Source organism: Copadichromis virginalis, linkage group LG3, assembly GCF_057382275.1.
Source record: "Copadichromis virginalis isolate Kocher_CV1m ecotype Utaka linkage group LG3, C_Virginalis_male_GT1.1, whole genome shotgun sequence".
In the NCBI taxonomy this organism is placed as follows: Eukaryota; Metazoa; Chordata; class Actinopteri; order Cichliformes; family Cichlidae; genus Copadichromis; species Copadichromis virginalis.
Genome location: NC_140620.1, coordinates 3,606,241 through 3,678,329, shown reverse-complemented (window position 1 = coordinate 3,678,329; position 72,089 = coordinate 3,606,241). Strand labels below are relative to the sequence as shown.

The window sequence follows — 72,089 nt, the reverse complement described above, 5'->3', positions numbered from 1 at the left end:
AGAAGGCACTACTCAGCCGAAACGTCACGTGGGCCCCGAGCTATTTCACCCAAGATATGGGCAATTTTTTGAACACCCGGGCAGGGTCTCCATCTCCCGGCCCCCATTGATGGACAGTGCACCCAGGCCCTTGGTGGCCTGCTTTACCTCACCCCTAAACCTAACCAAGGATGGACTTAATTTAGATGAATTTGTTCTGTTTCATCACTCTTCTCTCCCCTCTGTCTATCCATCTCTTGGGGGCGGAGGGGGGAGGATGAGTGACAGCCCGATCCGGCGGGGAGGGGACCCTGCCAGACTGGCGGACCCCTCCTGGCTCTTCCTTCTCCTCTCTCTCTCTCTCTCTCTCTCCCTCCCTCTCTCCCGCTTCCTCACCTCTCAAGAGAAGGAATAATAATAATAATAATAATAATGATAATAATAGTACTAATAATACTAATAGTAAATAATAATAGTAGATAATACTAATAGTAAATAATATTAATAGTAAATAATACTACTAATAATAGTAAATAATAATAATAATAGTGCTAATAATACTAATAGTAAATAATAATAATAATAATAATAGTACTAATAATACTAATAGTAAATAATAACAATATTAATAATGGATAATAGTAAATAATATAGGAATAAAATAGAATAATATAGGAAATAAAATATAATAAAATACAATAAATTAATATAGGATTGAAAAGGCTCTTCCTTCTCTTTTCTCTCTCTCTCTCTCTCTTTCTTTTTTTCATTCTCCCCCCCCCCCCCCTTTTTTTCCCCTCTCTCTTTCTCACCTCTTTTTTTAGATTTAGTTTTAAATGATATGGTCTTTTTGAATAATAAAAATATGTTCATTAGATCAGGATTCTCAAACTCACAAAATGACGGCTATTAATCAGTGGGAACAAAATGGCTGCCAGTGCTCATCAGGATCCAAAATGGTGGTCCAGCTGGACATGGACTGGTTGCCCCTGGTGACAAGAAGATGGAAGACCCAAGATGGTGGAGGAACTCATCCAGATCCAATATGGCGGTTCGTTGTAAACAAACACAGTCGCCCTTGGTTACAAAATGGTGGAGGGCTAATGCTAATGCTAAGCTAATGCTAACAATTATATGACAGTGACACATGATAAAGGACAATATGTACATGTAACTAGTCAACTTTATATTGAGTTTCGTTGATGCTAATATGGAAGCTAACATTGCACTATGGCTAAAGCTAATGATCCAAGATGGCGACTGTAAACAAAATAGTTACCGTGGAGAGAAGATGGCGGATTTCAAAATGGCAGTTCAAGGACACAAAAGTGGTTGCCCTGGATACCGACCAAGTGCATGATGGGAACCAGGAAGTCAGACCAGGCAGAGCACATGGAGCACAGGGAGCAGATGGCAGACAGGTCAGGGAGGACGCCTCATTTGAAGAACAAGGTGCAGGTAAGTGGGAATACATGATAACAAATATAGGAAACGAATGAAGGAGAAGCATCTATGTGATGATATTAATACTTTAAACTTGTAGAAGCTAAAAGCGAATAATTGTGAGCTAATGAGTGAAATTTTCAAAGTCACGGACATACGTTAGATTTCCATGAACCCAAATAGGGCCTCATTAGCTCTTTAAAATGCGGCTCAACAAGACAGTATGTCATTAAATGTGCACAACAATTAACGGTACAACAGGAATACTTGATTTTGGATGGTTTTATTGAAATGAAGATAAAACGACTAACGTTAGGATTTTACAAAATCACGGCACCTCGTTGGATTTGGACGGAACCTGACAGGGCCTGATTGGCCCCTTGGAAACTTTAAAATTTAAAGCCCAAATAGGCATTAATTAATTACTGTTATTTTATTTATTTGATGACACACTCCAAGGCGTGATCAACCTTGGGAGGGCCTTCCTTGGAGGAGGATGTCTAGTGATAATGGCCGAAACACCCAATGATTCCAAGGTCCACTACTGATGATGTGTCCCTAAATATTACCTTAAAAAATTAAAATACACAATAATGTCAAATTAAGGAGACAATAAAAAGATAATACAATAAAATAAATAAAAAGAAAACGTAACAATAAATAATAAAGGATTGAAAAGAACATGGATTCAGACTAAGAAAAGTATTTAAACAATAGGTTTAGTGTGTAAATGAAGGGCACCATATAAATGGGGAGTGGCCAAAAGTGCTGTCTCAGGGTCTCCTGGGGGCAAGCTGGTCACTTCTCAAGGACAGACGGAGGAGGACTGAGACGGGGAAGGGGAATGGGGACTGAGCATGACGTGCGGTGGCCCGTGCATCTCCAGTGGCCCTCCATCCAACCACCCAGTCGTCGGACGAAGTGGGGAGGGATCATTGCGTTTTCTTTCACAAATCCTAACCCCCCCGTATTTACATATTTATAAAAAGAGAAGACTAGTTTCACATGTTTAATGCAGTCTTTGCTGTTTATTAGATAAATCATGAATTATGATAGCATAATCCAAAAACATGTCATGATTATAAATCCATTAAAAACTACTGAGCCAATACTTTCAGCTTATATGTCTGAAACATTTTCAGAAATGAGTGAAACAGTAAGAGCATGTGGAGAGTTTGGAAACATTAAGAAAGAGAAATCAAACATTTGGATTCGTTTTAATGAGCTCAAACTTGTTGAAAATGCAGAGGAGCTGGTTGTGAACTGAGCTTCAGAGAAACACAACATACTGATATTCACTGTGAAGCTTTGCGTTTAAAAAGACAGAAAACAACATGTGGATCCTGGAATAATGGGAGCTTCCATCTTAAAAGGACTGAAGAGGAAGAAGTTTACAAGGAATCATTTAGAACAGTTTCAAACATCAACTGAATGAATACATGAATCTGAAAAAGTGTTTCTGAGTGAAAGAGACAGACATGTACAGACTGAATTATCAATTCAACAGTCAGAGTGTTTCAGCTCAGCACAACGACAGTGAGGAACCAGAGCACAACCAAAACCCAGGATAAAGAGTTTCAGTGAATGTGGTGTTGAAGGTGTGGAGGTGGATCAGAGTGTCAGAGGAGACTCTGTAGAAGGACAGAGTGCCAGCAGGACAGTCCACATACACTGCTGCTCTGTTAGAGACAGAGGAGGACGAGGTGGTGGTGGAGGAAAAGGAAGAGAGAGGTATGGTTTTCTTATTGTGACAGAGAAAACTCGGACCATCATCAGAGCAGCTCAGGCTCCAGGACTGATCATTGTATCCAAACACACAGTCATAACTGTCTCCTTTCCTTCTGATTCTTCTGTAACTCACTGATATATCAAGCCTTCCTCTCCACTCAACCTCCCAGTAACAGCGACCAGTCAAACCATTTCTACACAGCAGCTGTTCCCAGCTATCAAATCTGTCTGGATGATCAGGATATGACTGAAATTCCTCCACATGTGTCACCTTCCTGTTGTTGTCAGACAGTTGGAGGTTTGTGTTCACTGTGTTTGTGTCGATTGTGAGTTGACAGGAATCTGATGGAGAGAACAAACACAATCCAGCTGCAGTTATTGACCCATCATCTGTTCATTGATTGACACTTTGATGATGACTCCTTTTTTGTTTTTTTTTGCCTGTCCCGTTTGGATCTTTTGTCATCAGAATTATTGTCTAAAGGCAAAGAAAGATGCCCAACGTATTTACTTTACCAAATGGACCATCCCAGCCTCGCCGTAATGGTCTATTTGATTCACCTTTTATTGTTTATTTTATTTTCACTTGCTGAATACGGGACAGACTTGACTGGGGGAAAGAAAGGGGAGAAAGAAAGAGGGAAAGAAAAACAGCTGAGAAGAGGGACGGGGGAAAAAGGGCAAAAAACAAAGACCAACAAAATAAGCAGACAAAAAATACATATATCGATCACCTGGATCACCTGTTGAGAAAGAAAAAAGAAAACAAGCAGAAGAAAATGAGAGTAATAGAATCATGATGATCTATGGGAATATAACAGTAAATACTCAATATTAAACATTATTGTGCAGCACGTGATATCGACAGCACACAGTGTGATTTGAGGTAGGAGCCAAAAAGGGTGTAGTTTGTGGGTGTGATCACCAGTGTTGGTCAAGTTACTTGAAAAAAAGTAATCAGTAACTAATTACTGATTACTTCCCCAAAAAAGTAATCCCGTTACTTTACTGATTACTTTATTTCAAAAGTAATTAATTACTTAGTTACTTAGTTACTTTTTAAAAACACGATTTACAACCTGAAGAGGTGATAAAGCGATAGATCTTTCAGCCCAATTCTACTTTTTCTACATAATCCATCATACAAAATGTAATCAAATGGAAAAGTCTCTTTTTAAAACTTGTTTTATTAGTTTTAATCTTTTAACTTTAAGCATCAAGCAAAAATGTAATTATATGCAACATTCTCTGACTGGAAGAAATTTGTTTAATATTTAAACCTATTTTCTGCACATTCCAGCAAATGATTTATTTTTTTTTGTGTTTACACTCAGTCTTTCAAATAGATGCAAGTAAAACACAGCAGAAAATAAATAAAATCAAAGACTAGTGGTCCTTTTGCTCTATTTTCACCTGTAAAGGCTATCGGACAAAGTACCGGACTCCGCAATACAACTGCCGGGGTTCTCTGTGCACCGCGCGGACAGGTCACAGGATCTTACTGGGAAAAGCAGAGGCGGTGGTGTGTGTTTCATGATCAACAACAGCTGGTGTGATTATGCGAACGTGCACCCGGTCAAATCCTTCTGCTCACCGGACCTGGAGTACCTGATGATTAAGTGCCGGCCATTCTGGCTACCGAGGGAATTTACAGCAGTGATTATTACGGCTGTTTACATTCCCCCACAAGCCGACACTGACCGTGCACTCAGGGAACTGTACAGCGCGATCAGCAGCGAGGAAACCGCACACCCAGAGGCAGCGTTTATCACAGCCAGAGACTTTAATAAGGGAAACCTGAAGAAAGTCTCACCAAAACTCCATCAACACATCCTTTTCAACACACGTGGAAACCGGCAACTCGACCACTGTTACACCTCTTTCCGGGATGCGTACAAAGCCCTCCCCCGCGCCCCATTCGGCCAATCAGATCACTGCTCCATCCTGCTCCTGCCCGCCTACAGGCAGAAGCTGAAACAGGAAGCTCCAACCCGGAGGGCGGTGCACTGTTGGACGGACCAATCGGAGTCTGCGCTGCGGGACTGTTTTGATCACGCGGACTGGGAAATGTTTCACGTGGCCGCCAGAGACATTGATGAATACACAGACTCAGTCTGTGGATTTATCAGGAAATACGTGGAAGATGTCATCCCATCCAGAACAGTCAAATCCTTCCCAAATCAAAAACCCTGGATTAACGGAGATGTTCGCGCGGCACGGAACACCGCCTTTGCCTCCGCGAACACATCGGACTACAAACACGCACATTACCAACTCCGGAAGACGATCAAAGCAGCCAAACGTGAGTACAGGGACAGGGTGGAACAACAGTTTGACAACCCTCGGAGTATGTGGCAGGGACTAAACACGATCACAGACTTTAGAGGGAAAACCAGCACACCGCAGACCACGGCCTCTCTGTGTGAGGATCTAAACGTATTCTACGCTAGATTCGACACAGCGAACACCATGAGACCGGACAGTGTGCGCACCACGGATGACGTCAGTGCGCACACTGTGTCTGAGGAGGATGTGCGGAAGTGCTTCAGGAAGGTGAACGCACGCAAAGCTACTGGTCCGGACGGGATTCCCGGCCGCGTCCTCAGGTCATGCGCGGCTCAGCTGGCTGGAGTGTTCACGCACATCTTCAACCTTTCCCTCTCTCTGTCTGTAGTCCCAGCCTGCTTCAAAATGGCCACCATTGTCCCTGTACCCAAATCCTCCACCATCTCCTCATTGAACGACTGGCGACCTGTAGCCCTGACCCCCATCGTAAGCAAATGCTTCGAGAAGCTGGTCAGGGACTTCATCTGCTCTGCACTACCCGACTCACTGGACCCTCTACAGTTTGCATACCGCCACAACAGGTCCACTGATGATGCCATAGCCCTGACACTACACACTGCCCTGTCACACCTGGAGAAGAGAGACACGTATGTGAGGATGCTGTTTGTAGATTACAGCTCAGCATTCAATACCATCGTTCCCTCGAAGCTGGACAGGAAACTGCAGGATCTAGGACTGAGCAGCTCCCTCTGCAGCTGGATCCTTAGCTTCCTGTCTGACAGACGCCAGGTGGTCAGACTGGGCAGCATCACCTCATCCCCCATCACACTGAACACTGGTGCTCCACAGGGGTGTGTACTGAGCCCTCTCCTGTACTCACTCTACACCTACGACTGCACAGCCACTAACAGCTCCAACATCATTGTGAAGTTTGCGGACGACACTACAGTGGTGGGTCTTATCACCAACGGTGATGAGACGGCTTACAGGGAGGAGGTCAGCGCCCTGACCCACTGGTGTCAAGACAACCATCTCACCCTCAACGTCGCAAAGACAAAGGAGTTGATAGTGGACTTCCGGAGGTGCAGAGAAGTACACACCCCCATCACCATCAACGGCGCTGCTGTGGAGAGAGTGAGCAGCTTCCGGTTCCTTGGCGTACACCTGGCTGAGGATCTTACATGGTCAGTACACACAAACAAAACAGTGAAGAAGGCCCAGCAGCGCCTCTTCTTTCTCAGGAGACTGAAAAGATTCGGCATGAGCCCCCGCATCCTCAGGACCTTCTATCACTGTGCCATTGAGAGCATCCTCACTGGATGCATCACCACCTGGTATGGCAACAGCACCGCCTACAACTGCAAAGCTCTCCAGAGAGTAGTGCGGTGCTCTGAACGGATAATTGGAGGTGAGCTTCCCTCCCTCCAAGACATCTACAGGAAGCGCTGCCTGAGGAAAGCGGGGAGGATCATCAAGGACTCCAGTCACCCCAGCCATAAACTGTTCAGACTGCTTCCATCAGGAAGGAGGTTCTGCAGCATCCGGTCCCGTACCAGCAGACTGAGAGACAGCTTTTTCCATCAGGCCATCAGACTGCTGAACACGTCATAGACACCTCAGCTTCACTACTGGAACTTCAACATTATGCACTCCACACTGTATATAAATGCCACTTGTTTTGCACATATTCAACTCTGTATATTTTATATATTTTATTATTATTATTATTATTATTATTTTATTTTTATTTTTTTACTATTTAATTTGTAAAAATGTGTATACACACACACACACACACACACACACACACACACACACACACACACGTAGGAAAATATTTAGTATACACATCCAGAAATGCATACACTATTATATATTGTACATATATTTATTAGTTTCAGGTTGGCCATTCTTGTATTTTGCTCGTTTGTGTTGTTGTGTTTGCACATCTCTGTTGCTTGTGGGGCTCGCACACAAGAATTTCACTCGCATGTGCTGTGCCAGTGTGCCTGCACATGTGATGTGACAATAAAAAGTGATTTGATTTGATTTGATTTGATTTAAAGCAGGAGTAGGGTAGGCGGAGGTTTACCCTGGTGCAGGTGTGCCGCGGCGGTCAGTGGAAGAATCCACGAGTTTCTCTGTGAGTTTCCCATTACGTGGTAGATACTCGGTGCTTGCTTGGAAGTTTAGGGGGGGTTTTTTTCGCTGTAAAAAGAAGTTTTCTTCCCACGCACAAAGGACGCTAATGTTTTTGTCACTTTTTATGGAATCAAACTTAAAGTAAGGTCAGTACTACCACGCTTTAAATGCTGCACGCTCATACTCTCTCCCGCACTCGATATATTATCCACTGTTGATCTGCAGACAGCTGTTGTCACGAACATCGCACTTGCTTACGTCACTGTCATGAGACATTCTCCCAAAAAAAAAAAATCACAGTTTTAGTAACGCAGTAACGCAGCGTTCCTACAGGAAAGTAACGGTAATCTAATTACCGTTTTTGCAATAGTAATCCCTTACTTTACTCGTTACTTGAAAAAAGTAATCCGATTACAGTAACGCGTTACTGCCCATCTCTGGTGATCACCCGTGTGTACACCTATGAGCATGGATGCGCTTGTTTTTAAAAGGTTCCTTCATGTAATGATCTGCTAGAGGGTCTGGGGGGCCACAGCCCCGTCCTCCAGGGCATGAAGCAGGCATGGAGGAGATCAAAACTCCAGACATCCAGAGGCCCCCAGAACACAAGAGACCAAGGAAGACCAACAGAGGGGCAGCCGCGCCACTGTCCCAGAAAGAGCTGAGGAGAGTCCCAGATGAGGGCTCACTCAGCAGCCGCGGAGCAGAAGCCAGGGGGGGGTTGCAGTGACATGCCCATGAGCTCCGCCGGCAGCCAGCTGTGCCAGAGTTACCGAGCCCCAGGCCGAGAGGCCGAGGGCACCCCACCCCAGAAGTGGCCCGAGCGAGCCCCAGGCTCCAGGCCCTGATAAGCGGCCGCCAAGGAGTGAGCCGGCGTGTACCTGGACGCCCATCCCCAGACACAAAGAACCACCAACGCACCGATGTCTGAGGGAGTCCGCCACTGGCAGGGGAAGTGGTGGGGGGAGATAGGTCTCCAAACCTTGGAGGGCCTGAGATGTCCCCAGAGAGGTGGCGTCTGATACCCAACCTGACATATAGACACAGACATACAGGCACACACAGATACAAACATCCATTCCCACCCTCATGCTCTCATATGCAATTACTCAACACTCAACCAATGTGGAGACAGACATAAAGAGACACTGTACACACAATCACACTCCCCAAGCGTACTCTAAGAACCGGGTCTAGGTACCCTTGCCCCTGGAGGGGGAAACTGCACCCAGACCCAGGTGGTGTTACTCTTTTCCCTGGGGTGGGGAGAAGCAGACCGCCCCGACTTCGCAGCAGCAGGGAGGCCCCACGTTCCAGAACCCAGTCGGACGGCCAACTCCTCCTCCTGGCCCTCCCGCTCCAGCAGGCCGCAGAGAACGGGGGTGTGTGAAAACTCCAAACCTCCCTCCACCCGCTCATATGTAGTGGTGATGCATGTGTGTTCTAAGGTGCCTTTAAAACCCAGGAGAGCATGGAGCTACCTGCCAGAGATCAGCAGGTAAGCGCATAGCACCTCCTGCTAGCCCTCAATGTCTACGTGTATTTAAAATTGAGAGGTGGGCAACGACGCCAGGGGTGAGGTGTACACCCTGATGGTAATTTGGAGTCTGTGTTGCGTGCCCACCCCCAAGATCTTATATGTATGTGTTATGGGAGTGTGAGAAATGTGAATGTCTAAGTTGTGAGATAAAATTGAGGCACAGGCAGCCAGAAGGGGACAGAGGGGGGGATGCCTCCCCTTCACCCTGGTGACACACACTTACCCCAAGGCCCTGCATATGTGGGGGATGATTGTGGTGGAGCGGGAAGAGGGGGGCAGCTGGAGATGGGGAGGGAAGGAAGGGAGGGGCAAGTGACCCCTCCCTGGGGCCAGCTCCCCCGCTGACCCCAGTAGGCATCCCCATACTCTGCAACCCGCCAGGGAAAGGGGGCCCAGGCCCATCCGGACCGGGCCCAGTGTAGCAACGCCGCCCGGCCCCACAGAACCCGGGACAGCCCACCCGACCCCACCACAGAGAAAACTGCACCCACCCCATCATCTACTCATCTTCCAGACTACACAAGACAATAGACGCCCAGGCTGAGATCTTCCTCCACCTCTCCTGTATCTCCCCCTCCTGCAGAGAGAGTTCCTGAAGAGCGGAAAGCTCCTGCAAGATGTGACAATCTCCCCCACCAGTTGAAGAGCCCCCCAGGTGGCTCGACGCACCGGCGGCACCCTGCGCCAGGGCTGGGCCCCCATGCACCCACCCGCCCACAACCCCGGCAACACACCAACCAGGACCCAAGCCTACGAGACCCGGCCAGGGCCCCAGCCCAGAGACGGAGCGCCCCCAGAACCTCACGCCCGTCCCGGACCCACCCAGGGGAAGCCAGGCTACCAGGTCAGTAACTCTCGTCCGTCAGCACAGACCCTCCCCTAGCCCCGCTGCACGCAGCCACGAGGAAACCGTCACCTAAGAACCAACGGAGCCCTTAATAGGCCATGACCGCTACCCCGGGTTGAGCACTCCAAGGAAGATGCCCATGATCAAAGGAGCCCAGAGCAATTGATCTGATGTGGTGGCAGAGGCTGTATCAAGACTAATGTAATCAAATAGATAATTTCTATATTGGTTAGAATTAAGATTATTTTTATTTTTCCAGTTCATGAGGACTGTTTTCTTGGCTATGCATAGGGCAGTGAAAACCATATAGGCTATATTCTTTTCTGAAGTGACATTATCTATGCTGCCCAACAAACACACTAAAGGGGAAGTTGGAATGTTACATTTCAGACACTTTGAGTCTTCACATATCTCACGCCAAAACTTCTGAACTGGTGGACAGAACCAAAGAGCGTGGATATAATTATCCGGTGAATTGGTTTGGCAGTGTGAGCAGTTGTCTGTGAAGGTTCTCAGTCATCCAGGTCATCGTAGTCAAAGGAGCTTGCAAAGAAAAGCGTCTGGACTTCTTTAAGTTACTTGAAGACGTTTCACCTCTCATCCGAGAAGCTTCTTCAGTTCTAAGGTCAAATGGTGGAGAGTCCCAGATATAAACCTAGTGGGAGTAACCACCCACAGAGGGACAAAAGGACCCCCTGATGATCCTCTAATCGCCTGAGCCAAGGTGTGAAACTGGGTGTGGGTCCCAATCAGCCAGAGTTTCGGGTGAGTTCATTGTGAAACCTGGCCCCACTTTATCATGCGAATTCCTGAGATCAGATGGCCCAGGATGTGAGTGGGCATTAAGGCGTCTGGGAAGGGATCTCAAAACTGGATTATAGATGGCAGAGAGTTGGTGTCGTAAACCACCGCCTCTGTTCAAAGATGGTCGCTCACAGTGGACATAGATGGCTTCTTTCACTCCTCTTTCAAACCATCTGTCCTCTCTGTCCAAAATGTGAACATTGGCATCCTCGAAAGAGTGTCCTTTATCCTTAAGATGCAGATGGACTGCTGAGTCTTGTCCTGTGGAGGTGGCTCTTCTGTGTTGTGCCATGCGCTTGTGAAGTGGCTGTTTGGTCTCTCCAATGTAGAGGTCTGGGCATTCCTCGCTGCACTGTACAGCATACACCACATTGTTAAGTCTGTGTTTTGGCGTTTTGTCTTTCAGGTGAACCAGTTTTTGTCTGAGCGTGTTGCTGGGTCTGAAAAGCAATGAACTCACCCGAAACTCTGGCTGATTGGGACCCACACCCAGTTTCACACCTTGGCTCAGGCGATTAGAGGATCATCAGGGGGTCCTTTTGTCCCTCTGTGGGGGGTTACTCCCAGTAGGTTTATATCTGGGACTCTCCACCATTTGACCTTAGAACTGAAGAAGCTTCTCGGATGAGAGGTGAAACGTCTTCAAATAACTTAAAGAAGTCCAGACGCTTTTCTTGGCAAGCTCCTTTGACAGTGTGAGCAGTTGTTGGTAGACGTAAAGCCCATCTTGAACATCCGATGACCTGTATAGTGCACTCTATGTAGTATTTTGTATTGAATTAATTGACGACTGGGATTTCTAATTAGATGAAAGGTTTTTAAGCAAATCTGAGACCAGAAGTTTTGGTCTAAGTTAACTGATAAATCCGCTTCCCATTTTGCAATAGGAAGTGATATTGATTCATCTGTTTTAGAAAGCATTCTGTATATTTTGGATAGTAATTTGGGGGTTTTAAGAGTAAGAAATTGAACCACACTTGGTGGTGGTTGTAGTTCAACTTGACCCGGTTTAAATTTCCTTTTTTACTATGGATTTAATTTGTTGATATTCTAAAAATCTTTTTCTTGTTGATCCCATATTGTGTAACTAGTCTGTCAAATGAAATAAATTCTGTTCCTTCTAGTATATGTTCTAAATATTTGATTCCTTTACCACTCCAATCTGAAAAGTTTATCATATTATTGTTTTGTAATATGTCAGGGTTGTTCTAGGTGTACGTTTGCATGGGATTAATGAAGACTCTGTCAATTTCAGAAACTCCCACCATGCTGTCAGAGTAGAGCTGATGTTGACACTTTTGAAGCATTCACGTCGTTGGATGTTTGAGCTGATAAATGGTAGATCTGAAATCTCTAGATTATTGCAAAGTGCTTGTTCTACATCTAGCCAAGGTTCATCTAAGAGGGTATGTTTTAGCCATCCTGGGATAAATTGAAGCCTGTTGGCTAAGAAGTAGTGCTGAAAGTTAGGTAGTTCTAATCCTCCTTTATCCTTGGTCTTTTGTAGTGTTTTTAAGCTTATACGTGGGGGTTTATTTTTCCAAAGGAATTTGGACATATATGAATCTAGAGATCTGAACCAATCTTGTGGCGGTTTAGTTGGGATCATTGAGAATAAATAATTTATTTTTGGTAATACCATCATCTTTATAGCAGCAACCCTTCCCATGAGTGATATGGGTAGACATTTCCACCTAGCCAGATCGCCTTATACTTTCTTTAAAAGTGGGATATGGTTTAATTTAGTTAGATCTGCAAGGTTGGGAGAAACATTAATACCTAAATATTTTATATTTCCCGATTGCAGTGGAGTAGAAGAGGAATTATGGAAGGAACAATTAATCGGAAGAACTGTAGATTTTGACCAGTTAATTGAGTAATCTGATATTCTTGCAAAAGAGTTTATCAATTCAATCACCACAGAGATATCGGTTTGTGAATTTTGGAGAAAGAGTAACACATCATCCGCATAAAGGCTGATTTTATGCTCCACGTTCTTGCATTTTATGCCCTTAATTACTGAATTCTGTCTAATTCTGTCTAATTGCTGCTGCTAGTGGTTCGATAAAAATTGCAAACAGTGAAACACCTGCCTGGTGCCCCTCAGGAGACAGAAGCTGGAGGATGTCTGGTCATTTGTTCTGACACAAGCTGTTGGGGAATTATATAATATTTTTAACCAGTTGATGAAAGAAGATTCAAAACCAAATTTGTGTAAAGTTGCATATAGAAATTTCCAGTTAACTCTGTCAAACGCTTTTTCTGCATCTAAAGAAAATATTGTAGTTTCAAGGTTTTTACTGTATGAGTAGTCTATCAAATTAAGTAATCTACGTGTATTTGTTGATGAGTGACCTTTTATGAAACCGGTTTGGTCAGGATGAATTATAGAGGGGGTTTATTTTCTCTAATCTCTTTGAGAGAGCTTTGCAGATTATTTTGAGGTCTACATTTATAGAATAGAATAGAATAGAATAGAATAGAATTCAACTTTATTGTCATTGCACATGCACAGGTACAGGGCAACGAAATGCAGTTTGCATCCATCCAGAAGTGCTTTAGTGATATAGATATATTACAATATATATTAGCAATAATATAGATATGTGAGTATATTACAGAAATGGGTCTATTATGGTATGTTATGATGTACACGGTATGAAGTATGTTGTGAATATTCTATAAATATAAGTATGTACAGGCTGTAGTGAGTACAAGCTATGTACAGGATATGAACAGGATATAAATATGAAAAACTATACAGAATATGAAATAAATAACTTTACAGAATCTGGGATATACAGCTATACAGAAATGGGAACTATGCAAGTTGTAAACAGTTGTAGGATTAAAGATTATCGAATGTACAGAATGATTATTTACACAGAGCTATACAGTAGTGCAGTTAAGATAAGTGAGGGTGTAGATAGTTTCTACAGAGGCTATATAAAGTGCTAGTGGTTGTGAGTGGTGGTTCAGTCCATGTTATTATTGTGTTTGAGGGTACAGTTGTCCATTGTGGGTGTGTGTATGTTCAGTCCATGAGTTTAACGTGGGTCAGATGTCAGGAGGCAGAGTTCAGGAGTCTGACAGCTGTGGGGAAGAAGCTGTTCCGGTACCTGGTGGTCTTAGTCCGGAGGCTCCTGTGGCGCCTCCCAGAGGGCAGGAGGGTGAAGAGTCCATGTGATGGGTGACTGGGGTCTTTGATGATTTTCCCAGCCCTTTTCAGACACCGCTTCCTGTAGATGTCTTTTATGGCAGGAAGTGGTGCTCCGGCGATGCGCTGGGCAGTTTTCACGACCCTCTGCAACGCCTTCCGGTCCGAGGCAGAGCAGTTCTCGTACCAGACTGTTATACAGTTGGTCAGGATGCTCTCGATGGTGCAGCGATAGAAGTTCACCAGGATGTCTGAGGACAGGTGGTTCTTCCTCAGAGTCCTCAAGAAGAAGAGGCGCTGGTGAGCCTTCTTGACCAGCTTGGAGCAGTTGGTCGTCCAGGTGAGATCCTCGGAGATGTGGACTCCCAGGAACTTGAAGCTGCTCACACGCTCCACAGCCGTCCCCCCTATGGAAGTCTGCCCTTTTCTTTGATTTCCAACAACGTTTTGTAAAAAACTGGTGCTAGAATCGTCCAGAATTCTTTGTAGAATTCTGCAGGAAAGCCGTCTGGACCTGGAGCCTTATTATTGGGCATGCTTATCAGGGCTTCCTGGAGTTCACCTGGTGTCAGTGGTGAATCCAGTGCCATTGCTTGAGTGTCAAATAATTTTGGGAGAGTTATGTTGTCTAAAAACTGATCAATTTCCTTTTTAGATGGGTTTATTTCTGGTGAATACAACGTTTTATAGAAATCCCAGAAAATGTTGTTTATTTGTATCGGTTCATATACTGTGTTCCCAGATGCATCTTGAACAGCACATATAGTTGCTTTTTCTTTATTGATTTTTTGCTGGTTTGCTAGAAATTGACCGGATTTATTACTATGTTCATAATTTTGTAAGCGTAGTCCTTGTACTAAGAATTTTTTTTTATCAGTTATTTCATTTGATTCTAGTTTTGTTTTGCTTTTTTTTTTTTTTTTTTTTTTTTGCCTGTCCCATTTGGTTCTTTAGCCGTCAGAATTGTTGTCTGAAGACCAACAAGGATACCCAATGGATTTATTTTGCCAAATGGATCATCGTGGCATTGCCGTATTGGTCCATTTGATCGACTTTGTTTTTATTATTTATTATATTTTATTTTCAGATGTTATCAGAATCAGAATCACAATACTTTATTAATCCCGAGGGAAATTAGGGTTACAGCAGGCAGCACGCTAATGGCGCATGCGCACTTACAAAGGAACCTTCTGACCAACTTTACACAAACATCACATTGGGCAGACATGTCAGAAAGGTAGGCTGATAGGAAAAAACAACAAAAATACACTACATGCAGGGCTCGCAAAATCGCTAGCCCGACGTCCCGGGGCTAGTGATATTTCCAGTCGGGCTACCAAAATCTATCTCAGCCCTGCCCGTCGGGCTATCATAGGAAGTAAACTTTCTTTCGCAAATGTAGCTGAGTAATTAGCTGAGTCCTCATCAAAGAACAGTGCTCTTTAATGAATGCAGCACATAACTTTACATCGTAGAGGTAACAGGGAGACATATCGAGTTATCAGATAGCCGTCTTAACTATATTCTAACTCTACAATTTCCCGACTGCACTTTCCTCTTATTTCACGACACCACCCTCTAGTGGTGCAATATGGTATAGTCAGACAGGACACAACATCACTCACTAGCTTACTCTTCAAACGTGACACGTGAAATCTCCCGCAGCAAGCTTAAACGTGCTAGAGGTTGACTGCGCAGAGAATTTAAAAAAAAATCTCTGGCATGTGTAAAGACAGATGGATTTACGCAGGTATTTTAGTTCTGCTGAGCCAAAAAAGACAGGTCAGGATGAAGAAGGGACAGGCAAAGAAAGACCTACCACAAAGCGGAAAAGTTATCATAAATCAGATTACGAGGCAAAAAGAAAGCGCAGTTTTTTGGATTCATGGACAAAAGAATTTCTGTGGCTGGAATATGACAAGGTAAATAACATGATGTTCTGCCGGGTGTGTCGTGAGTTTCCCTCTATTGCTGAGTCGACAAGCGCCTTTGTTACTGGGACCAGTAATTTTAGGAAAGACCCCATCAGAACTCATGAGAAATCTCTGCATCACAAGAAATGCATTGGTGCTCAGTCTGCAGCATCTGTCCCAGAACAAACACCAATTGCAAAAACCATACTAAAAATAAACCAAGCACAACAAGAAGTCCTGAAAAAGCTGTTTAGAACTGCGTACTATGTTGCAAAGAGTGAACTACCACTGGCAAAATTTAGCAGTCTTTGCAAACTTCAGAAAGCAAATGGCCTAGATCTTGGTTCCACTTACCTCAATGACCATGCTTGCAGAGAGTTTATTGGAGCAATAGCACAAACTTCAAGAGACCAGATTGAAAAGGAAATTCAAGAAAGCAGGTTCTTATCCATTCTTGCAGATGGCAGTACAGACACTGGTATAATAGAACAGGAGTTGGTTCACGTCAGGTATGTGAGGGATAATGGTGACATAGCCACATACATGATCAAATGTCAGCCAGTCAAGAGTGCAAATGCTGCAGGTATTTTAGAGGCTATTGATGAAGCAGTGAACACCATGGGTATCAGAGAGGACACATGGAAAAAGAAAGTAGTGTGTGCAAATTTTGATGGTGCTGCAGTGATGATGGGTGAGAAAACAGGAGTAGCTGGGAGACTGAAACAGAGGATACCCCACATCATAACAATCCACTGTGTGGCACACAAACTAGAGCTAGCCGTGCTGGATAGCGTGAAAGTCTGTGAGTACCTGGTGAAATTTGAAGATACACTGAAAACCATCTTTAAGATGTGCTACTATTCCCCAAAGAAGCGAAGAGAGCTGACAGAAATAAGTGAACTGCTAAATGAGAGGCTGGCACATTTCAGTGGGCTGAAGAGCACACGGTGGCTTCCAAGCCGGCTGAGATGTCTAAAGGCTGTGGAAAAAAATTACACTCCCACTGTTGTTCATATGGAGAACATGGCAGAAGGAAGTGATGTCAAAGCCGAGGATGCAGCCAAGGCTAAGGGGGTGGTGCAGGAGATGAAGACTGAGAAATTTGTTCGCTTCCTGCATTTCATGTTGGACTACAGTACCATCTTATCCAAGTGCTCTACTGATTTTCAGCATGATAACCTAAACATCACACGAACAAATCAGTTAGTTGAGAGCACAACATCACGCTTACTCAGCCTAAAAACAAAACCAGGAGAATATCAGAAAACCTTGGACACAAAGTTCACAGCGAACCAGGATGGTAGCATTTGCTACTGTGGAACTCGGCTAACAAAAAGTCAGCGACCTGCTAGAAGAGGTGAGGGAACAGACAAAGACACCTTTGGTGCAGAGATCCAGAAGATTATTGACAACACAGTCAAGTACATGGACAACAGATTTAAAAATCTCCACGAAAAGCCTCTCTCTTGTTTCAAGGTTTTTGACCCTTCCACTCTTCCCTACCCCAGAGAAGAACTAGCAAATTATGGGGATGAAGAGGTGGATTATCTTGTCACACATTTTGCCTGTTTGCTAGATGCAGAAGAGAAAGAGAAAATTCCACAAGAATGGATGGATCTAAAAGTGTGGCTTGCAGAACGCCGGGGTCGCAAAGTAGATTGCTTGTACAGAGATCTCCTCTCTGAGAATCCAGAACATCTCTCTCATATCTTGTTGCTGGTGAAATTAATGCTGACACTTAGTCCATCGACAGCCATCTGTGAGAGAGGATTTTCTTGCATGAACCGAGTGAAGACAACACATCGTACCTCTCTACACCCTAAAACACTGAATGACTGCATGCAACTCTCCATTAATGGGGAAACAGTTGAATCTTTTTGCCCTGACAAGTCGATTCGTTTCTGGATGTTTTCTGGAAAAGGTTCAAGACACCTGGATCATAAAACCCCGACAAGAACAAAGAGCAGTGAAATGGAGGGCAATGCACAGGAAGAGAAAGCTGATGAAGGAGATGCTATGCCCTCAACGTCGAGTGGCATTTTCTCATCCGAGACTTCAGTGGAAATTTCAGATTCAGGATCTGACACAGACTAATTCATGTTCTACACAGTTCTAACAAGTTCACAGAAAATTCTGTTTAATTAGAACCAGATATTTGAGTTGATTGTAATGTTTACACAGTTGTTGTAATTTGTGTTTTAACAATTTTTTGATTGATGTTTTGTTTCCTTTACAATATTATACAATAAAAATAATCTTTTTTTATTCGGGCTACTCAAATTTATTTCGGGCTACCAAAAACTAAAGAGTGCCTGCCCGAAGGGCTACCAGGGATTTTAAAATTTTGCGAGCCCTGACATGAGGTAAGAGGAGGAGAAAAAAAAACTCCACTCAGACTGAGCTCCTAGTGGGAGAACAGTTTGATAACAGAAAAAACACCTCAGCACAAAAGCACATGACTATCAATACACCATAGAAACACAAGACAAGCAACAGGGGCGGGTAAAGGGTAAGAGAGAGCCGGTGTAGACAGCGCATCCGGTCCTGCAGCATATCTGCGCTGGTCCAGTTGACTGCCATCTTCCCCGGTAGGGCACAAGCATCGAAGGCGTTGGAAAGGGAGGGGGGATGAGTGAGTGCTTATCAGTGTAAGTGTATGTGTGTGCATGTCCATAGTTTAGCTGAGACAGTGTCCTTCGGCCTATCAGGCTAAGTAAACAGTCCTCCAGCCAATCCAGGTGTCCTTGCATGGGACGGGAAGAATAGCCGTAACACAGTCGTTATCAGGGAGTGATTGCTCGGCTCCAGCCTTGGGCCTGCTGCTGGCGCCGTTATGGGGGTCCGCAATCTTGATGTTGATTTTTTTTAATTTCCATGCGAGCAGCCCAGGAGAATTTTTCAGGCTGCTCTTTAACACTCCGACGCTGGTCTCTCAATCTCCCGTTGGAGAGCCGCGAGCCTCCCCATGATGGTATCAAACTTCTGTTCCATGGTGTTGTCATTCTTTTGATTCTGAGACCTCACAGCTGCAGTGATCCGTTCCGCGATGTCTTCCAACTGTCGCTCAAGGGTCCCATTTTGAGCAGGCCTCTCTCTGATGTATCCCCCCATACGCTCAATGTTGTTGCTTTGAGCCCTCACAGCCGATGCAAGCGTCTCCAAGGTGTTGACCATATTACGTTCGTTGTGAGAGGTCGCGCCTCGTCCCATCGCTTCGATTCCAGCGGGCAGCCTTGGGGGGGTTTGAACAGCCGGTTCCGCTCTCTTATTTCTCCGATAAACCAGGGCTAAGCCAACTCCGATCAGCATGAACCCTGTTATCACGGTTCCGAATAGATAGATAGTGGACTCATCTCTGTGCTTGTCCTGCTAGACCTCAGTGCAGCGTTCGATACTGTTGATCATAATATCCTATTAGAGCGATTAGAACATGCTGTAGGTATTACAAGTACTGCGCTGCAGTGGTTTGTATCATATCTATCTAATAGACTCCAATTCGTGCATGTAAATGGAGAGTCCTCTTCACACACTGAGGTTAATTATGGAGTTCCACAGGGTTCAGTGCTAGGACCAATTCTGTTTACATTATACATGCTTCCCTTAGGCAGTATCATTAGAAGACATAGCATACATTTTCACTGCTATGCAGATGACACCCAGCTCTATCTGTCCATGAAGCCAGATAACACACACCAATTAGTTAAACTGCAGGAATGTCTTAAAGACATAAAGACCTGGATGGCCGCTAACTTTCTGCTTCTTAATTCAGATAAAACTGAGGTTATTGTACTCGGCCCTGAAAATCTTAGAAATATGGTATCTAATCAGATTCTTACTCTGGATGGCATTACCTTGGCCTCCAGTAACGCGGTGAGGAACCTTGGAGTCATTTTTGACCAGGACATGTCCTTCAACGCACATATTAAACAAATATGTAAGACTGCTTTCTTCCATTTGCGCAACATCTCTAAAATTAGAAATATCCTGTCTCAGAGTGACGCTGAAAAACTAGTTCATGCATTTATTACTTCCAGGCTGGACTACTGTAATTCATTATTATCAGGATGTCCAAAAAACTCACTGAAAAGCCTTCAGCTAATCCAAAATGCTGCAGCAAGAGTCCTGACAGGGACTAGAAAGAGAGAGCATATTTCTCCTGTTTTGGCTTCCCTTCATTGGCTTCCTGTTAAATCCAGAATTGAATTCAAAATCCTGCTCCTCACATACAAGGTCTTAAATAATCAGGCCCCATCTTATCTTAATGACCTTGTAGTACCATATCACCCTATTAGAGCGCTCCGCTCTCGCTCTGCAGGCCTACTTGTTGTTCCTAGAGTATTTAAAAGTAGAATGGGAGGGAGAGCCTTCAGTTTTCAGGCCCCTCTTCTGTGGAACCAGCTTCCAGTTTGGATTCGGGAGACAGACACTATCTCTACTTTTAAGATTAGGCTTAAAACTTTCCTTTTTTCTAAAGCATATAGTTAGGGCTGGACCAGGTGACCCTGAATCCTCCCTTTGTTATGCTGCAATAGATGTAGGCTGCCGGGGGATTCCCATGATGCATTGAGTTTTTCCTTTCCAGTCACCTTTCTCACTCACTATGTATTAATAGACCTCTCTGCATTGAATCATATCTGTTATTAACCTCTGTCTCTCTTCCACAGCATGTCTTTATCCTGTCTTCCTTCTCTCACCCCAACCGGTCGCAGCAGATGGCCGCCCCTCCCTGAGCCTGGTTCTGCCGGAGGTTTCTTCCTGTTAAAAGGGAGTTTTTCCTTCCCACTGTCGCCAAAGTGCTTGCTCATAGGGGGTCATATGATTGTTGGGTTTTTCTCTGTATCTATGAAGCGCCTTGAGGCGACTTTTGTTGTGATTTGGCGCTATATAAATAAAATTGAATTGAATTGAATTGAATAGATATCTTCAGCGTCCTCGATCGACAGTCCCGCCAGGCACATGACCCTCCAGTTCTGCCACCCGTCCATCGTGTATCCGGCAGGGAAAGTCCCTCCAGGGCACTCAGGCTCTCCCGAGCCCAGACTTCTTGTTGAGAAAAGGGTGTCAATAGCATTCAGAGACCAGTTGATCAAATCCATAATTCTCTTTTAGGTTTTAGAGAACGACCGTGTGAGTCTATTCCAGGGAAAGTAATGCACACGAGACAAGCCAAGGACATAGAGGCTAAGCAGGAAAGATAAGGGTGAGGAGGAGAGGAGAAAAGTGCGACCGCCTTCGCTGAGAGCCAAGAGAGAATATTACATAATTACAGACGGGACAGACATAAGTGAGGGATAGGAAAGGGAGAAAGAAAGAGGAAGGAAAAGAAAAACAGAAGGGGAGAGGAACAGTGAGAAAGGGGGAAAAAAATAAAATCTCCTGGATCACCTGTTGAGAGAGAGAATAGAAAACAAGCAAAAAAAACCAAAGCAACATACTAAACATAACACCATTGCATTAGTCTAGCTAAGTGTAAACAGCAGTAAATACTAAATATTCAACGTTGTTGTGCAGCACGCAGGACAGACAGCGCACAATGTGCTTTGAAGTAGCAGCCAAGAAAGGTGTAATTTAAGTCTACGAACAGTGAACACGCGTGTGCACACCTGTGTGGATCAGCGCGCTTGTATTCAAATGGTTTCCACATGTAATGGTCTGCAAGAGGATGTAGAGAGCCATAGCCCCGTCCCCCAGGGCATGAAGCAGGCATGGAGGAGATCCAGGCCCCAGACATCCAGAGGCCCCAGAGTGTGAGAGCCCATGGAGGACCACCCGAGGGGCATCCGTGCCACCCTCATGGGAAGGGCTGAGGATCCCCAGACGAGGTGTCACCCAGTAGCCACCGAGCAGAAGCTAGAGGGGGCTGCACCGGCATGCCCGCTGGCTCTGCCGGCAGCCAGCTGTGCCAGAGTGAACCGAGCCGGAGGCCCGAGGGCCCCCCACACCCCGGAGGAGGCCTGACCGAGCAACAGGCGCCAGGCCCCGCCAAGTAGCCACCGGGAGTGAGCTGGTACATACCTGAGCGCCCAGCCCCGGACACCAAGAACCACCAATGCACCGACCCCTGAGGGCATCAGTCACTGGCAGGGAGTGTGGTGAGGGGAGATAGGCCTCCACACTTTGGAGGGCCTGGGAGTTCCCAGAGAGGTGGAGTCTAAGACCCGACCTGACATATAGACACAGACAAACAGGCACACACAGACACAAACATGCATTCCCACCCTCATGTACACATATACAAACACTCAGCACTCACCCAACATAAGGATTGACATAAATGGACACACAGTCACACTCCCCAAACATACTCTATACCCCGGGTCCAGGTACCCTCGCCCCCAGAGGGGGAAACAGAACCCAGACCCAAGAGATGTTACCCTTCCACCCGGGGTGGAGGCAAGCAGACCGTCCCAGGCTCCGCAGCAGCAGGGAGGCCAATCGGACAGACATCTCCTCCATATTTTGTTCAATATTTCCTGACCTTGGTGGGACGCGTAGGCTTCTTCTAGTGATTTGATGTTTTTTTCTAATTCCTGAATATTTTTGTTTTCTTTTTTCTTTTTGTGTGATGAGAAAGAAATTATTTTACCTCTCATCACAGCTTTCCCTGCTTCCCATAGAACAGAAGCTGATGTTCCGGGAGTGTCATTGTAGTCTAAATATGAAGTCCACTCTTTTTTAATATATTTAATAAAGTCTTCATCTTTAAGCAGTGATATATTAAATCTCCAGTTTTTTCTTGGCGTAGTATTATTCTTGTGCATTAGTGTTAAAGATACAGGAGCATGATCGCTGACAGCTATAGGGTGAATCTCAGTGTCTGAAATGTCGCTCAGCAGTGAGCTGCTGACCAAAAAATAATCCAGACGAGAGTAAGAGTGATTAACATGTGAGAAAAAAGTATATTCCTTACTGGTGGGGTGAAGGGAGCGCCATGCATCGCAAAGGCCAAAGTTGCTCATATACTGTTTGATTATATTTGTGGACTGTCAATTACGCTGAGTTCCCGCTGTATTGAGCCTATCCATGTCTTCATTTAGTCAAAGGTTGAGGTCGCCTCCAAGAACAAGTGTGCCATCTAAGTGTTCAGAGAGTGCACTGAAAAAACCGTGGAAGAATGAGGGATCATCAACATTTGGACCATATACACTTACAATACATAGCTTTTTATCAAGTATAGATTGTTTAATGATTAAGAATCTGCCCTCTGGATCTATAACTGTATCGAGTACTGTGAAATTAATATTTTTAAGTATTAAAATTGCTACTCCCCTTTGTCTAGAATTATCACAAGCTGAGAACACATTAGGAAACTCAGGTGTTTTAAGTTCATTCGAACCTCTAAGAGGTCTGTGGGTCTCTTGTAAAAGGACATCTGCTTGTAGTTTTTTTGAGTTGGTTAAATATTTTTAACCTCTTTTCTCTGGAGCCAGCTCCATTTATATTCCATGTAATGAACCTCAGTGTACCCATAGATGTTTGTGTATAACTAGGGATGTATGCTGTGTGCGTCGCTTAGACAGGTGGAGAGAATACATCACTTTGTTCATAAATAAAGAGAAGGAGAGAGAGAAAAAATGTGTGGCGAGATGCTCCCTGAGTTTGACTGTGTGTGTGCATATTTACTAATATGAGTAGGCTTGGCTTGAGTGTGTGTATCCTATACGTCTGTGTGCGCTGTCTGACTGATGTAAATGTGCTGCTGTTGTGCGCATGACTGTGCGTGATCGTGCTGTGCGTATAATGTCGAAATAAAGGATGTTGTTTGTGGATGAGTGTGTAAAAGGGGAAAAAGAGGGGGAAAAAAACGAGAAGGAAAAAACACCCGCAAACATTACAAATAAACCACTGACGGAGAGTGATTTGATGATGACTCCTGACATCAGAGATGTGAATGAGTGATGTGACAGTTTGAAGATGGTTTAATGTGTGCTGCTTTGTTTTCATGAATCCCATTAAAAACACACTTACACTTCCTCAGACCTGGTCTCAACCATCGGACTCCAGCAGGCTCCACCCTGAAAGGAGGAGGGGGGTCAGACCAGCACAGTCAGCATGCACACATGGACATTACATCGCTCTCATACACATAGTGTTAGACACTTATAAAGGAACAGTCCAACATTTTAACAAAAACACTTCAATCCATACATGGATCAAACCGCTGATGATTTGGACTGATCCTGGATCTGTCAGTACACCACTGTATCGAATGAAATATGACTGATTCAAACTGTGACCTTCATTATCTTTATATCCCTCTTCTGTTTAGCTGTAAAGGACACCTCCCTGCCTTTGCTCTCATTCATGACCTTTGATACACTGTTCAATTTTTTTAATTTACTTTTGATCAGATTGACATGAAGTCAGGTAAATTTTGTGATAATTGTCTGTTCAATTAAGTAGCAGAGAGCAGACAGTGCCCAACTGCCTGTTCTCCATAGAATACCAGAATTGGCAGGTCCATCACTGGAGCCCTCTGTTTTCATAGCTTGAGAGCAGGTTCACCATGAGCGAAGGTGACATAAGTGAAAGGCATATCCATGTATTCAATTCACAAATCAGAATCAGAATCAGAATCAGAATGGGGTTTATTGCCAAATGTTGAGCAGGTTTACAACATTAAGAAATTGCTGCGGTGCTTCAGTGCAAACATGTCATAAATAACACTTAAATAGACATGGAAAAAATAAAAGTAGGGATAAGAATTAAAAGTGCTACGTGGAAAGATATGTGCATGAGATATACATGAGATATATACATGAGAGTAAGAATTAAGAGTGCTACGTTGAAAGATCACACAAAAATCACAACAATAGTTGCCTAAAAGCTTAAGGTTAAGACCGTGTAATAACAAAAAGAAAAGAGAGAAAACCCCAACAATCATATGACCCCCTATGAGCAAGCACTTTGGCAACAGTGGTAAGGAAAAACTCCCTTTATATCCTTACGTTGGGTGATTGCTAAATATTTGTATATGTGTGCATGAGGGTGGGAATGCATGTTTGTGTCTGTGTGTGCCTGTTTGTCTCTGTCTCCTGCTCACCCTGGCCTCACTGATAAAACTGTAGTTAGGAGGGGTCATCTCGATGAGAACAGCTCCACTGTTACTTTGGTCCAACCAAGTTTCAGTTAAAAACATAAAATCAAGGCTGTGCTCAGTGATTAAATCATTAATTAAAAATGTTTTCCCAGCTAAAGATCTAACATTTAATAAAGCCAACTTAAGTGTTTTAGAGGCATTACTTGTCCCCTCGTGTTTGGGAGCAGTCTGTGGCACACAAGGAATAAAACAAGTTGGATGTGAACAGTTTCACCCCTGACTTGCTAAAATTAAATCCATTTTCTTTAAACAGATGCCTGCGTTCCCAAAAAATCTTAAAATTGTTGATAAAATGCACTGATTGGTCAGTACATGCTGATATAAGCCATTTATTCAGTGCAAACAACCTGCTGAATCTCTCGTCTCCTCCTCTGACCGGCGGTACAGGTCCACTGATGAATACAGCTGCATTCAGAGAGTTTACAGTATTTAGTAATCCAGTAAAGTCCAGTTTCAGAACCTCCGACTGTTGTTTGGACACATCGTTTGACCCTGTATGCAGAACAATGTTTGTCGCAGTTGGATATTCATCTGCAATTTGAAGAATTCTCTCCTTCAGGTTGTTGACCATATCGTTAGGAAAGCAGAGGACTTTAGTGTTCTTACCGCACATCCTTTGTACATCCTTTACGGCAGAGTCACCCACAATCAGAGTTTCAGGCCTAACCTTTAGCTTTCCCTGTGGTCTTTTACTTTTCAACAGATTTTCAGACCTTACTTCGCTGCTTTTAGATGGATGGTTGTCCGATATAGATCCAGGGTCCTTTGATAGTGGAGCAAATCTGTTCTGCAGTTTCACATTCAGTTGTTTTGGAGGTTTGTTGTTAACCTTCCTATTCACGGTTGTCCAGTCCTGTTTCCTCTCGTATACAGGGGTAGAAGAGCTTCTCTGTCTCGTAGGAAGTGAAGGCCAGTCAGTTTCAGAGATTTCAGCTCGCTGTGCTCTGCCTGTGATACGTCCTCCCCCTTCCAGGAGACATGATTTATGTCTTGGTTTCGCACCAAGACAGTCCAAGGGGGGATTATCGCTTGAGGATTTATAATAATGCACAGAGTCTACTTTCTTGTGCTCCTTAGCTGTGTACTAGCTTGCTCATCACCATTGTTTTGAATCAAAGGCAAGGTTGTTTCATTTCCACAGAGTCCATTTACCTCCACGTTTAGAATAGAATAGAATAGAATAGAATTCAACTTTATTGTCATTGCACATGCACAGGTACAGGGCAACGAAATGCAGTTTGCATCCATCCAGAAGTGCTTTAGTGATATAGATATATTACAATATATATTAGCAATAATATAGATATGTAAGTATATTACAGGAATGGGTCTATTATGGCATGTTATAATGTACACGGTATGAAGTATGTTGTGAATATTCTATAACTATAAGTATGTACAGGCTGTAGTGAGTACAAGCTATGTACAGGATATGGACAGGATATAAATATGAAAAACTATACAGAATATGAAATAAATAACTTTACAGAAATCTGAGATATACAGCTATACAGAAATGGGAACTATGCAAGTTGTAAACAGTTGTAGGGTTAAAAATTTTTATCGTATGTACAGAATGATTATTTACACAGAGCTATACAGTAGTGCAGTTAAGATAAGTGAGGGTGTAGATAATTTCTACAGAGGCTATATAAAGTGCTAGTGGTTGTGAGTGGTGGTTCAGTCCATGTTATTATTGTGTGTTTGAGGGTACAGTTGTCCATTGTGTGTGTGTATAGGTGGTTGTGGGTGTGTGTGCATGTTCAGTCCATGAGTTAACGTGGGTCAGATGTCAGGAGGCAGACAGCTGTGGGGAAGAAGCTGTTCCGGTACCTCCGGTACCTGGTGGTCTTAGTCCGGAGGCTCCTGTAGCACCTCCCAGAGGGCAGGAGGGTGAAGAGCCCATGTGATGGGTGACTGGGATCTTTGATGATTTTCCCAGCCCTTTTCAGACACCGCTTCCTGTAGATGTCTTTTATGGCAGGAAGTGGTGCTCTGGCGATGCGCTGGGTAGTTTTCACGACCCTCTGCAACGCCTTCTGGTCCGAGGCAGAGCAGTTCCCGTACCAGACTGTTATACAGTTGGTCAGGATGCTCTCGATGGTGCAGCGATAGAAGTTCACTTCTAAGCGATGAATTTTTGTCTCCAGTACTGCAATCTTCTGCAGGAGTTTGTGGTAGTCATCTGTGAAGAGGGGAGGCATTTTGTTGCTAGTTTGGCTAGCGGTTAGCACCTTTCCAGGCTATTGAGGCTGCTCGGTGCCCAGACACTGTAATCAGGCTTCAGCTTTGTGTAGGCCACAGACACACGGAGCGCTGAAGATAAGGTAACTATAAAAATCTTGCTGTTTCTGTTAAGAAAACTTTAGTCCAATTGATCTATAAGTGTCCAGAAGCTATTGCAGGTAAGCTCATACGGGAAAAAAAGGGAAAAAATCAGCATAAAAATCAATAAAAATCAATAAAAGAAGCAAAGGATTTAAAGAGCAAAGAGAGGAAGCGTCCACACTCACAAAAGGGGGAGGAGACAACACCAACCCCTGAGTCCCCGTGTTTTACCAGGCGGGCGTGATTGCGGATGCCGTGCAGGTGCGTCCGCACGGCACCGCCGACTACGCCTCACCACACACCCCCATTGCCCGATTGAGGCTAGAGAGCCATCCGGCCGAACGTACTCCCCCCAACCAGTCCCTTCCAGGGGCCGTCCACGGCTCCAGTGGTGGCAGCAACGCTGGTCTGGAGGCCGGGCACACCTCCAGCAGCGACGGCGTTCCTGGTCCGGTGGCTGGCCACCTGGCGAGCCGGCACGGCCCTGCTGGCACAGTCGTGAGCCCCCGCTCACTGGTGGCTGGACCGCCGTCTGTTGCGTCGGAACAGCTCGCGTCTCGCTCTCAGCTCGAGGTCGCGCGGGACCCCCTGACACGGGGACCTCCATCTCCCCACGCAGCTCCTCCATCGCCTCCGGCTGGAGAAGCTGCTCCACTACTCCAGGCTGGACAGGACCCTTGTTCATATCCTCCCTCTCTTGGCTGGAGTGGCTCTTCTACCGCTCCCGTCTGAAGCAGCCCTTCCCGCAGCGGCTCCTCCACCGCTCCTGGCAGGAGCAGCCCTTCACCTGGCTGCTCCCCCTCTTCCGGCTGGTGCGGACCGTCTCGCCCCACGTCTACCACCTCCGGCTGCTGAAGTGCCTCACGTGGCTCCTCCACCGCTTCACCACAGTTGGGACACCCCTGTGGGGGTGGCGCCCAGGCCCAGAGCAGCGCCGCTAGAGCCCCAATCCTTTCCAGGTGGCGCTCGGTCTGGTCCTGCAGCTCTTCCTGCTGGCGACGCTCTTCCTGCTGGCGACGCACCTCTACTGCCTGCTTCCGCTGGGTTGCTGCCATTTCGGCCACAATTTGGGCAAGCTTATCCCTTTCCTGGCTCCGGTAAGGCTGCCAGCCGCACATGAAACACACCACAACAACAACACACCAACCAATGAGTCCCCGTGTTTTACCAGGCGGGCGTGATTGCAGATGCCGTGCAGGTGCGTCCGCACGGCCTCTCCAACTACGGCTCGCCACAGCCTCTTTGATCCCCGCTCAAACCAGCTTTCCTCCCTGTCCAGGATGTATACATCTTCATCATTGAAAGAGTGTCCACTGGCCTGTAGGTGTAAATAGACTTACGAGTCCTCGCCTGGTGAGTTAGCTCTTCCGTGTTGTGTCATCCGCTTAGCCAGAGGTTGTTTGCCTGATGTATAAATCATATCAATCCTCCTGGCACTTAACAGCATACACTACAGGACCGGTAATGGACCAATTTTTGGCGCAGCATGTTTTGGGGTTTAAAAGCCATTTTTGTTTAGAGACAATGCTTCTCATCTGTTCTGATACTCCTGGCACATACGGGATCACTAAGGATTTTTGCTTAGGTAGCAGTTGTCCTTCTCTCTTGGATCGGCTGGAGCTTTCTTTGGTTGCCTTCCCAGCTTTGACAAATGTCCAGCTGGGATAATCACATTTATTCTTCTTGATGTGATGTTCTTCTGATCGGGATCGAACCGCCGACCTTCTGGTTAGTGGCTGACCTGCTACAGCCACCCTCCTGATGACACACAGTTTGTTCTCCAGTGGATGATGAGAGTGAAACCTTAAATACTGAATCATATGTGTAGGTTTACAGCACAAATCAACTTTTAAAAGTCCCCCATTACTGATGGAAATGTCACAGTCTAAGAAGGCTAATCTGCAACTTTTCATATCCTTCCTGGTGAATTTTATGTGTTGGTCCACCAAGTTAATGTGATCAGTGAATTGTGGTATGTCCTGAGATTGGATTTTCACCAAGGTGTCATCCACATACCTGAACCAATGACTTGGTGGTCCAGTGTAGGATAGCAAAGCCCTCTATTTCACTTCTTCCATGTAAAAATTGGCCACGATGGGTGAAACTGGTGAACCCATGGCACACCCATGTCTCTGTCTGTAGAACTGACTCTTGTATGTGAAGTAGGTGGAATGAAGACACATTTCCAAAAGGAAACACACTTGGTCGATGCTGAGAGGGGTCCTGTTGCTGAGGTTCGGGGTATCCTGTAATCTCTTACAAACTACCTCCAACGCTTCAGTGACTGGAACGCAAGAGAGACCAGGAGTGACATGTTTAATAATAATAATAATAATGGATTTATATAGCGCTTTTCAAGGCACCCAAAGCGCTTTACAATGCCACTATTCATTCACTCTCACATTCACACACTGGTGGAGGCAAGCTACAGTTGTAGCCACAGCTGCCCTGGGGCAGACTGACAGAAGCGAGGCTGCCATATCGCGCCATCGGCCCCTCTGGCCATCACCAGTAGGCGGTAGGGTAAAGTGTCTTGCCCAAGGACACAACGACCAGGACAGAGAGCCCGGGGATCGAACCGGCGACCTTCCGGTTACAGATACGCTTCCCAACCCCCTGAGCCACGGTTAGCCGCATGTTCTCCTTAAATTGCTGTCTGAGTGGTGTCCAAGAAACGATGTGGGCTTCATAGATAATTGGCAAACCTTCTGGAGGAAACCTGGTCTTGTTAGGAGAGACGGCATCCATCCCACTTTGGATGGAGCAGCTCTCATTTAAAGAAATATGGACAAATTTATTAAACCCCCCAAAATATGACTATTCAGAGTTGGGACCAGGAAGCAGAGTTGCAGTCTTACACACCTCTCTGCAGCTTCTCTCCTTCTGCTACCCCCCCAAAACCCTACTCCATAGAGACTGTGTCAGCTTCCAAACAGACAAAAAACAAATTAAAAACCAGCAACAAACAACTTAAACATAAACAATCACAAAGAAAGAACAATACAGTATCTACATCTGAACGAAAGAGTAAAACAGTGAAATGTGGATTATTAAATATTAGGTCTCTCTCCTCCAAGGCTCTGTTAGTACATGACTTAATAATTGATCAACAAATCGATTTACTCTGCCTTACAGAAACCTGGTTGCAGCAGGATGATTATGTTAGTTTAAATGAATCAACACCCCCGAGTCATTCTAACTACCAGAAACCTCTTAGCACAGGCCCAGGGGGCGGTGTGGCAGCAATTTTTCACACCAGCCTATTAATCAACCAAAGACCCAGACAGACTTTGAATTCATTTGAAAGCCTGATGCTTAACCTTGACGACCCCAGCTGTAAAACTCAGAAAGCAGTCTTACTTGTTATCATATATCGTCCACCTGGGCCTTACACAGTTTCTCTCTGATTTCTCAGACTTTTTATCTGATTTGGTGCTCAGCTCAGATAAAATAATTATTGTGGGTGATTTTAACATCCATGTAGATGCTAAAAATGACAGCCTCAACATGCATTTAATCTTTTATTATACTCAATTGCCTCTCTCAAAATGTAAAAGAACCCACCCACCTCTTTAATCAAACTCTAGATCTTGTTTTAACATATGGCACAGAAACTGAACATTTAACAGTGTTTCCTGAAAATCCTCTCCTGTCTGATCATTTCCTGAAAATATTTACTTTTACAATATTTGATTATGCAGCAGTGGAGAGTAGACGTCTTTCTGAAAGTGCTGTAACTAAGTTTAAGAATGTAATCTACCCACTGTTATCATCTTCAATGCCCTGTACCAACATAGAGCAGAGCAGCTATCTGAACGCTACCCCAACAGAGGTCAATTATCTTGTTAATAATTTTACCTCCTCACTACGTACGACTCTGGATACTGTAGCTCCAGTGAAAACTAAGGTCTCAAATCAGAAGTACCTGACTCCATCGTATAATTCTCAAACATGCAGCCTAAAGCAGATGACTCGTAAGCTGGAGAGGAAATGGCGTGTCACAAATTTAGAGGATCATCATTTAGCCTGGAGAAATAGTTTGCTGCTTTATAAGAAAGCCCTCCGCAAAGCCAGAACATCTTACTATTTGTCACTGGTTGAAGAAAATAAAAACAACCCCAGGTTTCTCTTCAGCTCTGTAGCCAGGCTGACAAAAAGTCAGAGCTCTTTTGAGCCAACCATCCCTTTAACGTTAACTAGTAATGACTTCATGAACTTCTTCACAAATTAAACTTTTATCATTAGAGAAAAAATTACCAATATTCACAAGTGTAAGGGATGTCTCACCGGTGTCAGTGAGTTCTTGGCGAGGGAGGAGTGTTGATTGAGCTGGGCTCACACTCTCATTCTCTCCGGCCACTGACCAACTTTAGGTCAGTAACTTTTGTATGTGTGTCTTTTTGGCTGCTGTTACAACCAAATTTCCCCTTGTGGGACAATTAAAGGATTCTATTCTATTCTATTCTAATTCAGATAAAACTGAGGTTATTGTACTCGGCCCTGAAAATCTTAGAAATATGGTATCCAACAGGGGTGTACAGTACAGGGGTGGGCAACTCCAGGTTTTGAGGGCCAGTGTCCCTGCAGGTTTTAGATGTGTCCTTGAACCAACACAGCTGATTTAAATGGCTAAATTAGCTCCTCAACACGTCCTGAAGTTCTCCGGAGGCCTGGTAACGAACTAGTAATGTGATTCATGTGTGTTGACCCAAGGTGAGATCTAAAACCTGCAGGACACCAGCCCTCGGGGCCTGGAATTGCCCACCCAGTCCCAAGGGACACCATATCAGAATCAGAATCAGAATCAGAATACTTTATTGATCCCTGGGGGAAATTATTTTTTGTTACAGTGCTCCATTTTAAACCAACATTAAGACAAGACAGACAATACGCTAACTAAGAATAGTACAATATATACATATATATACATACATACATACATAAGTCACTTATAAATAAATATTTGGAAAAGAAACATGTGTAGTTGTAGCAGCAAACAGTGTGTTAAGTGGATGCGTTGTACAGGGAGATGGCCACAGGCAGGAATGATTTCCTGTGTCGTTCAGTGGTGCTTTTCGGTAATCTCAGTCTCTCACTGAACGAGCTCCTGTGACTGACCAACATGTCATGGAGTGGGTGGGAGGTGTTATCCAACATTGTCTTTATCTTGGACAGCATCCGCCTCTCCGACACCACCTTGAGGGAGTCCAGCTCCATCCCCACAACATTGCTGGCCTTACGGATCAGTTTATTAAGTCTGTTGGCATCTGCGACCCTCAGCCTGCTCCCCCAGCATGCAACAGCATAAAGGATCGCACTGGCCACCACAGACTCATAGAAAATCCTCAGCATTTTCTGGCAGATGTTGAAGGACCTCAGTCGCCTCAAAAAATAGAGACGACTCTGGCCCTTCCTGTAAAGTGCTGTGGTGTTTTTAGCCCAGTCCAGTTTATTGTCAATGTGTACTCCAAGGTATTTATAGTCCTCCACAATGTCAACACTGACCCCCTGGATTGAAACAGGGGTCAAGTGTTTCCTGGTCTTCCTGAAGTCCACGATCAGTTCCTTGGTCTTTGCCACGTTGAGCTGCAGATGATTCTGCTCACACCACGTGACAAAGGAGTCGACCACAGCCCGGTACTCTGTCTCATCATCCCTGCTGATGCATCCAACCACCGCAGAGTCATCAGAAAACTTCTGAAGATGGCAGGTCTCTGTGCAGTGGCTGAAGTCTGTGGTGTAGAGGGTGAAGAGGAAGGGGGAGAGGACAGTCCCCTGTGGTGCCCCTGTGTTGCTAATCACCTTGTCAGACACACACTGTGGGAGACGTACATATTGTGGTCTTCCTGTCAGGTAATCAACAATCCAGGACACCAGAGAAGCATCCACCTGCATCGCTGCTAACTTATCACCCATATGCTTTTAAAGCTGATCTCAGCTGAAAGTACACAAAGTAAGAAGATGCAGGAAGGGAGAAACGTGTTCTTAAGTCCTGAAATGAGCCAAGTCCCTGAGCGTCATATACATCATCAAATATGTTTATTCCGAGTGAAGACCAAGAGGATTGAGAAAATAGTCGGCTGCCACATAGTAACTTCAAATTATTCCATAGTGGCGTGTTTTTGCAGAATTTAACTGGGCCACCTAACCATTGTTTTATTTTCCTCCATACCTGCTTAGAGTTTGCAATAATAGGCCCAAATTTGTTGTTGCTGCTGAACATTTTTCTCCCGGGCTGGGTCTCTGATCCAGTGATTTGAGTTTTATTCTGTAATTTTTTAATTTCTTATGTTAGGGTTGTCATTTCTAAGCTCTTGTGTCATTCTGATTTAGGGTTTTAGGTTTGTCTGAAGCTCTTTTTTTTTGCTGTTGTGGTCAGGATGAAGTCAGGGAAGAATAGGAGAGTAGTGTTGGGGGCATGCTTCACTGGATATACTTTGCATATACACCTTTGAGAAGAGCTGATCTGTCCTGCCACCGCAGTAATCTGAAGATAAGTGTGCGAGACTTCGTACACCCGATGTGCCCATTCAATGTCAATGTCGCGCCCCTCCAGAGATGGGATCCACTTGGTGAGATTAGCCTTGATCTAGCCGACTGTATTAAAGCCCTCTGTCATTTCTAGTAAGCCGACAAGTCTGATATTATTCCTGCAACCCCTGTCTTCCACAGCTGTGAGCTTTGTATTGAATTGGTCATTTTTTTATTTTTAGATCAATAGTCGATTGTCTGTCCTCTCGTGCAGCTGCTTGTATTGAATCCACTCGGTCTTCAATACGTTTAGCCATAGTAGCCACCTTTTCGAGTTCAACGCTAATATCTATTTAAAATGAAGGTTTCAATAGAATCTCTCATATTCGATTCCTTAATTAGAGTTTGGAAACTGCTGACTGGTATTCTCAATTCCCTGGATATCTTTTTATATCCTTTGTTTTGCCTACAGTTTTATGAAGTTCAACAATCTTATCCTTTGATAATCCTTTTGTTTTCCCCATTGTTTGGAATACAGCAACATCTGCGCAGAACATGATGAACCAAGCAGTGTCTGAAAACCAGAAACTCGCTTATATTTTATATATAGACACACTAATACACACTTAGAAGTCATTTAACCCTTATTTCTTTATGACCCAAGGACTGGATTTCCTCTATATAACTGAGACATGGTTAAGGGCTGGTGATTCTAGCGTTTTCACAGATCTTTTATCAGATGACTGCTGCTTCCTAAACTCTCATCGAATATCAGACAGAAGAGGAGGACTAGCGGTTGTTTTTAAGAAGCAGAATAAATGTAAACCACTTTCCTTATCAGCATCACCTAGTATCTTTGAACTGAGTGTTTTTGAGCTGGGTCGCTCTTACACAGTGCTCTTTGCTGTGGTTTACAGTTCCCCCATATATAATAAGGACTTCTTAAATGATTTTTCTTATCTGTTGACTGAAATTGTGCCAAAATATGATCATGTCCTTTGATAGGTTTTGTATTGTTGATTGTCATTTATGCTTAGAAACATTTACTCATATATGCTTAGAAGTGTATAATCATTTGTAGATTGAAAGAATGTCTCATCCTAAGAGGTCTGTAACAACTCTGTGTAGCATGAAGAGGGGAGTGAGTTCACTCCCCTACAGAGGAGAGGTCGTATCTTCTTTTGCTGATTTATGGTATAGCAAACACACGTATATCTGTTTAAGTATAAGAGCCCTTTGTTCAGATAGACGCCTGGCACCAGAGTCTTCACAGGGTCACATCTTGACCTCACACACACACACACACACACACATACACACACACACACACACACACACAGGCAAGGTACTCTTTGTGTGAATGTAGACGTCATATGTTAATGAACCTATGCATATTCATGTAACCTCAATAAAAGAACAGTGGTACGGGAGAACGGACGAGAGAAACTGGGGCCAGACGAGAGAACGGCGTCTGTCCGGTTCTCTCCCGTGCACGAGAAACATGAAGAAGCTTGCCTACTTGTGTTTTGCTTTGCGGTGTAATTATATTGTCTTCAACGTTCCAGCGGATAGGTACAAGCTACAAACCTATCATTAATTGGTCCTTCGATGCCGGAGCCCTGGAATCGCATTCACCGAGGGGAGGAGGGACACGCTGAAAGACTGACGTCAGCCAGGAAGTTCCTGTGGATTCGCTGTCTGTCTTTTCTCCTCGATGAATGGCGATCGGCGGGATTCGAGGCTAATATTACACGCTAAGCAACACCGAGTAAGTTTAGAGTCCAACTCTATAACTGTACGTCTTCGCCGCTCAGTGGGGTGTTGTCCGTGGCCGCTCAGTGGGGCTAAAATTCGCCGTCTAAGTGGGGCGATGTACAAAGCCGCTCAGTGGGGTTTTTTGTACAGAAGCATTAAGTCGCAGAGTTGCGCAGTTCGAACTTTTTTGGTTCTCCGCCGCTTTGTGGGGTGTTGAGAGGTTCCTAATATGCTGAACCCTGTATGAAACATCTAAAAGTACATGATGGAGAAGCTGTATTGAATATGAAAGTGTAAGACTTTGCCGCTGTGGGCAGAGCATGCAACTACTGTGTGATGTTGCGTTGCAGTTTTTCTTCTGAGCTGATGAGCAAGCTACACATTATCAGATCAAGAGCTGTCTGAGAACTGCTCAAAGAGAGGGAAACAGAGCTATGATAACTATGATAACTGGAGTGTGCAGCGTTTCCATGAGCAGTTTTCCTGCATCTTGACTCATGTGTGTGGAGTGTTCATAGCATCAGCATCATGTTTTTGTTTATTTGTTTTGTTGGGTTGAAAATAATTAAATAAACGTGTGATCATGCCTATGGATCACCATGGCACATATCTCCAGCCATGTGATTTATTTATGCAGATGACAAAGTGAGTGTGAATGTGTCTGACATCACAGTGTTTCTGTGCGCTGTGTAAAAGTAATTGCCTCTGATTGAGAAGAGAATTTACATTGTAGATGAAAAATAATCATAGGGAGAAGGTTTTGTGTTGATCAGCCAAAAACAACCACAATTTCATTTTATGCTTTTAAGAAAGGATTGTTCACACAAACACAGAGAGAGAGAGAGAGAGAGAGAGATGTGTGTTGATTAAGCAGTGATGAACATGTCTTAGTTTGTCACTTTCAGGTGAAAAGCAGACCTGAATCAATTTTCCACATGCAGCGGTCGGAAGAAAGTTATAGTTTAACATCATTGGAAACATGCAGGCCAAGTTTCTGGCTGACTTATTTACAGCACCATGTGTTTCTCAACCTCACAAGCCTGGAAATAAATTCTTTACAAATCCTACCATGTGAATTCATGGATTTTTTTTTCACATTCTGTCTCTCACAGTTGAAGTGTACCTCTGGTGCAAATTACTGACCTCTGTCATCATTTTAAGTGGGGGAACTTGCACAATCGGTGGCTGACTAAATACTTTTTTGCCCCACTGTAAATGGTTTCTTAGTAGATCCTCTAGTCAAATGTCTTGATGAAATAAGGGCCTGGATGGCTTTGAACTTTTCATATTTTAATGAGCAGAAAACAGAAGTGATGGTTTTTGGTGGTGTTAAGAAATAAATATATATTATTAATGCTTATTTGCTGATTAGATTGTTTTATGAGAGGCCCAGACTTGACTAGGTCACAGGCTGACAGGAAACTGCATGTTTTTGCAGTATATGAGGAGCAGACAGAGAGTGAAACTAAGTTCAGGCGAAGGGTGACAGGTTGCCCTGGAAACAGACTTTAGAAAGAGGAAGTGCACAGCTTCACCGGAAATCAGACACAAAGAAAAGAGGAACTGAGTAGGAGGAGTTATTTGTATTGAAACTGTGTGACATGTGAAGTACCAAAATAAGACGTATATGAGACTCATCTTGAGCTTCTAACGTTAGAAATCCTGCAACTGGCTTTGGGCTGTGCAGGGCTCTCTCTTCCGGAAGATGATTGAATAAAAAATATATATAAATGTTTTGACCACTCTGAGTCGGGTTTTCTCTGTTCTATCATGGGGATCAAAAAATCGGGTTTAATAGTGGCACTTCTGAGACCACTGCTATGGATCTTGGTTCTCCTGGCACAGTATGTTAAATCAATCATTACTAATCTGGGAATTAAAATGGATGCAGATTTTAAACTTGAAAGCCAGTTCAGAGCTGTTGTAAGATCTACCTTTTTTTAATTTGAGGCAATTAGCCAAAATAAAGCACATCACACCTTTGTTACATCTAGGCTGGATTATTGGAACACACTTTATTCAGGGGTTAGTGATGCATCCATTATAGTGATGGGATTTCCGGCTCTTTTTAGAGAACCAGCTCTTCAGGTTGTTTTGTTGCTTTAATTAATTTATTATTAACAATAATATAAAATTATGCACAAAAGGAATTACTAATGTAAAAAAAAAAAAAGTGGTTTTATTTATATAGGTTTATATATAAATATATGCGGTGGCTCCTAGTGACAAAGCACGTACAAATTCCAAAGCATGTGCAAACTCCGATACACATTTCTAGCATTAACTGAACTTCCAAAACAGAGCTACCTGGATCACTTAAATTACACAATTGAAAGCATATGTGTATTGTTTATGTATTTATACACACGCACTCATACATAGTCAAATAATTAAAAAAAAAAAAAAAGTTAATTTACATGTTACTACTACACACCAAATCCGGTCGTTGGTACTTGCTGGCTTGTGTAGCCACTAGGTAACAAAAGCTCAACACTGCGCCCAGCATCCTGGAGCACTTCTGTTGTGTTTGTACGTGCTTCTGAGTTTTTACGTGCTTCTGAGTTTTTACGAGCTTCGGATTTTGTATGTGCTTTGTCTGTAGGGGCCACCGTAAATATACTTTTATTTATTCACTGTCATGGTCCTGGGCCATGTGGGCCCAGTATTCTTAGTTTTCATGTATTTTTGTATTTTGTTCTTTATTTAGGCCATGCTTCCTGGGTTGATCTGTTACGTTGTTCCTTATGTGTTTTCCCTTCGTGACTCTTACCCCCTGTGTGCCCCTCTGTGTATTTATGAGCCCTCGTCTCTTTGTGCTTTATTCTATGTTTTCCCCAGCCCGTTATGTCTGCGTTCTCCCCGTGCTCTCTCTCCTCCTGTTTGAACCTCTGTGTACTTCCTGCTTTACTTTGCCCGTCTCCCATCAGTGTTACGTTCACTCCTGCCGTGTCTTGTTATGATTATCAGTGTCACCTGTGTTCCCCGTGTGCATCCACTTCCCCTGATCTTCCCTCATGTGTATTTAGTCTCTGTTTCGTACAGTCTGTGTCGCGTCGTCTGTGTTCTCACCTCCATGGTTTCCCGGTCAGTCCTTGCAGTGATCATCATAGTCTGAGTTTTCTTAGTTTGTCGCAGTATTAGTTTTCCCAGTTTAGTTATAGTCTAGTCACGCCATCCCTGCTTTGTTTGTGCACTTTGTCTTCAGCCATAATAAAGGCTCGCTTTCTGTTAAGTCCACTCCCGTCTACTCACTTGTGTATGCACCTGGGTCCATCACACACACCACCGCACGGCCTGTCTGCAGACCGTGACATTCACTCCACATAAAATGTAATAAATAAATCATATAATACAAAAAACAACTATTCACATTTCAACTTTTAACTATTTAAATTTTCAGCTTTTTCCTTTTAAACAAATTTAAAGTGAAACAACACAATTAAATATAAATTAAAATATGAAAACAAAAAGAAGATGCATATTCTCTGTCATATGGACCTGCATGAATAAACTTTCTGAATCCTTTATCATCTGCAACTGAAAATAGTTGTGGATGATTACTATACCTTTCTAATGTGACGTTGTTGTCCCTGGCTCTCTTTCTCTCTCTCTCCCTCTGGCTCTGTTCCTGTGCTACTGAGTGTAACTACTGCCCCTCCCCCCTCTTCCCAGCACAAAGCACAAGGCTTGCGTGCGGAGTGAAGCGGAAAAAAAAGTGCGAGAGAGAGGGTGAGAGAAAGAAACAAAACAAAAAAACCCACGGCTTGCAATAAGGAGCCGGCTTGCGTCGTTCACGTCAAAGATCCAGCTCTGAGAGACATTTTGTTCGTGACCGACAAATCACTAATCCATTAGGCGTCTGCAGGTTGTGCAAAATGCTCCAGCAAATCTTTTAACTGGAACAAAGAAGTTGAGGACATTACTCCAATTTTAATTTCGCTCCACTGTGATGTCCACTGTGAGCAACCATCTTTAAACAGAGGCGGTGGTTTACGACACCAACTGTCTGCCATCTATAATCCAGTTTTGAGATCCCTCCCCAGACGCCTTAACGCCCACTCACATCCTGGGCCATCTGATCTCAGGAATTCGCATGATAAGGTGGGGCCAGGTTTCACAATGAGCTCACCCGAAACTCTGGCTGATTGGGACCCACACCCAATTTCACACCTTGGCTCAGGTGATTAGAGGATCATCAGGGGGTCCTTTTGTTTCTCTTTGGGGGGAAACTCCCACTAGGTTTATATCTGGGACTCCCCACCATTTGACCTTAGAACTGAAGAAGCTTCTCGGATGAGAGGTGAAATGTCTTCAAGCAACTTAACCCTTTAAGACCTACTATAGAACCAAGTCCGCCAGAGCTTATATTATATTTTTACATGCTGTGGTGCCATTTTTGGGAGCATTTCAAGTTGCTATACATCAATACAACAATTATAGCCCAGATTTTAATAATATGTATTCATTAAGTGCATAGTAATTACATAAATTGCAAAAAAGTGCAATAAACTACAAAAAAATTGAAAATCGTTTTTGCTTTTTTAACATATATTTGTAGTTAGAGAAATTTAAGAGGCTTATCCCTCAAAACTGTAAATACAAAAAAGTTAGTTAGTTAGTTTCCCACCACAGGAAATTTATTTTGAGTGTCTTCATAGTTTTATTTTTGAAATACACCAATTTTTATACACTGCAGGAAAAAACGAAAATAAATATTATACTGCAAATTTGCAAAAAAGCAGCATATGCATCAAAATAAACTATTTCCAGCAGTGCAATATGAGTCCTAAGCATCCCAGAAACGACACAGAAAGTCACGAAGTCAAACATAACTTTTAAAAAGAGCAGTATAGGCCCTGAGGCCCTGATGGTAAAAAAGACTACATTTCCGCAAAAATGACGTCACTTCCGGTTTCGGGCAGGTAATGGCGGACATGCAAAAGTTCGCGCTGACGTCTATTCCAACATAGGAAGTGTTATGAACAGTTGATCGGATCGGCAAAGCGTGTTTCTGGAATATTATGTTTTTGTTGCTGCAAGTGCTTTTTATGCAGTTTTTGCAAAGCTTTATGTGGAAGGAAACCGGGACCTAGGACAAGCTGATGGCATAAGATGTAAGTACAACTCCTCCGGTTTCATATGCAAAAAAAATTATTGCGCTAGCTTATGTGGTTGCAGAGCTACTGGGATTTAAAAATAGTTACGTAAAACAGAGCGTGCCCGCTCCGACCGGCTCTAAAGGGTTAAAGAAGTCCAGACGCTTTTCTTTACAAGCTCCTTTGACTACTGTATAAACACATAATGAATGAAAACAGGCAAGATAAGAAGCAATGCTCAGTGCATTATGGGAAGCCTCCAAGTCTATTGCAGCAAAGCTAAAGGAGGATTCAGGTCTCCTGATCAAGCCCCAACTATAAACTTTATTAAATAGGAACATTTTAAGCCTAATCTTAAAAGTAAAAAGGGTGTCTGAGTCTTGAATCCAAACTAGAAGTTAGTGTCACAAAAGAGGATCCTGAAAGCTGAAGGCTCTGCCTCCCATTGTAACTTTATTTTATATAAAATTATACAGGTTCTAAGTATATTTATATATATTCAAACTAGATTGTCTGTTGCAAGCATGAAAAATGTTTCTGTGTTTTATTTGTTCATGTAATGTCTGCATGAAACAAACAGGAATTAAAGACACAGTAAGGGTTTTCAGCTGTTTACATACCTGAGGCTGTCCAGTCTCCAGCCTGGATCCTTCAGTCCATCCGAGAGCAGCTTCGTCACTGAAACCCCTGGGTGATTGTAGCTCAGGTCTAACTCCCTCAAATGGGAGGGGTTGCACCTTAGAGCCGAGGCCAGAGAAGTACATCCTTCCTCTCTGATCAGACAGCCTGACAGACTGCAGACACACATAACACAACAATCCACTTATAAACACTGCACAGAAGGATTGTTTTATTTGTTTTTGTTTTCAATTTGGGTTTTTTCAAATAAAATATTATACGTCTATTTCATTCAATTAAGCTTTATGATGTGACAGTCCACAACAGTAAACACTAGGTGTCATATCTACTTTTGAAAACACTAGGAACTACAAGTAAGCCTCCACCCTGAAATTGAATATGATGTTATGTGTTCTTTACAGCCTGATAATTCAGCACTTTGTCAAAAGAAAGATTTTAGTTCTATGATGAATTTAACAGGAAGCCCTTAAATAGAAGCTTTTGGGGGAGAGATCTGATTTCTTTTTTCTCCCTCTCTCTAATCTCTCTGCAGCATTTTGCAGCAAATGAAGACTTTTTAGAGAGATTTTAGAAGATCCTGAAAATAATGACTTACACTAGACCATCCTCAAAGTAGCAAATGCTCCAATTAATTTTTTCAGCATCACTCTAAAACATTAATGATGCTCTTTTTAAATTGTTTACATTTTAGCTTTGTTTGCCAGATGAAAAAGAACCCAAACACAACCCTACTCTGCTTGGCCCCAGGGTACTCCTAGTGCTGTGTCAAAGGCTAGAAAAAATGTTGAGGATGCATCAACATGGACATCTGGTGTAAAATTACTGCCAAACCAAAAAAAATGCAGATCATCAATAATTTGTTTTATATGCTGGATCAGTCAGGGCCTGGAATAACAACTGCCTGCAATGCTGTTGGCGAAGAGGGTGGAAACTGTGGTACTGTTAGCCAATGACCAAGGAAGACAAAAGGGGGAAGGTGTATTAAAAGGCAGCAAGAGAGAAGCAGCCAGGAATGTGGACTGATATATATTAGAGAGAAAAAGATGATACAGATGCAGCCAGCCACTTAAAATGGCTGCCTGGTCCCTGACACGACCATGGTGGACATGTGGCCAATTCCTGACCGATTCCCGGCTGATATATGGCAGTGATGATATCCTCCACCTGTGACGTACACTATGCAACCCCAAGAAACAGATGACCCAGCGATACTCAAACTCCTTCACTCGGCTCCCTGACCCGGAGTGGGCACTTCACTTCACCCTTTTCGCAGCAAATGGCCGCCCCTCACTGAACCTGGTTTTTTCCTGTTAAAAGAGAGTTTTTCCTTCCCACTGTCACCAACGTGCTTGCTCATAGGGGGTCACATGATGGTTGGGGTTTTCTTTTTATGTATTATTGTAGGGTCTACCTTACAATATAAAGCACTTTGAGGCAACTGTTGTTGTGACTTGGCACTATATAAATGAAATTGAATTGAATTTCAGCTTCGGCCTTGGAGCTTCCAGCTGGTGAGGGGAGGCCGCATAAAGATAGTGGTTGTCTGGGTTTGGTTTAGGGCAAAAAAACTGAATTCCAATTTTGCAGTTGATATAATGTTCATCACTGCTCCCCAGATCTGTCCATTTCCTGTTGCAGAGTCGTGAGCTTCTCCATGATTTTGTTCATATTGCATTCAATAAACACAGTCTGAGTACTCATGGTTATACCCACCTTATCAATCAGCCTTGTGTGATTTTGAGCAGCTTTAACCGCTTTCATTATTTATCGATAAGCCAGGGCCGCGCCAGGTCCAATCAGCAAGAACCCAGTTATCATGGTTCCGAAAAGGTAGATGTCTTTAACGTCCTCCATTGAGTGTGTTGCCAGGCATATGACATGCAACTTCTCCCAGCCGTCTATCAGGTATCCAGCAGCAAATGTAGTAACGCCGTTACTTGTAACGCTGTTATTCCCATCACTGCTCGTAAGGGTCTTCTGAATTGCTCTTTGTCTGGTCCCTCACCCAGGACCAATTTGCCATGGGATACCCTACCAGGGGGCCAAAAAGCCACAGGGATCCCTGGGACACACAAACCCCTCCACCACGATAAGGTAGCGATTCATGGAGGGGATACTTGAGGGCACATTGGAGTTTGCTCAACCACTCTACATGTGTTTTGTGGAATTGAAGAAGGCATTCGAGTTCGTCCCTCGGGTATCCTGTGGGAGGTGCTGTGGGAGTATGGGGTGTCTGGCCCATTGTTACAGGCCATTCAATCCTTATACAACCGCTGCAAGAGATGGTCTGTATAGCCGGCAATGAGTCGGACTCATTCTCGGTGGGTGATGGGCTCAGCCAGGGCTGCTATTTGTCACCGATTCTGTTCATAATTTTTATGGACAGAATTTCTAGGTGCAGCAAAGTGGTGGAAGGCTTTCACTTAGGTGGTCTCAGAATCTCATCTCTGCTTTTCACAGATGATGTGGTTCTGTTGGCTTCATCGGGTGATGGACTCCAGCTAGCACTGGAACGGTTGGCAGCCGAGTGTGAAGTAGTGGGAATGAGGATCAGCACCTCTAAATCTGAGGCCATGGTTCTCAACCGGAAAAGGTTGGAGTGCCCACTCAAGTGGAGGAGTAAGTGGAGGAGTTCAAGTTTCAGGGTGAGTGATGGGAGAAGTGAGCCGGAGATCGACAGATGGACTGGTGCTGTGGCTGCAGTGATGTGGACACTGTACCGATCCGTCGTGGTGAAGAGAGAGCTGAGAGTAAAAGTGAAGCTCTCAATGTATCGGCCGATCTACATCCCTACCCTCACCTATGGTCACGAGCTGTGGGTAGTGACCAAAAGAATGAGATCGCGGATACAAGCGGCGGAAATGAGCTTCCTCCGAAGAGCAGATCCAGGACATGCTGGAGAGATTATATCTCTCGACTGGCCTGGGTAAGCCTTGGTGTTCTCCCCCAGACAAGCTGGAGGAGGTGACTGGGGAGAGGGAAGTCTGGGCTTCTCTGCTTAGGCTGCTGCCCCCACGACCCGGCCTTGGATAAACAGAAGAAGATGGATGGATGGATGGATGGATGGATGGATAGATGGATGAACCTGCTGTGATGTATGGCCTGAGGACCGTGGCACTGACAAAAACAAACAGGAGGGGGTGGCAGAACTAAAGACGCTAAGTGTCTGTGAAGGTTCTCAGTCATCCAGGTCATCGTAGTCAAAGGAGCTTGCAAAGAAAAGCGTCTGGACTTCTTTAAGTTGCTTGAAGACGTTTCACCTCTCATCCGAGAAGCTTCTTCAGTTCTAAGGTCAAATGGTGGAGAGTCCCAGATATAAACCTAGTGGGAGTGACCCCCACAGAGGGACAAAAGGACCCCCTGATGATCCTCTAATCACCTGAGCCAAGGTGTGAAATTGGGTGTGGGTCCCAATCAGCCAGAGTTTCGGGTGTGTTCATTGTGAAACCTGGCCCCACCTTGTCATGCGAATTCCTGAGATCAGATGGCCCAGGATGTGAGTGGGCGTTAAGGCGTCTGGGAAGGGATCTCAAAACTGAATTATAGATGGCAGAGAGTTGGTGTCGTAAACCCCCGCCTCTCTGTCCAAAATGTGAACATAGGCATCCTCGAAAGAGTGTCCTTTATCCTTAAGATGCAGATGGACTGCTGAGTCTTGTCCTGTGGAGGTGGCTCTTCTGTGTTGTGCCATGCGCTTGTGAAGTGGCTGTTTGGTCTCTCCAATGTAGAGGTCTGAGCATTCCTCGCTGCACTGTACAGCATACACCACGTTGTTAAGTTTGTGTTTTGGCGTTTTGTCTTTCGGGTGAACCAGTTTCTGTCTGAGTGTGTTGCTGGGTCTGAAATACACTGGGATGTCATGCTTGGAGAAAACTCTCCTGAGTTTTTCTGATACACCGGCTACATAGGGGATGACAATGTTGTTGCGTCTGTCCTTCTTATCCTCCTTCGCTGGTGTCTGGTCTTCTTTTCTGTGTTTCTAAAGACGCTAAGATTGACACTGGCAGTGATAAGGATGGTGATACCTATACATGGTGTAAGAGTAGTAGGTGGATAACCATATCTGTATTTATAATTTACATACTAAGGATATTAAATGATCAATGAAGAACACTAACACCTTACTTATTCATTACTAATGCTTAATAGTCTGACGTTATTATAGAGTCCTACCGGAAAGTGGTATGTCAACAATACAAAATAACAAAACTCAGATGGAACAGTGCAAAAATTTATTTTTTAATACAAATCTAAGACAAAAACTAATTCAAGAAAATCTCCATATTAATTAACAGTGTAATAACACAAATAAAGATAAATGGGTCACTTGACAATTCAGTAAGGGTTAAATGTACAATTCAAACTCTCAATGATAAAATTATAAATTCTGACCTGAGAGTTTCTAGTGTACAGTGTGGAGTCCTCAGTCCAACAGACAGAAACTCCACTCCTGAATCAAGCAGGTCATTGTTGCTCAGGTCCACCTCTATCAGACTAGAGCACCGGGCACCGACAAGTAAGGATAGAGCTTCACAGCTCCTCGCCGAGAGGTTACAGTCATTTAGACTAAATGAAAAAACAAACAAAAACTGCTATTTAGAATAATCCAAAATGGCATTTAATAATATATGCACATACAAAAACACACAAATATGTAGGATTGCTTTCTACTATTTGAACAACATCGCTAAAATTAGAAACATCCTGTGTCAGAGGGCCACTAAAAAATGGTTCATGCATTTATTGCTTCAAGGCTGGACTACTGCAATTCATTATTATCTGAATGTCTTAAAAACTCCCAGAGAACCTTTCAGTTGATCCAAAATGCTGCAAGACTCCTGACAGGGACTAGAAAGAGACAGCATATTTCTCCTGTACTGACTTCTCTTCATGGAGTTGTTCTTCATGAATTGTTCTTCTCACATACAAAGTCTTGAATAATCAAGATATTTCCCATCTTATCTTAATAACTTTATATTAGAGTATCACCCCAATAGATAGTGCAGACTGCTGGCTTTCTTGAGGTTACGAGGATATTTAAAAGAAGAATGGGAGGATGAGCCTTCAGCTTTCAGGCCCTTCTTCTGTGGAACCAGCTTCCAGGCTCATCCTCCCATTCTACTCTTAAATACTCTAGGAACTGCAAGAAAGCCAGTCATCTGAGCTTGAAACTCTCTTGTGGGGTAATATTGTACTATGAAGTATTTGAGACAAGATGGGGCCTGATTACTCAAAACCTTTTATGCGAGAAGAACTAGAAGTATTTCATACTTGATTGTGAGTGCTGACACTCATTTATTTCAATAGTTTTAAAGTTTCATGAGGCACCCATTACACTGTTTAAGTTATTTTTGAATTGTCCTGTTTAATGTTTAGTTCATCTGACTCATCATATAAAAGCTTTAAGGGGTTAGATGAATTAGTAATTCTAAATTGCCCATAGGTGTGTGACTGTGAGTGGGAATGTTTGTCTTTCTCTGTGTGTTAGCCATGCGATAGACTGGCGAGCTGACCAAGGTGTACCCTGCCTCTCAGCCTCTTACAGCTGGGATGGGCTTCAGCGCCCCCATGACCTGATAAGGATAAACAGAAGAAAATGGATAGATGGCTTTTAAAGACAAAAAATGGATGAACAATAATGTTTACTTACAGAGCTTTGTTGGAGGCTTTGACCACTGGCAGAAGTCTCAGAAGAGCCTCCTCTGAAGCAGAGTATTTTTTCAGGTCAAATACATCCAGATCTTTTTCTGATGACAGTAGGATGAAAACCAGAGCTGACCACTGAGCAGGAGACAGTTTATTTGTCGAAAGAGTTCCTGAACTCAGGGACTGTTGGATCTCCTCCACTAGAGAACGATCATTCAGTTCATTCAGACAGTGGAACAGATTGATGCTTTTCTCTACAGACAGATTCTCACCGAACTTCATCTTGATGTACTGGACTGTTTTCTGATTGGTCTGTGAGCTACTTCCTGTCTGTGTCAGCAGGCCTTGTAGGAGAGTCTGATTGGTCTGCAGTGAAAGACCCAGGAGGAAGCGGAGGAACAAGTCCAGGTGTCCATTTGGACTCTGTAAGGCCTTGTTCACAGCACTCTGGTAGAAGTGTTTCTCTGCAGATTCTCTTGTGTCAGACTTCTTGGAGGTTGTTTGTTGTTCTTCCAGCAGATTGAGTCCAGAGTTGATGAAGGTCAGATGGACATGAAGAGCAGCCAGAAACTCCTGAACACTCAGATGGATGAAGCAGAACACCTTGTCCTGGTACAGTCCTCTCTCCTCTTTAAAGATCTGTGTGAACACTCCTGAGCACACTGAGGCTGCTCTGATATCAATGCCACACTCTGTCAGGTCTGATTCATAGAAGATCAGGTTTCCTTTCTGCAGCTGATCAAAAGCCAGTTTTCCCAGAGACTCGATCATCTTCCTGCTCTCTGGACTCCAGTGTGGATCTGTCTCAGCTCCTCCATCATACTTTGTAGTCTTTCGTTTAGCCTGAACCACCAGGAAGTGGATGTACATCTCAGTCAGAGTCATGGGAAGCACTCCTCTTCTGGTTTTCAGCACATCCTCCAGAACTGTAGCAGTGATCCAGCAGAAGACTGGGATGTGGCACATGATGTGGAGGCTTCGTGATGTCTTGATGTGGGAGATTATCCTGCTGCTTCGCTTCTTATCCCTGAATCTCTTCCTGAAGTACTCCTCCTTCTGTGGGTCAGTGAACCCTCTGATTTCTGTCACCATGTCAAAACACTTGGGTGAGATCTGATTGGCTGCTGCAGGTCGTGTGGTTATCCAGAGGTGAGCAGAGGGAAGTAGCTTCCCCTTGATGAGGTTTATCAGCAGCACATCCACTGAGGTGGACTTTCTAGGGTCAGTTAGGATTGTAGTTTTGTGGAAGTCCAGAGGAAGTCGACACTCATCCAGACCATCAAAGATGAACACAACCTGGAAGTCTTCAAAGCTGCAGATTTCTGCTTCTTTGGTTTCAGTAAAGAAGTGATGAACAAGTTCCACCAAGCTGAACTTTTCCTCTTTCAGCACATTCAGCTCTCTGAAAGTGAATGGAAATATGAACTGGATGTCCTGGTTGGCTTTGTCTTCAGCCCAGTCCAGGGTGTATTTCTGTGTTAAGACTGTTTTCCCAATGCCAGCCACTCCCTTTGTCAGCAATGTTCTGATTGGTTCATCTCTTCCAAGTGAGGCTTTAAAGATGTCTTCTTGTCCAATTGTAGTTTCTAGACTATCTAGTTTCTTGAATGCTGTTTCAATCTGTCTGACCTCATGTTCATCATTGACCTCTGCAGTCCCTCCCTCTGTGATGTAGAGCTCTGTGTAGATCTGATTCAGAAGGGTTGGGTTTCCTGCTTTAGCGATGCCCTCAAACACACACTGGAACTTCTTCTTCAGATTAGATTTAAGTTCACATATAGTCCAACCCAAGTCCCTAATTGAAGTTTCTAAAAGAACAAAAAAAATAAAATAAATAGTCAATAGTTATCAAGTGCACATTTTGCATGTTTGTTCATCACATGAAACATGAATCAATATCCCATTAATTCGCCATGTTAAATCTATAGAGAAATCTTCTTACTGCTCTGCAGACAATGGGCCAGCTCGACCTCCTTCATTCTCTTCAGGAAATTCAGTGTGATTTTCACCACTGCATCTCTGCTGCTCCTCAACTCTTGATCTCCACCCTCGTTCTCTGCTCCCCTCTCACTCTCTAAGCGTTCTGGGTAATCTGGGCTCAGAACCTTCTGGATCTTCTTCAGTTCATTCTTTACAAACATTATAATGTTGTCTTCCAGCAGCTGGAACAGAATACTATATGAATGCCCCAGTCAATCAACATCCTTCGCTACTTGTTTGGTGAGAGGTAGAGAAAAATCAAAAAAAGACAGGGAGACCAGGAACAACAAATTGAAAATCATTTTAAAAATAATTTTAAAAAAGAAGAAAGTTGAAGACACATTGAAGACAGACAATAATAGCATGTACACTGTCAAAAGTTTTAGAACACCCTAATTTTTCCATTTTTTCTTCCAGTCTTCAGTAGTCTAGTGGTGGTATTTCATATCCCAGGCAAACCTCTTTTTCTTATTCTAATGTCTTAGGAATGGCTTTCTTGCTGCAACTAATCCTGTCAAACCTGTAGCTCAACGTCTCCTCTCCCTTTCACCTCCTCCACAGTTGAAACAGACTTGCTTACTATAACCACTATTAAGCTGTGCTTGAAGCTGTTGTCTTTTGAGCTGCCTATCGCACAAGCTGTTAACACTCAGAAACTCTTCCTCTGATTCAGTTGTAGCTTTGGGTCTGCCAGACCTCTTCCTGTCAGAGTTTGCCCCAGTTTCTGAGTGCCTTTTGATTGATTTCTATATCAGAGTTTCACTGTGTAGAGATTGTTCTAGAAAGAAATCTATAATTTTATTAAAATCTATCTAGTCCACATTCTTTACTGGATAATGCTAACATAGCCATCGGTCCCAATAAAGGCAAAGGCACATTGCTCCTACATTGTTTTGGCCCACCAGCCAGCCAAAGCTTCATTTGAAAAAGGTGCTTAGTTGTGCTTCCAATTTGTCCCACTTCACCTTATCACCAGTGCTACCAAAAAAATAATACTTGTTATATGCACCATTATTGCTCAGAGCAAAGAGGAATGGCTAAACATTTCACATTCTACAAAATGCAAAGGAAAGGGTGTGACCACTAACCTTCTCTTTAAAATACAAATAGCTCTGAGCCACAACATTGAAATGGCTGTAAACACATCAGATGTAAAAGTAACTGTACATGTACAGACCATAAATATGGATTCCAGGTGTGTTTGATGCTGCTGGGCAGACTGACCACTGGGAACCTCTGAGCTCTCCTGGTCCACTCTGTGGAGGAATCATGAACAAGAATAAACATACTGACTAGCAACCAAAGATGCTGCTCGTTCTCCATTTCCTACAAAAACAGCTCAGAACTTTTTTTGACTGTAGCTCTGCTCTGCGGTATTTGACATGCTGACATAAGGAAATTTATGTCATGTTTTTATATAACAGCATTATATAACACCAGCAACACAAAGCTTCAATCACAGTGTTGATCCAAAATCCCAGAATAAAGTCTTCGCAACATTTGCCGTTTCTGTCAGAATATATTCTCTGTCAACCAGGTAATGGCAGTCTAAGAACATTAAAGAAGTTCAAACATTTTCTTTCTAAGTTTCCTGAAGATGTTTTACATCTCATCTGAGAAACTTCTGTTGTAAAGCCAAATGGTGGAGAAATCCAGGTTTTCAAACCCTAGTGGGGGTTGTCCCTTCAGATGGTTGTTAACCCTCTATTGATCATGTGACTCATCACATCAGTAAAGGTGTGAAAAAAAAGGCTTGGGTGATTGTCACCATTATCCTAAAAGTAAAGTGACTGTTTGATTTTGTTTTAGTCCAAATGGATCAATCCCTCTTAATAACAATCTTTTTTTCCCCATTCAACTTCTTTTGTCATGAACCGAAGTTCCGAGCGCAGGCAGGACCCAGTAGCAGAACACACACACTAGGGTAGGAGCGAATAAAGAAAGTAATTTTTATTGCAACTAAAGGTGTCCCGTGAGGGTAGCCAGAAAAACAACGTATGAAACCAGAAGAAACCGAGGGACCGCACAGGGAACACCGAGAGCGGGGCTGTGAGAGGCTGTAAAACAAAAAGAGAGACAGATTACTGGGGTGCGGAAAAAAGGCAGCATACGAGGGAAGGTGGAGTGTGCGTCTCACGGTGATAGCCGGGCCGAGTGAACCAGAGGGGGGTGGAGCTCCAAAAGGGGTCGAGACGGCGAAGCTGAATGTGAACCAAATCTCAGGCGGACAGGTGGACAGGCAGGTGGCTCGAAAAAAAAAAAAACACGCCGAGTTGTGATCTGGGTACACAGGGAAAAAAACAGTGTTAGGTCCGATGGAGAGTTTGTCATACGAGTTCTTTTCCGCAGGCGTACGTTACCGCTGAGAGGCGACTACGGACTGGCGTGGAGCAGCAGGTAGGGCAGGATTAAATAGTCCACCTGGTGATCGCCTGGGATGGGATGCAGGTGTGGGGTTAGCAGCCACGCTCGTGGGCGTGGACATCCCAGCAGCACCCCGGATGCCGGGCCGCGGACCATGACATCTTTCTCTTCTTCATATTGTCCTGCTGATCTTCTCATGGCTCATTTGGGTGTTTTTTTTCCAGAATTTGTTTGTGTGTTTAGGGGTGGGCGGTATAAACGGTATACGGTAGAAACGATATAAATTTGGCCAACGATAGAGATTTTGACTATGCCGCTCTACCACAATAGAGGCAGCGCATGTTGATGGTGTCATCAAGCTGCACCTGTTTTGGTTGAAAGCATTGCAGCGGCTGCAAACAATATCATCTGCAAATTATGCCAGGCGACAGTAATAGCAAAGAGACAAAGCACTTTTAGAATATGGGGAAAGCCAAAAACTGCGCTTCCTCCACTTCCGTACCATTGATTCATTAATGTTGAATTCTCTCGCAGCTGCTGTATTCCCATGTTGTTGCAGTATATTAATGACTAACCTCGTATTGTGGGTGGATTATGTCACGTCCGGTGTGGCAGACGTGTGGAATATATTAGGACCCAAAATGCGGCAAGCTCAGGTGCAGGTGAGTATTTATTAAACAAAAGGGAATACAAACAACAATGGCACTGGGAACATAAAACTAGAACCTAAACTGGGTAAAACTAACAAAACAAACCAGAAGCAAAGATGTAGGGAGGTCCGGGGAAATACACACGAAGAGAAGGAGGGAGACCGAGGGGAAACAACACAGACGAACCAGCAACGAGGACGAGGTAACACACACTATAAATACACACGCCAGGAATCAGGGGATGGGAAACAGGAGGGGAACACACCTGGAAGACATGACAACTGACGAGGCAGGGGAAACGTAAACAGAACACACTGACAGAGCCCTTCAAAGTTAAACAGGAAACACATACACATAATGACACAGACTCAGAGACGCGGACTAAACACAGAGACCTACTACACTAAGGGAATGCACAAGCAGGGAAGACACCAAACAGAGGGAACACCACTAAACCCTAGAAAATACAAAACTATCAAAAGTAAAAGTACATAACCAAAAACACTGGGTCACCGACCCAGGACCATGACAGATTATCTCAGTTGTTCTCCTAACTGAAGTTTGGTACGTTTATAGCATCCTGACATGCAACTGCATTTGTCCCTAACTACCAGAAACCCTCACGTTAACTTTTATCGAGTGGAAAAAAGTTCATCCTACAGCTTCACTGTGCTAATGTTATGCTAACATAGCTTTATCGCTGGCGATCACGTAGGACATCATTATATACCAGCTAGTCCAACTTCAGTAACCCTACAAAAGTTATTGCTGTTTAGTTTTCTGTTTTCATTTATGTCGGAAGTGACTGCAGAGCCGTACGTTTTAATTTTTTCAGAAATCTCTCAGTCAGAACATGCTATATCATATTTAGGTGGAAACACACGAGATAACTTCCTGCTAACTTCTAAATCCGTTGAATTTAATAAATTCTGTTTTCGTGGATGCCTGGATGTTAAACTTAATTGTTACACCTGGTAAAGTAGCAACGCTGATCATTTGAAAGAATTTAGACATTTCTTAAGTCTCAGTGATGTCACAGTGTTCGTTTGACTTTGGGACCTGAAGTTGACAGAGTTTAGGACCCAGATTATTCCGTGAGGCTCCTGACTACGGTAGCCGTAATGCTCTGACAATCCTTCAAGCGCTGCGGCTTCATAGCTTACCAAAGTCGTACTAAAACATTTTTTGACAGATTTCTGCCCACCATGTACCACATAAAATCGGTTCAAGGTAAGTAAGCACAACCAGAATTCATACATAAGGCGCACTGTCGATTTTTGAGAAAATTAAGAAAAGAATATATCGCGATATATATCGTTACCGCACATGCTTCAAATTATAGCGCGATATGGATTTTAGGCCTTATCGCCCAGCCCTAGTGTGTTTTCTCTCGAATTACCCGTTGAAGTCTGTCTTTCTTTTTGTTTCACATGAACAACCTAGAAGCAACTACACAGAACTAATTCTAAATCCCAAGCTCTGTTAAGTATAACATTTTCTGAACACTCTATAATGCCAAATGCTGAACAATATACAGTTAAAAATTATGAGAAATCATAAATGAATGGTTTTATATTCCACCTTTTATTAGCGGGATGGTGCCATTTTCTTATACATTATGTACCTTTTTATCAATAATTTTTATTAATGCTGCTTTCAGCCAAGTTATTTCTTTTTCCAAATATTCCTCCTCAAAATAGCACAGAACAAATTTGGCACTGCTGTTGAAGCACACAAAGAGCAGCGTCTACAGGTTAAATATACTTAGAATATGATACTGATTAATATTAATTTGTTGATCTTGTCAATTCTTATCGTTTGAAGGATCTCAGGATGGGGTTATGCCACATACACAATTCACATCTTGGTCTCTTTGATAGTAATGACTCAGGCTTTGATTTGGATCTTGGCTCAAGTCATGAGTCAAACGGTTAATAGCTGTTCAGTGATCATCAGGACCACTTCACTTGAATGAGAAGTGAAATATCTTAACGAAATACTACAAAGTTCAGCTACATATTTTTTAAATACTCAAGATTTCTATACTATACAGCAGGACAAGATCAAGAGTGTGGTTAAAACAATGACTCCCCTCTTTTATATTTTCATAGACTATAATGGTGAATAAAATGTGTTGCAATTTTCAACTTCTACATGAATGTTGAGTGTAACCGTTTTATCTGTCAAAAAAATGAAAATATCAGTAATATAAAATCAAATCCCTTTTCACTGTTCCTCTCAGCTACAAATGAGCAAGAAGTAATAAATATCACATTAAAATGTAAAAGTAAGTCTTCAATGGATTATCATCACATAAATATGTCTGTAGTTAAACAGGTTATTCTGAATATTGCTAGTCCCTTAACATATGTCTGTTATTTATCATTTCAGTCCGGTTGTTTTCCAAAAAAAATGAAAATTGCGAAGGTAATACCACTATACAAAAGTAATGACAAACACAGTTTTACCAATTATAGGCCTATTTCTCTACTGCCTCAATTCTCAAAAATTTTAGAAATTAGAAATTACCAATGCACTGGATAAAAATAAATATGCAGTTGGTATTTTTGTTGATCTCAAAAAGGCCTTCGACACAATCAATCACTCGATTTTATTGGATAAATTGGAAAGATATGGTATTCGAGGGAAAGCTGGTAACTGGTTAAAAAGTTACCTAACGGGTCGGGAACAATATGTTAGCATAGGGCATTACCATTCAGAGAAACTTAGTATTACATGTGGTGTTCCCCAAGGGTCAGTGTTGGGACCAAAACTTTTCAATGTATACATAAATGATATTGTTGATGTTTCTCAAGTACTTAAACTCATACTGTTTGCAGATGACACCAATATATTTTTCAGTAGCGATGATTATACTGATCTTGTAATGACCGTAAACAGGGAGCTAAAATTAATAAAAAAAAATGGATGGATATAAATAAATTATCATTAAATATAAATAAAACTAAAGCAATGTTTTTCGGTAATTTAAAATATAATATAGAATTACCAATTATCATTGAAGGTGCACCAATTGATTATGTGAGTGAAAACAAATTTTTGGGAGTCGTAATTGATAACAAAATTTCATGGAAACCACATGTCAGACACATAAAAACCAAAATTTCCTCGCAGTTTTGAACAAAGTGAAACCATACCTTGATAAAGATGCACTTCGTACTCTGTACTGTACCCTGGTTCTTCCATATCTTACATATTGTGTGGAAGTGTGGGGAAACACATATAAAAATACAACTAATCCATTAGTCACAGTACAGAAACAAGCACTGCGTATTATTCACAAGGCTGGTTATCTAGATCATACTCACAAACTCTTTCTTCAGGCAAAGTTACTTAAATTCCAGCAAAAATATTCATAGATTTAAATTCTTCTACAAACAGTTGGTCTGGTCACAGTATACTCAATGATGGTTTTAGTGTGCTCTGTAATGTCTGTTCTCTTACCATTGCTGGTATGGATTCCAAAAAAAAAAAAAAAGTGTGTGCGTATGTATATATGTATGTATGTATGTATGTGTGTATGTATGTGTGTGTAGATATATATGTATGTATGTATATGTATGTGTGTTTGTCACTATGTAATTATTATTGCCTGTTACCTGTGGTAACGCAATTTATAATTATTATATATTCTGTATTTAGTTATGATGGTTCTAATTGTTGTTGCGAGCTGCCGTTGAGATGCTTGCATGTGCCCGGGGCTGTTGATGGTTTGTTTGGTTGTAACGATGGGCGTAGCTGTGGGAAGCTTATTGTTTTTTGTTGATGAGTGAGTATAGGGGTGGGATTTAATAAGTTTTCTTCATCCCACTCCTTTTCAGGTAATTTTTGGTTTTTGTTTTGTGCGCTTTATGTTCAATATATGTATTTTGTTGTGCCTGAAATGAATAAATAAATGAAAATGAATGAATGAATGAAATCTGAATTGAACACGAAATCATATTAAATGTCTTGGAGGCTTTTGAGAGATAAATACAACTGGGTTTTAAATATTCCAATTAGGATTCACAAGGCTAAGAGTTAGGCTTTTATATGCATTAAAATTCTGCCTGGGTCTATGGTTGATAAAAAAAAAAAAACAAACAAGTGGATCTGTGTTTACAGGATTCTGACAGCATATTTCAGGAGTGTTGAGTCATGTAAATTAAGATTAATCATCCTGCTATAACTAGGTTTATGTAAGGGAGAATGAATGAATATGTTGACTCATTTATTAAAATAGACTCAAAGTCTAGTCAGACCTAATGTTTAATAATCCATATTTAATTGTTTTTCTTGTTTTATTTTTTTATTGTGAATTTTATGGATTGAATTGTTTGTGTGTGCATTCATTTATTTCAGAAAGGCTCAGTCAGACAGTCTCTATGGGAATGGTGCTTCAGGGTTTGGGAGTTTCAGGGGGATGATGGATGCATGATAGGGGATGGAAGTTCCAGGAAGTTGTGTAAGGATCAAACTCTGTTACCTGGACTCAACTCTGGATAATCAAAGGTTTAATATATTTCTAGCTAAACACTTAGCACACTCAGCAAAGCACCAATGCTAGATTAAAAACTCTAAAAGATCACTAATATAAACACGGAGAGTAGGTTTAAATGTGCCTGTATTATAATTTTATAATGTAGAGCATGAACACAAATCTGTCCACGACACTGCTCTTCATGTACAACAAATAGAATGGACTGGTTCTTATGTAGTGCTTTTCTACTTAACTAAGCTCTTTAAAAACTTATGGAACTGGATACACTGCCGACAGATGACAAAAAGGTTGGACCTTATCCGTTGGACGGTTATTTAAATTTGTCAAAATTGTGTAGGTTTTTGGTATTAAGTATGTCAGGCCTGATACTTCTTGTTATTATAATATAATATAAGATTTGATAACATCACGGAGAAGCTCACGGCTCTCCAACGGGAGATTGAGAGACCAGTGTCGGAACAGCTTTGAAATTCATATGAGTTGTTCGCACTAAAGTAAAAACACCGTCACTTCATGTGGATACCCCCTTTGGCGCCAGCTGCGGTCTCTAGGCTGGAGCTGAACAACAACACCCTGATAATGGACTGTGTTTTGACTGTTCTTCCCATTCTATGCAAGGCCACCTGGGTTGGGTGGAAGACTGATTACTTAGCCTGGCAGGGCGAAGGACACAGTCTCAACTGAACTCTGGACACACACATGCACACAGACATATATACACATGCAGACATACACTCATCCCCCCTCCCCCTCCAAAAGCCTTCGACGCTTATTCCCTTCCAATGTTGACGGTGGATCAAGGAGACTAGCGCATAGGCTGCAGGCCCGGATGTACTGTCTAATTCGGCTGTCTCTCACCCTTTACCTCCCCCTGTTGCTTGTCATGTGTTTCTTTGGTGTATTAGGCAAGGCAAGGCAAGGCAAATTTATTTGTATAGCACAATTCAACAACAAGGTGATTCAAAGTGCTTTACAGAGACATTAGAAACAAAAACAAATAAAAAGCATGATTTAAAATTGATTAAAACAAGCAAACAAACAAACTAACTAAACACACGCATTCATTCACACCTGTTCGCGCGATCTGAACCCTTATAGTAAGGGGAGCTACCAGTCCTTCTGTGGACGAGCTACTTTCTATTTTAAATTCCCTGAATTTAAAATACTCTTTAGACCCAGTCTAGACCCAGCTGGGGAGCTACCCAGAGCTCTAAACCCACACCTGTTCGCGCGATCTGAACCCTTATCGTAAGGGGAGCTACCAGTCCTTCTGTGGACGAGCTACTTTCTATTTTAAATTCCCTGAATTTAAAATACTCTCTAGACCCAGTCTAGACCCAGCTGGGGAGCTACCCAGAGCTCTAAACCCACTTAACAAACAAACAAACAAAACAGTATATAAAATCAAAACAGATAAATCAGAACAGTAGATAAAATCAGTGGTTAATGTAAGTTTTGAAATTTAAGCTTAAAAGTGTGGATTTGGTGCTTTATTCAAATGCAGCTGAGAACAGGTGAGTCTTCAACCTGGATTTAAATAAACTGAGTGTTTCAGCTGATCTGAGGCTTTCTGGGAGTTTGTTCCAGATATAAGGAGCATAAAAGCTGAATGCAGCTTCTCCGTGTCTTCTCCGTGTCTCCATTAAGAGTTTTTTCATGTGCAGAGGTGTTTTTTTTCTGTTCTCAAACTGATCTCCCTGTTGGAGCTCAGTCTGGGGGGAGTTATTTTTTTCTCCTTATCTTTCCTCATGTGGTGCATTTTCCATTGTTATACCTCTCTGACCTGTCTTCCCCATGTGATGTTTTTGTGTAATGTATGTTTGGTCGAAGGGTAAGATGGCGCCGCCATTGCGTGCAATAGGTCGGCAGCCTTATGAAATTTCCCCTTGGGGGCTAATAAAGGTATATCAAATCAAATCAAATAAGACGTCTTTGTAATATAAAATAAGTATTTTTGGCATTTAAAAGAACTTCGCAATTTAACAGTGATTTAAAGGCTGAAAGGATGCTGACAGTGTGTGTTGGAAATGACAGTATGCATGGTGTGAAATGCTGTTAGGGATTGCTGATTCTATAAATATAGTGTGATGAACATCGGTGAATTGGATTTGTTCTGAAGAAGTCACTTGGATGAGTGACGAAACGTTTCTCCAACTGAAAATGTCCAGATGAACAGAATCAACCTTTTGGGATTTACTTACCTGGATGATTAAGCACGCATCAAGACGTTATTTTATTAAAAATTTTAAAATGTTAGCAGCACAAACAAACATTTTTGCAGCACAAACCAGCACAAACGTTTGACATCAATTTTGTTTGATTCCATTAATATGGGGTGGCTGGTTGACCTCTAGAAATTTTTGTTAACATCTTTATAATAATAGCGGCACAAACAAAACTTTCTGCAGCACAAACGTAGCACAAACGTTTGATACCACTTTTGTTTGATTTGGGTAATGTGGGGGGGCTGGTTGACCTCTGATGACCTCTAGAAATTTTTATTAATATCTTTAAAATGATAGCAGCACAAACGAAAATTTCTGCAGCACAAACCAGCACAAACGTAGCACAAACGTTTGACATCAATTTTGTTTGATTTGGGTAATGTGGGGGGGCTGGTTGACCTTTTGACCTTTACATTTTCATTAATATCTTTAAAACAGAGGCAGCACAAACGAAAATTTTAGCAGCACAAACCAGCACAAACGTAGCACAGTTGATTGACACCCATTTTGTTTGATTTAATTAATGTGGGGGGGCTGGTTGACCTCTGATGACCTCTAGAAATTTTTATTAATATCTTTAAAATGATAGTAGCACAATGAAAATTTTTGCAGCACAAACCAGCACAAACGTAGCACAAACGTTTGATACCACTTTTGTTGGATTTGAAGAAGGTGGGGGGGCCAACTTCACTCACATTTTACGTTGAATAGGCTAACCACGTTATTACATTAATGCATGTAAGGTGAACTAACAAACACAGTCGTAGTTACATGCAGCTGTCTTCTTGTTTGATGGCAGATACTCCCTTCACCCTGGCCAAAAAGGCTAAAATGACCAAAGAAAAAATGGAAAACAGCTAAACATGAGAGGTTTTTGGACAAAGTTTGTGTGTTTTCCATTGTTTAAGCACCGCTTCCAGCCAAGAATGATACCATATATGCCCCATACTGCAGAAAAGGCTAACATTGTTATCTTTTTACAAAAAACAGCTGAACATGACAGGTTTTTGGACCAAGTTTGTGTTCTCCATTCTTTAAGCACCGGTTCGAGCACCATTTAAGCACCGGCACCGTTTCAAAAGTACCGGTTTGGTACTGGTATCGGATATAACCTAAACGATACCCATCCCTAGATGTGAAATTAAAAAATATGCAAATTTTGTATGAAGCACATTACTGATAACTGTTGTGTCTTGAGTTTGATCCAATCTGTGTTTTTTATAGCACAGATTGGATCACAGTGAGGAAAACTGAGTTTTAAATGTGAAGTTGATGTTAACACACAGGTTTGTTTCTAGGCAGTTCCGAGGATGCAGGCTCTGGGTGGAGCCAGGAGGTCAAAAGATTTAACATGATACTTAAACTGATTTTATTCCTTTAACACAGGTTTGCAGGCCCAGAGTAAATATACTCGAGAGGAGAATTGCTGAGGTGTCCTGAGAAATGATATGATTAACCTTTTTCTTTTAATTTCCTAATTGTGGTTTTGTTTGGCATGTGGAAATGTGTAAAAAAGGGTGATTTTTAGGTCTAATGTGGAACAATGGATTATATGATAATTTTATGACTTTTCGGGTGTTTAATAATTTACGTACGGTAAAACTTAGGCAGAGATTGTTATTTTTTTGTTAATTTTAAATCATGCTTTTTATTTGTTTTTGTTTCTAATGTCTCTGTAAAGCACTTTGAATCACCTTGTTGTTGAATTGTGCTATACAAATAAACTTGCCTTGCCTTGCATTTTCACGTTTAAGCCAAAGGGTTAAAATAAACTGAGTCCTTTTTAGAAGATAAAATGCCGGTGTTCATAAGAAGGTGAATACCAGACTCAAGGGGAAACTGTGGGAAAGCAGCTTGAATAAAATGCTTTGGTGAAAGGACGGGGCGACACCTGGTATCACTGGTCACAGTGTGCCGTAGCGGACGAGAACTTGGTGGAGAAAGGCTTATCTCCACCCATCACGAGTAACAGCCCAGAGGCAGAATAAATCCTCTTACTTGTGCAACGGGCCGACCAGTAGTCCACCTGGAAGGCCGAAGAAAGAAGGGGAGGATCGCAGTGTTAGGATGCCTGGGTCGTTGATCCAGGGTTTTTGAGTTTATGATATTATTTATACTGTCTAGTTTTTGGTTTCTTTGAGTTCTGTCTTATGGCTTATGTCTCTGTCTTCTTTAGTTGCTCTGTCTCCCCTGTCACCTGTATCCCCTTGTCTAGTTCGCGTCTATGTGTATCCTAAGTTCCTATATCCCCGTGTTCAGTCAGTGTTTGTGTCTGCCCTGTTCCCACGTCTCTGTTCCCTTTGTAGTGCCTGCATGTGAGTCTGTGTCTTTGTTCAGTCTGTGTTATGTGTTTCCTGTTTTACTTTGAAGGTTTCTGTCTTATCTCAGTGTGTTCAGTTTACGCTTCCTTGGTCTCGTCAGTTCTAATTTGTCCCAGCTGTGTTTCCCTCCTGTTACTCATTCCCTGATTGCTCCCTCTGTGTATTTAAGCCCTGTGTTTCTTAGTGTCTGGGTCGCGATCTACCGTTTATTTTGCTGTGTGTTTGCCAGTCCACCGGTGTAAGTTTATTTTGAGTTTTTTTTCCAGTTATGTCATGTTTGCGTTCAGCATTGAAGCTGTTTTGGTTTAAGTTCTGTCTCCGGAGTCTGCACCTTGGGTCCTATTCCTGCCTGCACACAGCCACACCTAACAGAAGATTGCAACCAGAACATGGACCCTGCAGACTCTTTTTCCTCGGAGTTCAACGGCGAGATGATGCGGATGGTGAGTCTGCTTGACCGCATTGCCCAGTCGCAGGATTTACGGACTATGGCAGTCGGGCTGAGTGCAGTAGATGCCATCATTCGCCATAACCCTCTGCTTTCTCAGTTCGCTAAGGACACCAAGTTGGACGGCACCATTAATGCCTGGAGAGAGCAAGTCAAGGCTGGTGAGCTTGCTCTCTCACTCACTACATCTTCCCCACCGCTGCCCCAGGACAACACACTCTTTCCACCTGTCTCAACATTGCCGCGGACTTCCTCCCCCTCCCTGCACCAGCCGGGGTCTCGGTCGCCTGCGTTTTTTCTGGCAGCGATGTGGTCGGACGATGAAGAGATCTCCGTTTCTCCGCCAGTTTCAGTTCCCTCATTCAGAAGGAAACAACGCCACCGTCGCTCCTCTCCTCACTCTTCTGTTCTGCCACCTGTTGTTCCTGCTGGGGGTTCTGGAGCACTGCTTCAGCCGTCTGTTCCCGCTGGGGGGTCCGAGGAACTGCTTCAGCCGTCTGTTCCCGCTGGAGGGTCCGAGGAACCGCTTCAGCCTCCTGCCTCTGCTGGAGGGTCCGAGGGGCCCGTTCAGCCACCTGTCTCCGCTGGAGGGTCCGAGGGGCCCGTTCAGCCTCACGCCTCGTCAGCTGGAGGGCCCGAGGAGCCCGTTCAGCTTCCTGTCTCCGCTGGAGGGTCCGAGGAACCGCTTCAGCCACCTGTCTCCGCTGGAGGGTCCGAGGAGCCAGTTCAGCCTCCTGTTTCCGCTGGAGGGTCCGAGGGGCCCGTTCAGCCACCTGTCTCCGCTGGAGGGTCCGAGGAACTGCTTCAGCCGTCTCTTCCTGCTGGAGGATCCGAGGGGCCAGTTCAGCCACCTGTTTCCGCTGGAGGGTCCGAGGGGCCCGTTCAGCCACCTGTCTCCGCTGGAGGGTCCGAGGGGCCCGTTCAGCCACCTGTCTCCGCTGGAAGGTCCGAGGGGCCCGTTCAGCCACCTGTCTCCGCTGGAAGGTCCGAGGGGCCCGTTCAGCCACCTGTCTCCGCTGGAGGATCCGAGGGGCCCGTTCAGCCTCTTGTCTCGTCAGCTGGGGGTCCGGGAGGACCCAGCCAGCACGTCCCAGTGTCTGCTGATGGTTCTGGCGAGGCCGTTCAGCCACCACCGGCTCCACCGCCTGGTCCGGCCTCCGAGTCTGCAGCTCCGCCTGGTCCGGCCCCAGCCTCTGCAGCTCCGCCTGGTCCAGCCTCAGCCTCTGCAGCTCCGCCTGGTCCGGCCTCAGCCTCTGCAGCTCCGCCTGGTCTGGCTTCAGCCTCAGCCTCTGTTCCTGCTTCGCCTCCGCCTGGTCCGGCTTCGGCCTCTGCAGCTCCGCCTGGTCCAGTCTCCGAGTGTTCAGCTTTGTCTGCTCCTGAGGTCTCCAATCTGTCTGTTCCTGCACATCCCGTCCGGCCTGCTCGTCCTGCTCGTCCTGTCCGGCCTGCACGTCCTGCTCGTCCTGTCCGGCCTGCACGTCCTGCTCGGCCTGCACGTCCTGCTCGTCCTGCACATCCTGTCCGGCCTGCTCGTCCTGTCCGGCCTGCACGTCCTGTCCGGCCTGCTCGTCCTGCACGTCCTGTCCGGCCGATGACTGGACGTCATTGCCGTCATGGACGGCCCCCTGAACTACGCCGCCACCAGTGCCTCCCGCCCGGCCGGCCTCCTGATCTGCTCGGTCACCGTCGGTGCCTCCCGCCCGGCCGGCCTCCTGATCTGCTCCGTCGCCGCCGGTGCCTCCCGCCTGGCCGGCCTCCTGATCTGTTTTCTGGGCTCTTGGACCATCAGCCTCCGGGCCGCCCCCCTGACCTGACCGGGTTTGGACTGTTGTGCCGTCAGCCTCCGGGCCGGCCCCCTGAACTTTTTTGGGACTTTTGCCTGGGCCTCTGTGCCTTTCGTGAGGTCTTTTGTTTGTTTGCTTTTGGACTTTGCCTGGGCCTTGGTGCTGTTGTTTTGGACTTTGTTCCTGTTTTTTGTTTTGTTGCTTTCCAGGCTCCAGTGTTTGCATATTTTTTTGTTTTGTTGTTTCTGGCTCCTTGTTTGGTTTGTTTCGAGCCCTCCATCCTGTTTCCCCCGCCGCCCACCCTGGTTGGGTTGTTTTTGTTTTTTTTGGTTTTGATGTTTTGGTTTGGGCTGTCTGGAAGCCAGCCCTTAAGGGGGGGTACTGTTAGGATGCCTGGGTCGTTGACCCAGGGTTTTTGAGTTTATTATATTATTTATACTTTCTAGTTTTTGGTTTCTTTGAGTTCTGTCTTATGGCTTATGTCTCTGTCTTCTTTAGTTGCTCTGTCTCCCCTATCACCTGCATCCCCTTGTCTAGTTCGCGTCTATGTGTATCCTAAGTTCCTATATCCCCGTGTTCAGTCAGTGTTTGTGTCTGCCCTGTTCCCACGTCTCTGTTCCCTTTGTAGTGCCTGCATGTGAGTCTGTGTCTTTGTTCAGTCTGTGTTATGTGTTTCCTGTTTTACTTTGAAGGTTTCTGTCTTATCTCAGTGTGTTCAGTTTACGCTTCCTTGGTCTCGTCAGTTCTAATTTGTCCCAGCTGTGTTTCCCTCCTGTTACTCATTCCCTGATTGCTCCCTCTGTGTATTTAAGCCCTGTGTTTCTTAGTGTCTGGGTCGCGATCTACCGTTTATTTTGCTGTGTGTTTGCCAGTCCACCGGTGTAAGTTTATTTTGAGTTTTTTTTCCAGTTATGTCATGTTTGCGTTCAGCATTGAAGCTGTTTTGGTTTAAGTTCTGTCTCCGGAGTCTGCACCTTGGGTCCTATTCCTGCCTGCACACAGCCACACCTAACAGAAGATTGCAACCAGAACATGGACCCTGCAGACTCTTTTTCCTCGGAGTTCAACGGCGAGATGATGCGGATGGTGAGTCTGCTTGACCGCATTGCCCAGTCGCAGGATTTACGGACTATGGCAGTCGGGCTGAGTGCAGTAGATGCCATCATTCGCCATAACCCTCTGCTTTCTCAGTTCGCTAAGGACACCAAGTTGGACGGCACCATTAATGCCTGGAGAGAGCAAGTCAAGGCTGGTGAGCTTGCTCTCTCACTCACTACATCTTCCCCACCGCTGCCCCAGGACAACACACTCTTTCCACCTGTCTCAACATTGCCGCGGACTTCCTCCCCCTCCCTGCACCAGCCGGGGTCTCGGTCGCCTGCGTTTTTTCTGGCAGCGATGTGGTCGGACGATGAAGAGATCTCCGTTTCTCCGCCAGTTTCAGTTCCCTCATTCAGAAGGAAACAACGCCACCGTCGCTCCTCTCCTCACTCTTCTGTTCTGCCACCTGTTGTTCCTGCTGGGGGTTCTGGAGCACTGCTTCAGCCGTCTGTTCCCGCTGGGGGGTCCGAGGAACTGCTTCAGCCGTCTGTTCCCGCTGGAGGGTCCGAGGAACCGCTTCAGCCTCCTGCCTCTGCTGGAGGGTCCGAGGGGCCCGTTCAGCCACCCGTCGCCGCTGGAGGGTCCGAGGGGCCCGTTCAGCCACCTGTCTCCGCTGGAGGGTCCGAGGGGCCCGTTCAGCCTCACGCCTCGTCAGCTGGAGGGCCCGAGGAGCCCGTTCAGCTTCCTGTCTCCGCTGGAGGGTCCGAGGAACCGCTTCAGCCACCTGTCTCCGCTGGAGGGTCCGAGGAGCCAGTTCAGCCTCCTGTTTCCGCTGGAGGGTCCGAGGGGCCCGTTCAGCCACCTGTCTCCGCTGGAGGGTCCGAGGAACTGCTTCAGCCGTCTCTTCCTGCTGGAGGATCCGAGGGGCCAGTTCAGCCACCTGTTTCCGCTGGAGGGTCCGAGGGGCCCGTTCAGCCACCTGTCTCCGCTGGAGGGTCCGAGGGGCCCGTTCAGCCACCTGTCTCCGCTGGAAGGTCCGAGGGGCCCGTTCAGCCACCTGTCTCCGCTGGAAGGTCCGAGGGGCCCGTTCAGCCACCTGTCTCCGCTGGAAGGTCCGAGGGGCCCGTTCAGCCACCTGTCTCCGCTGGAGGGTCCGAGGGGCCCGTTCAGCCACCTGTCTCCGCTGGAGGGTCCGAGGGGCCCGTTCAGCCTCTTGTCTCGTCAGCTGGGGGTCCGGGAGGACCCAGCCAGCACGTCCCAGTGTCTGCTGATGGTTCTGGCGAGGCCGTTCAGCCACCACCGGCTCCACCGCCTGGTCCGGCCTCCGAGTCTGCAGCTCCGCCTGGTCCGGCCCCAGCCTCTGCAGCTCCGCCTGGTCTGGCTTCAGCCTCAGCCTCTGTTCCTGCTTCGCCTCCGCCTGGTCCGGCTTCGGCCTCTGCAGCTCCGCCTGGTCCAGTCTCCGAGTGTTCAGCTTTGTCTGCTCCTGAGGTCTCCAATCTGTCTGTTCCTGCACATCCCGTCCGGCCTGCTCGTCCTGCTCGTCCTGTCCGGCCTGCACGTCCTGCTCGGCCTGCACGTCCTGCTCGTCCTGCACATCCTGTCCGGCCTGCTCGTCCTGTCCGGCCTGCACGTCCTGTCCGGCCTGCTCGTCCTGCACGTCCTGTCCGGCCGATGACTGGACGTCATTGCCGTCATGGACGGCCCCCTGAACTACGCCGCCACCAGTGCCTCCCGCCCGGCCGGCCTCCTGATCTGCTCGGTCACCGTCGGTGCCTCCCGCCCGGCCGGCCTCCTGATCTGCTCCGTCGCCGCCGGTGCCTCCCGCCTGGCCGGCCTCCTGATCTGTTTTCTGGGCTCTTGGACCATCAGCCTCCGGGCCGCCCCCCTGACCTGCCCGGGTTTGGACTGTTGTGCCGTCAGCCTCCGGGCCGGCCCCCTGAACTTTTTTGGGACTTTTGCCTGGGCCTCTGTGCCTTTCGTGAGGTCTTTTGTTTGTTTGCTTTTGGACTTTGCCTGGGCCTTGGTGCTGTTGTTTTGGACTTTGTTCCTGTTTTTTGTTTTGTTGCTTTCCAGGCTCCAGTGTTTGCATATTTTTTTGTTTTGTTGTTTCTGGCTCCTTGTTTGGTTTGTTTCGAGCCCTCCATCCTGTTTCCCCCGCCGCCCACCCTGGTTGGGTTGTTTTTGTTTTTTTTGGTTTTGATGTTTTGGTTTGGGCTGTCTGGAAGCCAGCCCTTAAGGGGGGGTACTGTTAGGATGCCTGGGTCGTTGACCCAGGGTTTTTGAGTTTATTATATTATTTATACTTTCTAGTTTTTGGTTTCTTTGAGTTCTGTCTTATGGCTTATGTCTCTGTCTTCTTTAGTTGCTCTGTCTCCCCTATCACCTGCATCCCCTTGTCTAGTTCGCGTCTATGTGTATCCTAAGTTCCTATATCCCCGTGTTCAGTCAGTGTTTGTGTCTGCCCTGTTCCCACGTCTCTGTTCCCTTTGTAGTGCCTGCATGTGAGTCTGTGTCTTTGTTCAGTCTGTGTTATGTGTTTCCTGTTTTACTTTGAAGGTTTCTGTCTTATCTCAGTGTGTTCAGTTTACGCTTCCTTGGTCTCGTCAGTTCTAATTTGTCCCAGCTGTGTTTCCCTCCTGTTACTCATTCCCTGATTGCTCCCTCTGTGTATTTAAGCCCTGTGTTTCTTAGTGTCTGGGTCGCGATCTACCGTTTATTTTGCTGTGTGTTTGCCAGTCCACCGGTGTAAGTTTATTTTGAGTTTTTTTCCAGTTATGTCATGTTTGCGTTCAGCATTAAAGCTGTTTTGGTTTAAGTTCTGTCTCTGGAGTCTGCACCTTGGGTCCTATTCCTGTCTGCACACAGCCACACCTAACACGCAGAACATCGCCCGACCAGGAAAAAGAAGTGGTAACAAATTGAGACCTCAAAAAGGAGAAATTTTATGCTAAAGTACAAAACAAAAGAAATTCACACAACACTAGGGTGGTGGACCCGGGACCGGTGGGTCCGGGGGCCATGATGCCATTGTTAGAGTTGGAAGTGACCGAATGGACCGAGGAGTGACACAGCACAAAGTATGGTGACCTCTTGTGGTCAAGAGGTCAAGAGAGGGAATGTGGGAATAAAGAAAATATTTTACTGCTACATATAGTTTTCAGCATTAACATTGCATTAAAATGCGTAGTAAAGCCACCAGCATTATATTAACATTTTTATTAAAGGGACAGCTATAATCATTTTATACATACACTGCATTTTGTGCTTATTAAAGAGTTGAAGCTCAGTCAATTAATTAAAGGTCGTAAGCCTCGTTCGGCGCGATGTCCGGATGATCTATTGTGTAAGTGACTTGGAGCTATAGAAGGTTAAAACTGCATACATGCTTACAAAACACATATAGTACATATAATCTAGAAACGGGCCTGAATCTATTCAGCAACCTGCTGTTGCGTTTGAGGTTTCTTCCTGTTAAAAGGGAGTTTTTGCTTCCCGCTGTCGCCAAAGTGCTTGCTCACAGGGGGTCATATGATTGTTGGTTATTGTTGGGGCTACCTTATAATATAAAGCGCCTTGAGGCGATTGTTGTTGTGATTTGATGCTGTATAAATAAAATAGGATTAAATTGAACTGTAACAAATCCATTATATAAAGATAATGCTAAATAAAAACAATTCCAGAAAATGATGAGAATTCAAATTACTTACTACAAGAATTTCAAATAATAATGATCAGCCGTGTACGTTTGTTGTTACACTCACTGAACTATTTGTCCTCCACCCATCCATATGTAAATAAAACTGAATTGAATTGAATTGAATTGAAACAAAACACAAAGGAGACACTTGCTGGAGCAGCTGGAGTCCTACAGACACTCAGCCTCTTCACTACACATACACCTCCCACAACATCCACTCTTTACACTCGGACTGCTGTGTTTTTTGTGGAAACACTCCAACACACACCGCTTCACATATGAACATAGAAAAGAGCTGAGCTTACATTAAACATGATGGAGGATTTATTCACAAACACTGAGTCACAACAACATTTAGACACACATTACCTCTCTGCAGCAGACAGAGGCTGGCCTTTAAAATCAATGTCACGATCAAAGGACCAGACACTCTTCAAGGACACACAGCTGGGTTCACGTTCGGGTCCAGCAGGTCTCCCATAGATCCTATTAGAACAGAAAAATGAAGACTCAGAAGACCTTTCTCATCCCAAAGAGAAACTGGTTTGCAGGCTGACCATGAGCAGAAGGAAAGTCCAAACTAGTGTTGGCAGTGTAAGAACAGAGCGCCACCCAGAGGTAAACACAGTCATTTACACTGTGCAGCACTATTAAAAGTCCTAATGTGAGCAGCAGGAGTTCAAATGTACATGCTGGACATGTTTTATAGAATAAAGGAATTTGTCACTCAATAACTTCCTTTGAGATGCAGTTTAGAGACCGGGAAACAACATCAAACAGTTCATTTAAATCAGACATCAAACTGACATCAAAGAGTTTATGTTACTAACAGCTCACCTCTCTGCAGCAGACGCCTGCTGGGCTTTAAAATCAATGTCACGATCATAGGACCAGTCACTCTTTAGGGACACACTGCTGGGTTGAGGTCCAGGTTCAGTTTCTGTTTCAGGTTTACGTTTCCTTCTCCTTCTACGTCTCTTCCTGTGAATAATGATGGAGCAGTGATGTGAGTGCTGAGCTGTGACATGGAGAAGAGTCATGGACAGTTAGAGATGGTCATCTCACCTCTGAGCTTTGGTCTGGCTCTCATGTTCCCCACACAGAGTGGTTTTAGAGGGAGGGACTCCCTCCTCTCTGTCCTCACACTGATCCATGCTGCTCAATTCACATCAGCTCACACACACTTTCTACCTGCAGAGGAAACACAAATCATTCATGTGCACATCAACTGAAATCCTCCTTTCCATCATGTGTGCTGTCCAAATATCAGCTGCTTCTTTCCTGCTTCATCTCAGTGTCAGCTGGATGCAGTCAGACAGCAGTGTGAGGCAGAGGAAGCTGCCATCAGCTGCTCTACTATCAGTCCACTAGATGGAGCCATGAACCACACACAATGCATTTACTGAAACACACTGATTATTCCTGCTGAGAGAGCAGAGAACTGTACAGGGAGTGCAGAATTATTAGGCAAATGAGTATTTTGTCCACATCATCCTCTTCATGCATGTTGTCTTACTCCAAGCTGTATAGGCTCGAAAGCCTACTACCAATTAAGCATATTAGGTGATGTGCATCTCTGTAATGAGAAGGGGTGTGGTCTAATGACATCAACACTCTATATCTGGTGTGCATAATTATTAGGCAACGTCCTTTCCTTTGGCAAAATGGGTCAAAAGAAGGACATGACAGGCTCAGAAAAGTCAAAAACAGTGAGATATCTTGCAGAGGGATGCAGCAGTCTCAAAATTGCAAAGCTTCTGAAGCGTGATCATCGAACAATCAAGCGTTTCATTCAAAATAGTCAACAGGGTCGCAAGAAGCGTGTGGAAAAACCAAGGCGCAAAATAACTGCCCATGAACTGAGAAAAGTCAAGCGTGCAGCTGCCAAGATGCCACTTGCCACCAGTTTGGCCATATTTCAGAGCTGCAACATCACTGGAGTGCCCAAAAGCACAAGGTGTGCAATACTCAGAGACATGGCCAAGGTAAGAAAGGCTGAAAGACGACCACCACTGAACAAGACACACAAGCTGAAACGTCAAGACCGGGCCAAGAAATATCTCAAGACTGGTTTTTCTAAGGTTTTATGGACTGATGAAATGAGAGTGAGTCTTGATGGGCCAGATGGATGGGCCCGTGGCTGGATTGGTAAAGGGCAGAGAGCTCCAGTCCCACTCAGACGCCAGCAAGGTGGAGGTGGAGTACTGGTTTGGGCTGGTATCATCAAAGATGAGCTTGTGGGGCCTTTTCGGGTTGAGGATGGAGTCAAGCTCAACTCCCAGTCCTACTGCCAGTTTCTGGAAGACACCTTCTTCAAGCAGTGGTACAGGAAGAAGTCTGCATCCTTCAAGAAAAACATGATTTTCATGCAGGACAATGCTCCATCACACGCGTCCAAGTACTCCACAGCGTGGCTGGCAAGAAAGGGTATAAAAGAAGAAAAACTAATGACATGGCCTCCTTGTTCACCTGATCTGAACCCCATTGAGAACCTGTGGTCCATCATCAAATGTGAGATTTACAAGGAGGGAAAACAGTACACCTCTCTGAACAGTGTCTGGGAGGCTGTGGTTGCTGCTGCACGCAATGTTGATGGTGAACAGATCAAAACACTGACAGAATCCATGGATGGCAGGCTTTTGAGTGTCCTTGCAAAGAAAGGTGGCTATATTGGTCGCTGATTTGTTTTTCTTTTGTTTTTGAATGTCAGAAATGTATATTTGTGAATGTGGAGATGTTATATTGGTTTCACTGGTGAAAATAAATAATTGAAATGGGTATATATTTGTTTTTTGTTAAGTTGCCTAATAATTCTGCACAGTAATAGTCACCTGCACACAAAGATATCCCCCTAAAATAGCTCAAACGAAAAACAAACTAAAAACTACTTCCAAAAACATTCAGCTTTGATATTAATGAGTTTTTTGGGTTTATTGAGAACATGGTTGTTGTTCAATAATAAAATTATTCCTCAAAAATACAACTTGCCTAATAATTTTGCACTCCCTGTACACACACTGATTTATTGCTAATAAGAAAAATAACACGTAATATTTTGTCTCTAAGTTCAGGATTAATGTGAACAGCAAACAAAAAGAAAGTGGAGGAGGCAAATTTTCGCAATAAGAGGAGTTTGTTTTTATTTTCAGTTAATGCCACCCTAGTAGCATTAACTGACTGCTTTAATTTAAAGTGGACGATAAGTTTAGGAGTTACAGCTCTATGTTGAGTACGGCATGCCCCCCCCCCAAGATTAGTTGAAGACAGTAAAATTTTCATTGGGAGTGACCAACAGGGGCACATTTAGAAATGAGTATATCAGATGAAGAGCTAAAGGCAAACACTTTGAACACAGAGAGACAGACTGGGATCTGCACTTTGTACACAGACATGATTTGAGTAAAACAGAAACCGATAACTGTTATTTGGAATTATTACATGGAAATACAACAGCACTGTGGTTAGCACTGTTGCCTCAGAGCAAGAAGGTCCCGAGTTCAATTCCACCATCAGGCCGGGGTCTTTCTGTGTGGAGTTTGCATGTTCTCCCCATGTTTGCGTGGGTTCTCTCCCGGTACTCTGGCTTCCTCCCACAGTCCCAGTCCCCATGACATGCAGTTAGTGGGGATAGGTTAATTGGACATTCTAAATTGCCCATAGGTGTGAGTGGGAATGGTTGTCCGTAAGTCCGACAGACTGGCAACCTGAGTGTATCCTGCCTCTCGCCCTAAGATAGCTGGAATAGGCTCCCGCGACCCTGAAAAGGATAAGCGGAAGCGAATGGATGGATATACAGGGTGGGCCATTTATATGGATACACCATAATAACATGGGAATGGTTGGTGATATTAAAGTCCTGTTTGTGGCACATTAGTATATGTGAGGGGACAAACTCCTCAAGATGGGTGGTGACCATGGTGGCCATCTAGAAGTCGGCCATCTTGGATACAACTTTTGTTTTTTCAATAGGAAGAGGGTCATGTGACACATCAACTTATTGGTAATGTCACAAGAAAAACAATGGTGTGCTTGGTTTCAATGTAGTCAGTTCAAATAAGAAACAACATTGTCAATAGAAAATTGTACTTAGTAGTCAGTATAAACATTTAATAATATAAGTTTGCAAATGATAGAATACTGCATGATGACCTCTTTATGTGTCAGACTGGTGTTTATAGTTCACTGTGACCCGCTATCATGCAGG

The 72,089-nt window shown here is 44.2% G+C and overlaps 1 protein-coding gene across 1 annotated transcript; it reads right to left on the bottom strand.

Annotated features, from left to right (window-relative positions):
• Positions 1-27,830: 27,830 nt before the first annotated feature.
• Positions 27,831-50,238, bottom strand: LOC146712338 (protein NLRC3-like). Its single transcript, XM_085452588.1, has 8 exons — positions 50,201-50,238; positions 50,032-50,110; positions 48,817-49,036; positions 46,879-48,682; positions 45,621-45,794; positions 41,210-41,383; positions 28,436-28,538; positions 27,831-28,370 (listed from the first exon to the last, which is right to left on the bottom strand). The coding sequence occupies exons 1-8, from the start codon at positions 50,236-50,238 to the stop codon at positions 27,831-27,833; spliced, it is 3,132 nt and encodes a 1,043-aa protein (XP_085308714.1).
• Between the last annotated feature and the right edge of the window lie 21,851 nt (positions 50,239-72,089).

Coding starts and splice junctions, on each gene's coding strand:
- LOC146712338 (XM_085452588.1), bottom strand. CDS start 50,238: ATGTCAAATACCGCAGAGCAGAGCTACAGTCAAAAAAA. Junction 48,683..48,816: donor GGCCCATTGTCTGCAGAGCA/GTAAGAAGATTT, acceptor TTGTTCTTTTAG/AAACTTCAATTAGGGACTTG. Junction 28,539..41,209: donor TGGAGACTGGACAGCCTCAG/GTATGTAAACAG, acceptor CATCCTGGACAG/GGAGGAAAGCTGGTTTGAGC.